The sequence below is a fragment of the Papaver somniferum genome, chromosome 10 (genome assembly GCF_003573695.1).
Source record: "Papaver somniferum cultivar HN1 chromosome 10, ASM357369v1, whole genome shotgun sequence".
Taxonomy (NCBI): domain Eukaryota; kingdom Viridiplantae; phylum Streptophyta; class Magnoliopsida; order Ranunculales; family Papaveraceae; genus Papaver; species Papaver somniferum.
Window position 1 is genome coordinate 30,780,139 of NC_039367.1, and position 72,089 is coordinate 30,852,227.

Here is a 72,089-nt window from a genome sequence, read left to right on the forward strand (position 1 = left end):
TAACTGTACGTTGGATCAGTGGGAGATTGATTGGGGTTCAACTACAGTCCAGTCCGAAGTTAGCTTGGAGTAGGCTAGTATCTGTAGCGGCTTAATACAGTGTGTGTTCAATCTGGACTAGGTCCCGGGGTTTTCTGCATTTGCGGTTTCCTCGTTAACAAAATTTCTGGTGTCTGTGTTATTTCAATTTCCGCATTATATTGTTTTATCTTTATAATTGAAATAATACAGGTTGTGCGTTTAAATCATAAATTAGAATAATCCAACCTTTGGTTGTTGATTGTCATTGCCTGATCCTTGGATATTGGTCTTTGGTACCATCCAAGTTATTCCTTGTGTTTGATTAAAGACTCGATGATTTCTATTAGCTCGAGTAAATCAAAAAAAGAGAGAGATATTAACTCCTCGATTTACTTTATTCTAGATTGAGTCTGACTGTCTAGTTGTTTCTCTATTAAAGTATATTGGAGTTAGTCCATACAGATTGCTAAGAGAAATATTGGGTGGTGTTATTAGACCCCCGCTTTTACAGGTTTGTTCATGAACTAATACATTTATATAATATGAAATGCAATCTTTTACAAACCGTGGCTATAAATTTCATAAATTGATTCGAGTGAATCAAAATCAGTTTTTCTTCAATTGTGTCTTGTATACTTCTACAAGAATATAAACAATTGAACAACTCTAAAACTAGTTTCATTTAAGTCATTTGAACTATTTATGGTTAAGATGAATATGGTTGATATGAAAGTGTTCATATGTTAACTTTGATTAACTATTGTTGAGCCAACAAAGGTGTACACGTTTAGGTACAGTTACTCATATCTAAATGAAGTCACTTTTCGTTTGTGTGTAACAAGCTAAGTTCTATCTAACGGTTGAAAGATATTATCTTGAGTCTAATCAGGTTTTTATCTAACGTTGAATTATGAATGCTTTGTTACCAAGGTAACATTGATTGCAAACCCTGATTTGAATACTATATAAGGGAGAACTTTAGCAACTGGAAACCTAATCCCCACACCTTCTGTGTGATATTAGATGCGACTAGAGTCGATTCTCCTTTAACCTTAGATTTTTCCAAAACCCAGTAGGTTAACGATTTGAAGACTTCATTGGATTGTGAAGCCAGACCCAACTATTTTCTTTGCAGTTGCGTGTTCTGATCTTGCTGTTTTCTATCGTCATTGAGTACTATGTTCTCTAAGATTGGCTCGAGATTTAATCTTCGATAAGCAAGATTAAAAGTAGTCACAAACATCTACATCCCATCGTTTGTGATTCCACTATACGATTAAGATTATTGTGAGGTGATTGATATTACTAGGCTGTTCTTCGGGAATATATGTCTGGTGTATCAATTGGTTCCTGTTTACCTTGATTTATCAAATACGGAACAAAACTCATAGGTATATATGTGGGAGACAAATTTATTTATTCAATAGACTTTTCTATGTCGGACAGATTGGTTTATCAAGTCTTCGACTTTGGATCGTAGAAACTCTTAGTTGTGGGTGAAATCAGCTAAATAAATCAAGTGCGCTGAGTCCTGCTGGGATTTATAGGCGTAAGGAATGCGATTGTACCTTGATCAGTGTGAGATTCGTTAGGGATCAACTACATTCCAGTCCGAAGTTAACTTGGAATAGGCTAGTGTCTGTAGCGGCTTAATACAATGTGGTATTCAAATCTGGACTAGGTCCCAGGGTTTTTCTACATTTGCGGTTTCCTCGTTAACAAAACTTCTGGTGTCTGTGTTATTTCTTTTCCGCATCATATTTTCTATATAATTGAAATATCACAGGTTGTGCGTAAGTTCAATCAATTGTGAACCAACCTTTGGTTGTTGCTTAAATTGATTGACACTTGGATATTGGTTTTTGATACCGTACAAGTTATTTCTTATATTCAATCGGCTCGTAAATTCCTATTTGTTTGATTGCAGATTGATTAGATAAATAGAGATATAACTCTCAGATATACTTTTCTTAAGATTGAGTATGACTGTCTAGTTGATTCTCTTGAAAGTATATTGGAGTTAGTCCATACGGATTTCTAAGTGAAATATTGGATGTGGTTGTTAGACCCCCGCTTTTTCCCAATTAATTAATATCCAAGAAGATTCAGGTGCACTATCTCATTCACTGTTGGAGGAGAGAATGCAATGTAAGCTGAAACTTATAAATGTGGAAGCTTTGGAGGCTAGAAAATGTCAGTCGAGAGCTAAGCATAACGGCTTTAAGTGGGGAGACTCTAATACTAGATACTTTCACAATATTGCTAGTGCTAGGAAAAAGAGGAACACAATAGCTAAGCTTCAAGTTGGTGGAGTAGATTGCTTTGATCAAAATATTATCAAAGAAGAAATAAGAAATTTCTACATTAACTTGTTTTCTCAACAAAACAGTGTATGCTCTTCAATGGATAATCTTCATTTTCCCACTATTAAGTTGGAAGACAAACATTGGATGGAAAGATACTTCACGGAGGAGGAGGTTTGGGGGGTGATTAAATGTATGGGCAGCAACAAGTCACCTGGACCTGATGGTTTCACAACTGAGTTTTTCAAGCCTTGTTGGAGTACTATTAAAAAAGATTTTATGAAGTTGATGAAGGATTTCCACAAGTATGGCTCAATAAACTAGAGATTCAAATGTTCTTTCATAACTCTGATCCTTAAGAAGGAAGACTCTTGCACTCTCAAATATTTTAAACTATTAAGTCTTATTGGAAGTGTATATAAAATCTTTCTAAAATTTTTGCTTTGAGACTCAAGAAAGTTCTTCCTGATCTTATATCTGAATTCCAAGGAGAATTTATTCATGGAAAGAAAATCTTGGATGGAGTTCTTATTGCTAATGAGTGTGTGGATAGTATGATAAAAGAAAAGAAACCTGGAATTCTTTGCAAGATTGATATGGAAAAAGCATTTGATAATGTGAATTGGGACTCTCTTTTTACTATTCTTCAAAAACATGACTTTGGAGGAAAATGAATTTCTTGGATCAAATGTTGTGTATCTTCATCTTACTTGTCTACTTTGGTGAATGGGGGTTCTTCTGAGAAGTTCAAGCCAAGTAAGGGGATTAGGCAAGGAGATTCTTTGTCTCCTTATTTGTTCCTTTTGGTGGTTAAGGGGATGTAAAAATTGATAAATGATTCAGTTCAAAGAGGCCACTTAAAAGGTTTTCAAGTGGTTGAAAATGGTGTAATGATCTCTCACCTACAGTTTGTAGATGATACTTTGATTTTCACTGACACTTCCATGGAGGAGGTCAGGAGATTTTTCATTAGGGAAAAATATCGTTTGGTCCTTTTTTAGGTGGGCCCATCTCAGTTTAGTCCTTTGGGAAAGCGCCTTTACTGTTTGGTCCACAATTATTTAAAAATATTAAATAGACAAAAGTACCCTTTCGTGTTAATTTCTACTTATTTTTTGTAGCAGTTCATTCATCACAATGAACTCCTGTTAATTTCTACTTATTTTTTAGAAATCACCTATATAAACCAGAGTTCATTCCAGAAATCAACTTCATATAAAAACCTAAAAAAATCAGAGTTCATTCCAGAAATGTACTCCATATAAAAACCCAAAAAATAACAGAGTTCATTCCAGAAATAAATTCCATATAAAAACCCAAACGAACTCCATATAAAAACCTAAAAAAACAGAGTTCATTCCAGAAACGAACTCCATATAAAAACCTAAAAAAACAGGAGTTCATTCCAGAAACGAACTTCATATAAAAACCTAAAAAACCCGGAGTTCATTCCAGAAACGAACTCCATATAAAAAACCTAAAAAAACAGAGTTCATTCCAAAAATGAACTCCATATAAAAACCTAAAAACACCAGAGTTCATTCCAGAAACGAACTCCATATAAAAACCTAAAAATTAGAGTTCATTCCATAAATGAACCAACAAAAAAATCCATAAACACCTAACTTCATCTTCATCATTTTTCAACACCAGCAAAAAAGCATCAAATTCAAGATCTTCAACACGAGCAGCAAACATCATGAAATCAAAGATCAACATCAAAATCAAGATCTTCAACATAAAAAATCAAGATCTTCAACACGAGCAGAAAAACATCCTTCACGATGAACCTTATTTCATATCTAATTTCACAGCAAACATCAGTATCAGTTCATTCTTTCAATAACAGCAGATGAATCTTCCACAAATAGATCTTCAACAACAGCAGATGAGTTCGTCTTCATCATCAACAATCTTAATAGCAGCAGCAAACCTGAGTTCGTCGTAAATCGTCTTCATCATCAGCAACATGAGCAACACCAAACGTATTTAACATTAGAAGCAACAACGTATTCATCATCAACAACTAACTTCATCGTCTTCATCATTTGTTTGCTCGTGGAGACGCCATTGTTAGGCAGGAAGAAAAAGAATAAAAAAGGAAAGAGAAAGTAGATCTGAAAACATAGAGGTGAGAGAAAATAAATTTAAAAATAATAACTCTCTTGATAATTGACTATATATATCCTAGGGTGATGTCATGGGTGATGTAATGGTCCCAAAAGGGTATTTCTTCCACTAGAAGATGACATTTACATCATCCATGACGTCATCCCAGGACCAAACTATAATATATTTTCCTAAATAGGACCAAACAGACACATGACTGAGTCAACTGGAGTAAACTCTATCTAATATATTATTTCTAGGACCTAATAGTATTTCCTACTTTTAATTATTCTCCATGTGTGAGTCTTTAACATGATTGAAACTGAATCTAGAGAAAGGTACAATGATCAGTGTGGGAGATGAAAATAACATTGATGATTTAGCAAAGGAACTTGGATGCAAGACTGAAAAGATTCTTTTCACTTATCTAGGGATGCCTATTGGATATCATTGGAGATGTACTTCAGTATGGGAGAAGGTGCTAAGAAGATTGGAACCAAGATTGTCAACTTGGAAAAAGAAAACATTGAACAAAGCAGGTAGACTCACTTTAATTAAGCATTGTTTATCCAGTCTCCACATTTACTTCCTGTCACTTTTTCATCTTCTTGTAAGTGTGGAAAAGAAATTGATAAAGCTTATAAGAAACTTTCTTTGGGGAGCTGCTGAAGGAAGAAGAAAAATTGTTTAGGTAGGATGGCCTAAAGTTTGTTTACCAAAGTAGAATGATGGTTTAGGAGTTAGGAATTTGAGGAAATGCAACAAAGCTCTTCTATCTAAATGGGGTTACAAATATTCAACTAATAAAAATGCTATATGGAGGAGATTAGTGCAACAGAAGTTTGGGGTGAAACAAGATATTCTTATGCCAGAAATAGATAGTAAACCACAATGCAGAAGCTTATAGAAGAATGTTGTGAATGTGACTCATAACTTACAGAATACAGTTTAATTTACTTTAAGAAACGGAAGAGGCATTCGGTTCTGGAAGGACAAATGATTGAACAGAGGATGCTTGAAGGACATTTTTCCGGTGATTTACGCTGCAGCCAGAGATAAAGACATCTCAATTGCTGAGATGATAGTCATTGATGGATGGAGATATGATTTTAAGAAACCTATGGATGCTAATGAGAGGCTGGAATGAGACTTACTCAGAAGAGATATTGGTACTATCCCTATGCTAGAAGAGGAGGAAGATGAGCTGTATATTATGGAGGATTTTTCAACAAAGAAGTGTTACAACATCTTGATGGGAGATCTGGAGCCTTGTCAGTTCGAAATACATGTGTGGAAGAGAGGCATACGAAATAGGGTGAGTTTTATGTTGTGGGCAGCTTTTCATCACTCACTTCTCACAAGAGATATGTTGAGAAGTAAAGGAATCCAGGTGGAGAATGACATATGTGTGTTATGCAACTTTGTAAGAGAGTCTTCAGATCATATATTCATCCATTGCTCTTATTCTTTTGATCTATGGGATTATTTCATTAAGTCTTTCAAAATCTCTTGGCTTTTACCTAGAAATTTTCTTGGATTGTTTGATGCTTGGTAATGGAATACTTTACAAGGGAGAGGGAAGAAAGTTTGGGATATCATTTACTTTTCCATTTGCTGGATCATCTGGAATGAGAGAAATCACCGTGTCTTTGGTAAAATACACAAGAGCACAGATGAAGATATTGATATGATAAAGCAAACTGTAGTGTTATGGTGTAGTGACTCTGATAATTTTAAATTTGTTGATCCTAACCTTATCTGGAGCAATTGGGAGTTGCTTATGAGCATATAATTGTAGCTCAAAACAATTTTTTTTTTCTCTTTTATACAACCTTTCTCATTCAAAGAAAACATATCAGGGTCTTAAAATTTTCACACACAATGTGCAAATTCAGTATTTATGTCCTGCAACCCAATTCAAACATCTAGATTTTGAGTAGATTTATATTGCCTTTGCACTAGATGACTGCTGCAGCAGTAGAGGCCGACCAACCATCAATCTCATCTAGCCCCTCCGCCACACGCGCGCACCTCTCTGGTCTACTATCATTAGCAGATGCCACATGTACTCCTTCACAGTTAAGCAATGGTTCTAAACGAACCGAGGGAGAAAAACTAAAGCAAAACCGCCTCTCACAGAATTTTTATTTTATTTTATTCGTGGCTCCCAGTGGGGCACGACCCTCGGAAGACGTGCAGCGGTGGGTTTGTGAGAGGCGGCTTTTTTTGTGGTTTTTCTCTCGGTTTGTTGACAATTTTTGTTTACAATTTTAGCCCTTATGTCCACATGTTAATCTGGGAATACTAACATCAAACTTTTGATGTTTTGATGAATACTAAATTCCTGGTTATCTGAATCCGATAAAAACAAGGTCTCTCTGTTAAGTGTCAACACAAAACCATTTCATTGAAATGTCATGAAAATCCAGAATAAGAAATCTCAAATCACCCGCCTATACTGATCTTTTTGGTGTCTATATAGAATAAAAATTAGTAGTGGGAAGTTATTAATTTTTTTCCCCAAGACCCTCATAAACAAAACCCTTGTGAACCCCCACTGCTTCATAAATCAAAAAATAAATTTCACAACTTCTATAAAGAAGACATTTTTTCATGGGGATTTCAATATCACAAAGTCAGTTGTGATAGTGAAAGCAATCAACTTGGAGGATTAGAGGTACTTTTAATTTAAACCTAAAGTCAGTTGTGGTAATGCTTCAATTTTATGAGCTCCAAGCTTAAATTCTATAAGAAGTGAAGTTTTCCGCAATATGAGTTGATGATTTGTTGCAGTACCTACACATTTGTCTCTACTACCTTATTTAGTATTTCCCTGTTTAGTTATTACTTTCCTTTAGATAGACAGTTGCCTTTAATTCATCTATTTTAGTTAGAAGTCTTTTAGTTTTCTTTAATTACTGCAACTCGGGTAACAAGTTATGCTACATATAAATATGCTAGCCTTGTTTACATAAAGATTATCAATCAATATAACAAACTCAGTTTATTGAAGTTTCTTCTCAAAAGTTGATGGCTAACCCCCAATCAAAGGGTTTATCCGGTTCTATTCTTTGTGCTAAGATTATTTTCCAGTGTTAAAGGTATAGAACCCTAACACCTGGATCAGAGCAGCTTCAGTTCAATCTCAAAAAAATCCACCAAATTTTTTTTAGGGTTCTTTCTTTCCTTCCAATGTCTTACACAGAAAATTTGAAAAACGTGCATGAAGGTATTGAAGTTTTAGCAGACAAGGTTGACAATCTTGTCAACGCCATAACTAACCTTCATGTCCTTGATGAAGAATCTCAAAAGAAGAAGATGGCAGAGTAGTCGTTGCTCCGAGAAAAAGACTGTACTTCTCTCGCTACAACCATAAAAACCTCTTTCGGTAACATATTTAGAGAATTTGTACCTCTACTACAACAACGTCCTGATACTGCAAATCCTCCACCACCTCCTCCACCACCCCGACCGCCAAATCATGGTCAACAACAACAGTTACGCCCTAATATCAAGTTTCCTAACTTTTCTGGTGATGATCCTGACGGCTGGATTTTCAATGCAGATCAATACTTTAGTGTTTGCAATGCATCTGATGCTCTTAAACTTACTCTTGCCGCTACACATCTTAAAGGTGAGGAAAACCAATGGTTTAGATGGAGAAGAACCCAAAATGAGATTATTACATGGGAACAATTTTTCACTTTGGTTCGTGCAAGATTTTCTCCAGAAAAATCCGTGGATGCTAGCTTGGCTATAAGCACCACTGAACAGAAGGGAACTGTTCGTAAACATATCCCTGAATTTGAACATCTATTGAACTTCGTTGATTTTCCTGAGGATTTATTAATCAGCTGTTTTATCCGTTCTTTGAAACCTCACATTGGCACTATGGTTAAATTATTGGCACCACAAACCTTAACTGATGCTTTTACCAAAGCCATTCATCAGGAAGAAGCTAATGCAGCGGTTAATAAGGATGCTACAAGGCAACCTTATCGTCCTCCTCAATTCAGACCTGCTGCAATATTACAACCTACCCCATACAATAAATCTTTTTTACCTCCAGGAGCTAAAAGGTTATCCTTAGAAGAGCAAAGAGAATAACAAGCAAAAGGCTTATGTTTTAATTGTGATAAGCTCTACACGCCTGGTCACTTATGTGATAAGCCAAGATTATTAATTTTGGATATGACTTCTGACAAGGATGAGATTAACAATATTGTTGAAGGGGAAGACGATCTACAGGTTACAGAAGAAATTCACAGTGAAGTTGAGGTTCCTGAGGATTCTCAAATTTCTTTTCATTCTCTTCTTGGATCATCCTTCTCTAAAACTATGAGAGTCACAGGCTATATTCAGGGAGAACCTCTTACAGTTCTCATTGACTCAGGATCAACTCATAATTTTTTACATCCATCAATTGCTAAGAAACATGGTTTTTCTCATCAATATAGTGGTGCTTCCTTACAAATTATGGTTGGTAATGGTGGTTTTCTAGAAACTTGTGGTTCTTGTACGGATATATCTCTTCAGTTACAAGACTATAAATTCACTACTGATTTTTTTCTCTTGACTGTTAGTGGCTGCGATGCTGTTCTTGGTGTTCAATGGCTTCAAACTTTGGGTACAATTATGTGGGATTTTACGAAACTTCATATGAGATTTCATCTAAATAATACTAACTATTTGTTGGTTGGCAATTCTTCAGCTTTCGTTATGCTACTGGATAGCTCAACACTGCAAAAATTTCCGGATTGTGCACCTAATGGATTTCTTCTTCAGCTTACTCCTACTTTGTCAACAACAAATTCTAATGAGGTACCCATTGGTGTTTTAGAATTACTTTTGCGTTATTCAGATATTTTTGAACCTCCTAAATATTTACCACCATGTCGAGCTCATGATCATCGCATAACTTTGCTTCCTAACACAACACCAATAAATGTTAGACCGTATAGATATCCACACTTTCAAAAGGCTGGGATTGAGAAAATTGTGTCTGAACTCAAAAAAGCTTGTTTCATTCTTCAAATATCTAGTCCTTATTCTTCTCATGTATTATTAGTTCGAAAAAAGGATTCTAGTTGGCGTATGTGTGTTGATTACAGGGCACTTAACAAAGTTACTGTGAAAGACAGATTTCAAATTCCTGTTGTTGATGAGTTACTTGATGAGCTGGACGGAGCTATAATTTTTTCTAAGGTGGATTTGTTTTGGTTTTCATCAAATCCGATTATTTGATGAAGATATTCATAAAACGGCCATCAGAACGCATGATGGCCACTATGAATTCTTGGTAATGCCATTTGGATTATCTAATGCACCTGCAACATTTCAAAGTTTAATGAATGATGTGTTTCGTCCTTACCTTCGAAAATTTGTCTTAGTATTCTTCGATGACATATTAATTTACCTTTATCTGAACATCTTAAGCATTTGGAGATTGTGTTTGATTTAATATGAGAACACAAGTTATTTCTAAAGAAATCTAAGTGTGACTTTGCAAAGTCATCCATTGGATATCTTGGCCATACAGTTTCAGCTGAAGGTGTAGCTGTAGAAGAAGACAAGACTTCAAGTATTAAGAATTGGCCTATTCCTTCCACAATTAGAGATCTTAGAGGCTTCTTAGGGTTGGAGGCTACTATCGCAAATTTGTGAAGGATTATGGAAAAATTTGTGTTCCACTCACAAAGTTGTTAAAACAAGATGCTTTCAAATGGTCTGACGAAGCTACAACAACATTTAATCAGCTTAAGTATGCTTTAACAAGCACTCCAGTTTTAGCATTACCAGACTTTACAAAAGAATTTTTTTTAGAATGTGATGCTTCTGGTAATGGGTTAGGAGCAGTTTTAATGCAGTCTAACAAGCCTGTTGCTTATCACAGCAAACCTTTAACAAGTAAAAACTTGAATTTATCAGTATATGATAAGGAGATGCTTGCTATTGTCTCCGCAGTAAACAAATGGAGACCTTATTTGCTTGGTAGACATTTCAAAATCTACACAGATCATATAAGTCTTAAATATTTCCTTGAGCAAAGATTTTCTTCTCTTGAACAACAAAAATGGTAGTCTAAATTGTTGGGGTATGATTATGAAATCATCTATAGATGTGGAGCTGCAAATAGGGAAGCAGATGCTTTATCAAGAATGCCTAACCCTCAACTATTGTCCATCTCAACTCCCATTTTTTCTGGAATCAATGAAATTACTCAAGAATGTCATACATATGATGTATTGGGAGCTCTTATTCAAAATTTACGCCAAGATCCAAGATATAAACGTAATTACTCATATGTTGACGGAGCTTTACGCTTTAAGAATCGTGTTGTTGTGGCATCTACTTCTGAGTGGTGTACTAAACTCCTTCATGAGTTCCATTCAACTTCAGTAGGTGGACACTCTGGATATTTAAGAACTTATAAACGTCTTCAGCAAAAAAATTATTGGAAGGGTATGAAATCTTCGATCAAGACATTTATACAACATTGTGATGTTTGCCAGCGCAATAAGTATGAATCTTCAGCTCCTCCTGGACTACAACATCCATTATCTATCCCTACTGATGTCTGTATTGATATTTCTATGGATTTCATTGATGGTTTTCCATTATCAAATAGGAAAAACTCCATATTAGTGGTTGTGGATCGTCTATCTAAATATGCTCACTTTATAGCATTATCACACCCTTATTCTGCTTCCACCATTGCTGATGTCTTTGTACGAGAAGTAGTTCGTCTTCATGGTATGCCTAAAACAATAACTAGTGATCGGGATCCTATTTTCATGAGTAATTTTTGGGAAGCATTCTTTACTTTGCAAGATACTCAGCTTTGTAGAAGTTCAGCTTATCATCCTCAAACAGATGGCTAAACTGAGGTAACTAACCGAACCTTAGAATGTTATCTACGATGCTTTACTGGAATCAGACAAACAGATTGGGTTAAATGGCTTCCATGGGCTGAATGGTGGTATAACACCAGTTATCATTCAGCCATAAAGATGACTCCTTATCAAACTTTATATTGTCGAGATCCACCAACAATTTCAACTTATCAACCTGGAACAACTCTTGTGCATGTTGTAGATGATTTGTTAAGAGCTAGAAATCATATTCTGAAAATTCTTCACTCCAATTTACATGATGCTCAAGCTAGGATGAAAAATTATGCAGACAAGCATAGAACTGAACGTTCTTTTGATGTTGGTGATTGGGTTTTCCTTCGTCTTCAACCTTACCGTCAGACAACAGTTCGTGACAAGTCTTTCTCTAAGCTATCTCCAAAATTCTATGGACCATTTCGTATTGAGAAAATTGGTACGGTGGCATATAAAATTGGAACTGCCAGTATCTAGTCGCATACATCTAGTCTTCCATGTTTCTCAATTAAAATTGAAACTTGGCTCTTCCATTGTTGTCAATTCGGATCTACCAACTAATGTGGATTATGAGAAATGGGAACCTGAGTTAATTCTGGATCGAAAGATGTTCAAAAGAGGGAATATTGCTGGTACTAGATGGCTTATCAATTGGAAAGATCATTCAAGTGATGAAGCAACTTGGGAAGATGCAGATGAGCTTATAAATCGTTTTCCAGACTTTAGACTTGAGGACAAGTCGTTTTTCAGGCGGGATGGGATGTTGCAGTACCAACACCTTAGTCTCTACTACCTTATTTAGTATTTCCCTCTTTAGTTATTACTTTTCTTAGATAGGCAGTTGCCTTTAGTTCATCTATTTTAGTTAGAAGTCTTTTAGTTTTCTTTAATTACTGCAACTTGGGTAACAAGTTATGCTACATATAAATATGCTAGCCTTGTTTACGTAAAGATTATCAATCAATATAACAAACTCAGTTTATTAAAGTTTCTTCACAAAAGCTGGTGGCTAACCCCAAATCAAAGGATTTATCCGGTTCTATTCTTTGTGCTAAGATTATTTTCCAGTGTTAAAGGTCTAAAACCCTAACATGATTTGATAGACCAAATTCTGTTAATTAATCAGTTGCGTTACCTCTTCAATAAGGTATTTTGGTCTGAAGGGAAACGAAGGGTGAAATGGAATAAGGGCCGTTTTCTGGGTATCGGCCGGGCACGACCCAGGAACTTCTTCTTCACCTGAAATTGACGCAGAACTCTGTTTTTTTTTTTTGTTATTGATCAACTCTGGGTTTTTTTAATAGAGGTATAATAACTTGTACTTATACTACGTAGTAGATCAAATTAGTTAACGGATCATGTTTAAGTTCGATATTGTTAAGGCATTGGGTAAAAATTCATGTAATTAGGTAGATTTGATGAATTCAGTAAAACAATTTGAAAATCATCATCATTCTGAATTTCTGATTTCAATCAAATTCTCTGTAGTTACGGATATTTTTGAATATTTGGGATGAAATTGATAACCTCGATATTCGAAGAAGGTTAAATTAGAGCGAAATTTGATTACAAAACGATCAAATTTTGATGAAAAAAAGAATGATAGAAAAAAAAAAAACCATAAAAGTGTGACTGACACTTACATTGAAGTGTCCCTATAGAAGGCCTCCCTTAAGGTCGACCAATTATTATAGTAGAGAAGATCTAATTATTTCTTGAATCATTGTGTTGTTTCATGAAACATCACAATGTTTGCATTGTCATAGAGGAGATTATCTAGTTATTTCTTGAACCATTGCGATGTTTCATCAAACATTGTGTCTATTCATGACTCAACACATCATATCCATCCATGTATATAAGAATTCTGCATCCTGCATCATGCATTCAATGTTCTCTATTTTGGATTTTTTGTTTATGCCTAACAATTTTCAAATGCAGAACCTGTTGAAGATCTTGTTACTCTGATTTGTAATTTTGATTTATTCCGTTTCCAAATGCTAATTTTGTTTTGTGTTGTTCATAATCTGTTGTGGTGATTAGTTAGCTGATGAGAATGAAAGGCTTGTGTTGATAGGAGCTTTAGACAATGCTCAGTATTGGCGTAAAAGTTAGGATTCTTATCTGCTTTTGAATGTAAACACACATAATTTCATTTTCTTACTAGGAGAACTCCTATTTCAGGTTCCACAATCATCTCCATTGGGGCAGTGCCCCTTGGTATCTTACAACTTCTGTTCCGAACTCCATTGGCAATTAAGAATTAAGAAGAAGAAGAAGAAAGGAAACTCAAACTCAGAGTGATCTCAGTTCCGAGAGTCCTCCAATGTCACCACTCAAGTTACCTTTGGGGTTCATGCTGGATAATCCCCTGAAAGATCATTCATAAAACAAAAACAAGAGGATTATTAATTTATAAGAAGATGACTAAAAACAAAAAACCAGTTTATGCTGCCACTGTGACCGAAAAAGATTAAGGAATCTCTCAGGGAAGTAACCCTTGAACCAGTGCAGCCAACTCCATCCCACTGATTACCACAAGGATCATTTGAGTCCCAAATTGGTGGTGAGTTCTCCCAATTACTCTTTGAAGATTGGAGCACCGCAACTGCAGTCCAACACATTTCAGTTTAGTTCTTTCTATGCTAACTATTTTTTCTCGTTACTTTGTTAAACCTTTGAAGTTGAAAGGTATAGCCGTCTTTGCATGACTTGTGAACTAACTTGTTTCCATATGTAGCAGAATGGCATGTTATATCCACCAACAAAGCACTTATCTACTGGCGAGTCGAGGAGATGCAACTGGTCAGAGTGAGATTTCCTTACATTTACATTTTGAACTATTTGTTCTTGGATGCTTTATATTTTGTACAGTTCATTCGCTACTCTGGTTAATTCCCTTGAGACAATAAATTGAATTTACTATATCAATAGTCACATTTTTTTATGCTTCTAGAATTATACGCAAAGACGATTGAAAATGCTGTGAGAGAACTGTCAAAATACAAACCAACTTGAAATAGCACACAAAGAGAGCTTTCTTTTGAAACACTCAAGTTCGTATTCCTGCTTATTATTGCATGCGCTACCCAAGAAATATTCATTGGGTGAAATTGATTTTGCAATCAATTTTGTGTCTCTATTGTTAAATACCCAGTTAAACGGCCGACGTAGGCGTAAAAATTAATATATGAGTGTGACACTATTTTGTGATGATGGGTGTTGCACTATTCTGTGAGCACATGTTCGTATATAACTACAGTGTATCTATCAAAAGGTTTTGACACTAGTGTTCTGAATTTTCAAATTTACACCTAACTCTTCTGATGTGATTATTATATGGTAAACCGCATGGTGTTTTGTTTTTTTTCCTTCGAAATTTTGATTTGGAACTCAGATGGTTGTGGAAACTCTATTCGTATGTTGTTATTTGTTGCAGACTCTGTGTGGTAATAATTTTGGCTTAAAATGCTTTGAATAATGGGCAATAGAACAAAAAAGAAAATGTGTCAAGTTTGGTAAAGAATCTGAGGATTTACCAAGTCAGATTAATCTTCCTAGTTTAATTTTATCTTTGAAATTGTTGTGTGTTGTGCATATATAACTTATCCACTTAAATCATCTTTTAATCTTCAGATCACACAAGGAGAAGTGCTCCTCTTATGCTTCCAGAAACTGGGTTGCCATAGCGATATGATGGATACAGAATTGAGAAATGTCGGAGAAAAGTTGGGATTCAGGTTTGGTATTTCTCTGGTCTAATCTGGCACGCGCTTCTTTTTCCTTCTAGTCCAGCATAGATCTGATGAGCACTGCCATTTTTAGGACTTTAAGATGTGTATGTATCTCTTTATTCGAAGCGAAAATGAACCTGCTCCATGGACAAGGTTCTCTATTTTTCCTTGCATTATGTGTGTATAAATAGTATATTACTTTTCTCTATGATCTCTTCTTAATAATGGGATTCCATGGTTTTTGAGTCACTTGAGTGATAACTAATTCTCTGCAACATTGTTTGCAGTGATGTACACGGAGACTGTCCAAGATTTGTACCTGCTATTAAGGAGCTAAACGGGGCAACAAATGCAGCAGATAGAAAGGATAGTCCTTCTGGATTTATGATGTGAGTTAATTTTTCTCCCGTCTTATTTCCACTTATTTTTTTTTTGCTAAGAAAAATATCATTAATCAGAAATGAATTACAATTGTTCAGAGAGGAAATTTGACTTGGATCGAAACCATTCCCCGTTGATCCTGGAAGTTCTACAGTGCTTGGCTGCAACATCTGCCAAGTGTGTGAAACTTCTATTTAAGAATTCAAATCTAATAGGACTAAAGCATTCCAAAAGAGACTTACAGTCTTCTAAGATAGAGTTGTTAAACCAACTTAGTTGGTTATTATTTAAATTCAAGCAATCTAAAACTACTTTTGCATCACTAATAAGGCAGACATGGATCTTTCCTTGCTCCTTTGCCCAGAGTACGTCTTCTAAGATAGCAACGCTTTCAGCTTCTTCTGCATTTCTAGTTAGGCCTGAGATGGTCTTGCACCCGAGGAAGTTCCCTGCAACATCATTCATGATCAGTCCAATACCAGAGAGATAGGTATCTTTGTCAAAAGAAGCGTCACAATATACAATAATACAATCATCAGGTAAATTACTAGTGACAGCTTCATAGTCCATGCCAACATGTTTTGCAGGTGTAGGATCAGCCAGAGTAGCGGCACTATTGAGATATTGAGCAGTGTCATTCACTAATTTTAGCCCTACTCTAGCAGTAGAGTGATGATTCAGAGATATATATTGAAAAATGAAAGTGCACCTATCTCTCCAAATACACCAAGCAATAGTAAAGACATCCACAGCTTTATCTTTCAGAGATGGATTAGAAAGCCACATGGAAACCCATTCCGTCATAGATATATTCAAACTAGCATCGTAAGCAATTTAGTCTTTAAACGGAGTAAGAAACCACACTTCCTTAGCAAATGGACAGTGTAAGATAATGTGTTCAGCAGTTTCAAGGGTGTCAGCATTACACATACTACAGTTCTTGTCTTGACCATAACTGAACTTAAAGACATTAGTTTTAGAAGATAAGATACATTCATGACACTTCCAAATGAATAGTTGAACCTTTGGGAGGATTTTCAGTTTCCAACGGGATTTATATATGGGGTTTACTAAGCTAGGGTTTAGAATATACTGAAATTGACCTGAAATGACATTGTAGGCTGATTTTACCGAAAACTGACCATTCTTAGTATAAGGCCAGATAAGCCTATCATGTCCAACAAGAGGAATCCTAGTATTAAGGATAGATTGAGCATTAGGTGGTGTGAAATAAGCATTTAAAAGATCAGGTTTCCAGCTCTTAGTATCATGATCTATGAATTCAGACATGCAATAATTAGGATTAGGAGCAGACACATACAATGGTTCAACTGGATTTGGAATCCACTTGTCCCTGAAAGCAAGGATATCAAGACCATTTTTCACTTCCCAAAAACAATGTTGAGCAATAAAATCGAGACCAGTACATATGCTCTTCCAGACCCAAGTCGAGTCTTGTTTTTTGTTATAAAGAAAAGCACAACCATTTCTAAAATACTTGCATCTCAGAATAACAGTGCACAAATCTGTAGAGGAATGGAGAAGTTTCCAAGCAGTTTTACTTAAAAGAGACAAATTTACATGTTTAAGATTCTTAAAATCGAGACCACCTTGTAATTTATGAGAACAGACCTTGTTCCAATTAGTAGGATAAAGACCACCAGATTGTGTTTTACCCCACCAAAAATCCCTTTGGGATCTCTCCATTTGTTGGAGGATACTGTCTGGGATTCTAAAGGTATTCATGTGATAAATAGGAGAAGCCTTTAACACATGTTGAACCAAAACAGATCTACCTGATTGGTTAAAGTGCTTACCCTTCCACTTGGCTACCCTTTTGTCAAAATGGTCATTCAAATGATTGAATGAATCCGTACGGGATTTAGCAATGAAAAGAGGAATACCTAAATATCTCTCATTTAGGCCAATCTTATTAACATTAAGGGATCTAATTAAAGAAACAACCAAATCAGGATGAACATTTTTGCTAAAAAAACAACCGGACTTTTGAAAATTTATGACCTGACCGGAATAAAGACTAAAATCACGGACAATACTCATGATAGAATCAACTTCATTTTGAGAAACTTTGATAAAGATGAGGAAGTCATCCGCAAAAAGCAAATGACTAATGCTGGGAGCCTCTTTGGTAACTTTTAATCCATGGATAAGATTACAATTTTCTGCATGAATTAAATACCTAGAGAAATCTTCCGTATATAAAATAAAAAGATAAGGAGACAAGGGATCTCCTTGTCTCAGACCCCTAGTAGGTCTATATGCTTTACATGGAGAGCCATTAAGAAAAATAGATATACTAGTAGTACTAACACATTGAAAAAATAAACTATACCAATTTTCGGAAAAACCATAAGACTTGAGAACATCCAAGAAAAAAGACCATTCCATCCTGTCGAAGGCCTTAGACATATCAAGTTTAAGGCCCATGACTCCCCATTTATCCTTTTTCCTCTTCATGGTATGAACCAGCTCATGAGCAATGGTAACATTGTCCTGGATATGCCTTTGAGGGACATAAGCTGCCTGCTAAGGACTAATTATTTTACTCAAGAGCGGTTTCATTCTATTTACTATAATCTTAGAGATTATTTTGTAATTAGAGTTACATAAGGATATCGGTCTGAAATCAGCAGGGGTGGAGGGATTATTAATCTTAGGGTTTAATGAAAGAAAAATGTGATTCATTTCCTTCAATAAATGTTTGGAATCAAAAAAACTCTGAACTGTTTTCCAAATATCCATGACTAGAAGGTCAATGTTTTCTTTGTAAAATCCAGGGGGGAAACCATCGGGCCCTGGAGAAGTCCAGGGGGTTATTTGGTTTATAGTGTCTTTGATCTCTTGTTGTGTAATTGGTGTTAGAAGAGTATTGTTATCATCTTCCGAATTACAGGGACTGATACAATTAAGAATTGCATTATTTCTAAAGGGATTAGTAGTAGTCCCTATAGAACTAAAGTGATTGACCAATAGATTCTCAAGATTGGCTCTATTATTGATCCATTGGCCATTATTCATCTTAAGAGCACTAATATAGTTAAAGTGCTTTCTTCTATTGACAGAATTATGATAATAACTAGTATTCCTGTCAAAAGAAGTGTAAAACTCTTGTCTTGATTTTTGAGCATAAAATTCCTCTTGAACTTTTTGCCAATTGTCTAAATCAAGTTCAACTTTTCTGATGAGCTCTAAGTTCTGAGTAGTATAGGGAAGACTATTCAGATTTTGAAGCTCATCATCCAAAGTGATGAATATTCCACTTTTTGAGATCATGTTTAACGAATCTCAGTCTATTTTTAAATTGAAAAGAAGGAGAACCTCTAACAAATTTAGAGTATGCATTTTTAATAACATCTCTAACAGAGGGATCCTTACCCTAGCATTTGAAGTATCTATATGGCTTACTACCCTGAGTAGACATAGAAGAGGTCTCCAGAATAATAGGAATGTGGTCGCTGCCTATGGTATCGATATGGACAACTTTAGCCAGCCCATAGTGTTGTAGCCAGAGACCATTCCCTAAAGCCCTATCTATTCTAGCACAAATAAGATTTTCTCCACTTTTCCTATTATTCCAAGTGTATTGAGTACCAATGTAACCTAAATCAGAGAGATCAGTATTATCAATAACTTGTTGAATGATAGGAAACTCAACAGTGGTGGGGGTAGAGAAAGTTGATCTTTCATGGGCATGCATAGTAATATTAAGATCACCAATTATAAGCCAAGGAAGATTAGCTCTAGACCCAATTTCCCCAATGTAGTTCCATTGTTGTACTCTCTCATCATGGTATACGGAACCATAAAAGAATGTAGCGAGGAATTAAGGATTACTGGGGTCATCTCTGATAATCACATTGATCATTTTATCAGTATTTTGAACAATCTGACAATCAAATCCAGATTTCCAAAGGAGCGCAATGCCCCCGGCAAGACCAATAGAAGGAAAAACCCAACAATTTGGAAAATTAAATCTTTTTAAATAACTAAACATTTTTTCAGAGTTGTTTTTAGTTTCACATAAGAATATCATTTCATGGTTTTGAGACCTGATCAAATTCCATAGTGAAGTTCTAGTGGTCGGGTTGCCGAAGCCCTGACAATTCCACGATAATATTTTCATAATGAGAGTGAAGTAGGAATAACTAGAACTGCAGTTAAATAGAACCAAGAAAACTATGATAATACACAAAAATAAAGAATAATATAGAAACAACAGGGGAAAACATAACAATAAGACCTTAAAAAGACAACTCAAATTCCTTGTTATTCCTATGCAAACAGTGAAAACAATAAAATACTTTCCAACAGAGTTAACAATTGTTGCTGAGATTTCAAGATGATCAGTCAAATGGAACTCAACAGTGTAATTTAACAAAACCAAGTCACCCAGAATAGTAACTCTAACCAGGATAACATCCAATAATAAATTGAGAGCAATAAACACACAATAGCATTCGAGCAATTTCGTAGCAGCAGTGAGAAGATGAGACAGAACAGAGTGATTGTTGGTAACCAATATGTGGATTAGGTAGCAGTTTTCAGAAAAATTTGGGATTGCAAGAAATAAATCGATAACAGGGAGTATGTGTTAAGATAAGAGAAATTATGGTTTATAAGTTTAGGGAAAATGAAATCTAGAATAAGAAATACCTTTTTAGCAGCCTCCATGACATTAATCAGCGTAAGGTCATCATCTACAACTGCAGTTTCCTTATCAAGATCCTCCATATCCACACCATCCATGGGTTCCGTTAGATTGCCAGAAGTTGTCTCGGAATGATTACAAGTCATCATATCAACAGTAATTTCCAGATCTGTTTGATTAGATCTAGTAGTTGGCGGGTTGAGAAGAGTTGGAATCGATTGATTGGGGTAGGTGTTGTTCGGAGATGAAGCAATAGTACTACGGGATCGTTTGCTATTTCTCTCCTCAAAATTGTCCAAGTCTGCATCGGTAATATCAGTAGTTAAGGACCCATTTCTGTTAATAGCACCCGTGTTTGGAATAGGGGCACTCAAACCATTACTTCCATTCATATTACCAACACCCGCATTTCCTTCAGGTGCAGCCACAACTATAGATTCTTCGTGTTGCTCCAGACTCCATACTTCATATTCTTCAGCGGACATTGAATCGAGTTGTAACTGAAGTACAATTTGTTCACAGTTGTCATCAGAATGGTCGATAACAAAGCATTGATCGCAAATATTATAAGGTTGATTTTCCCAGTGGTACTTAATCCAATCTTCGCCTCCATATTTCTGTTCTCAACCAAGCGCCTCTCTTAAGTGGAGAAGTTAACTGCATTCTAGTTTTTGCCTTCACCATTCTGCCAATTCTAGGATGTGCATTAGGAGGGTCTATTTCAATTCTTCCCCCCCCCCCCCAAATCTTGAATGATCTCATCCACCATATACACATTAAGATGTTCTAACTGTAAATTTCTGAACTTAACAGTCCAAATTTGATGAAGAAATTTAGTGTCAGCCAACGGAATTCTCGGATTGTATATCTCCACAGCCAGCAAATAACCTTTTACAGTCCATGGGGACTTTTTGATAACTTTCTCTTGCTATCTGGTGTTGCTGAATTTGAATACGAAAAGATTAGGACCCATTACTTTTGTTTCCCTGTTTTTGAATTTCTTCCAAAGCGCATTAATCTCATATAGGACTTCTTTGACTTCCAATATCTCCGGACAGATGATCTTGCCAAGCACACTGTTGGACCACTCATCAGCAACATTATTGATAACTTGATCAGATCCTAAAGTTCTTCTTTGGGGTCTAACAACCCCAATATTTGTATGCTGCATTTGTGTAGTGATACCGGATACTTGAAGTTGAGAATTAGTGTCCATAATAGAACACTCATAATTACACCGGTTGAGGCGAGGAGTATTGAGAATGAATATAGCTTTGGGTTTTTTGTAATGTGAAAGAGGCGAGATAATGAGGTTATTTATAACAGAGATAATCTTGTCATAGGTGCTTAATTTATCATGCAAGGAGATATCTTCTAACCAAAAATAGGAAAAAGAGTTATGAGAGTGATGACTGTTGGGGTGATTTTGTTGCTGAACGACAGTTTTAAAATATGGAAGATTCGGGTAGCTAAAATTATGCCAATAATTATTCACGCAAAAATGACGCCTAGAATTGAAGGAACGGATATAACCGTTAGTTTGCTATCGGGATATGAGACTTTCCCTATTCTGAAGCCTTGAGGGATCAGCTAGATGTTGAAGATTAAGCTTGCTAAAATAACGCCGATAATTAGTCACGCAAGAATAACGCCTAGAATTGCAAAAACGGCTGTAACCGTTTGTTAGGTTTCGGGATATGATACTTTCCATATTCTGAAACTTTGAGAAATCAGCTGGATGTTGTTGATGGAACTTGAATAACGATGAGAAGTTTTCAACAAGATTATGGCCAAATTGATAAGAGACAACTTTAAGCAACCTATATGGAACCATCTTGGAGGAGATAGAGAGCACAACTGCTGAGGAGTGCACAACTGCCGGAGGATACACCACTGCTAGCATTGATTCGGAAATGCGTATTGCAAAAATACCACCACTGGAATGAGCACAACTGCTTATCCTACGACTGATTAGTAAACATTGATGCTGACTAGGGCTGTCAACGGGTCCGGGTCCTCCCGGGTAGTACATGTCCCAGAACCGGACCCGACATATCAGCGTCGGTTCCGGGGCCGGTTCCATAATGTGTTGGCCCAGAACCGGACCCAGTAAAGGTCACGGGTAATCACCGGGTCCGGGTACCCATCGGGTAAAAACACAAACTTATATCAGTTATATGACTTCCCAATTTTATGGCTCATGAGTACTGAAAAAGGATTATTCAACACCTGAAAAGTGACCATCTTTAACATACATACAAAAGTAGAGTAAACTTGAGCTTAGAATCCTTAGATTAGGAAAATCAAAGTTACTTTCCTAGCTATAAGTAAGAATTTGCCATTATATATGATAAATATTAAATACAAAAGTTGGCAGACATTTTTTTAGCCGATAACTACAAGTAACGCCATCCCTAATGGCTAATATAGTCTGTCGTATTATAACCACAAAAGTTGACAGACATATCATTCTATAAAGTGTAGAAGCCCCAAAAGATAAATGCGTTTCCTTCACAAGTACATATACAATAAAGAAGGATGTAGTTCGCACTTCGCATGTTCTTTGGCTATGCCTATATAATATATATATACCAAAAAGAAGTTCCAACCAGTTCACTAAAGATTTCACCATCATATTTCCAATTGTTCCTGCAAGAGAAACAGAAACAGTTGATCATATTCCCAATTCTTCCCAATTCAGAAACCACCTCAAAATTATTATCACTACCACATTCTCTACCAAGTTTAAGGAAATACATTACGTAAAGACAATGTGCTACGAGTAAAAAAGTACAAATCTTGCATCTTCAACCAAACAACGTGTACAAGTAACCATATCACAATCAAAGACCTTGCCTGTGATGAAGCAAGAGTTGCTTCCGTGATTGCACTCACCAAATATACAACTAGCTAGGGCCAGGACCACAAGCAAACATTAAAATTCCCAAATATACAACTAGCTAGGACAAATATTGTATAGACAGACACAAGTCAAACTTTCTTATACTGTACTAATCACATTTCGACAAAGTTTAAGGAAATACAAATTTGTGCATTCCAAGGTTAGCTGGTTATTTTACCTTAAATTGATAGTCAGTCAGTTAGACAATGTGCGACGTTGCATCATCATCGTCTGACTCGAGCTCCTCCATTGCCTCCAAAAGAGTCTGAAGTGAAGTACTACCTAACCCAAATCCCTCATCTAACACAATAAAATAGTTAGTTGACGTACAAGAACCATAGTAAATGAATCACTAACTAAAATTGATATTATAGCAAACATGAATTGAATATGTTACTTACTCTTCAACGCACTTCTTATCCAATCTTGTGTGCATATCAGAGCTTCAATTGTTTCTGGAAGCATTGAAGAACGAAATTTATCTACAACTCTACCACTGGTGCTGAAAACAGATTCAGAAGCCACCGATGACGTAATAATTGCTAATATATCACGAGCTATCACTGCTACAATTGGATACATTGGTCCATGAAATTTCCACCACCCCAAAGCATCAAAACTAGAATCATTCAGATGAATACCACTTCCTTTTCTAATAGGGTGAACATCAGCTGATAAGTATTGCTCTAGCTGTGTGCGAACAACGTCATGTTGTGAACTTTCTTCCAGAAATGCCGTCAAACCTTTCCTTCTAGAAGTAAAAGAACTTTGAGAAGATGAAGTACTACCACTACTACCAACTGAATCTTCCATGTTCACTTGATTTGTCGAAATGTTTGCTGAGTATACATGAGCTGAAGAAGCATAATGTGTTGCATATTCATTATACAATATTTTCAAGACTTCCATAACTTCTTCTCCTCGCTGTTACCAGGATATATTAATGGGAAATAGTAATCCAATAATTTCATTTTAAACCGAGGATCTAAAATGGAAGCTATTGCAAATGTTTTACTTGTAAGTTTCTAATATCTTTCAAACTTTTTCATCATATTCACTGCCATTTTTGAGATTAATGCATCATCTGAATCACACCACTCACGAAGTTCTAAATACAAAGAACAAGCAGTATCAAAATAACGATTAACTGTCACGTATGACGTACCTGAAAAGAGAATGGTGACTTCATAAAAGAATTTCAAGCAAATTGAAAGACTACTTGCATTCTTCCAGTCTTCACTCGTTGGAGCAACATTAAGAAAATCAGGTTCAATCTTCCCGAACCGGTTAAATGCTTCCCGAAATAGAAGTGCTGTTTCAAGCATCAGATAGGTAGAATTCCACCTTGTATCAACGTCTTGAATCAACTTTTTATCAGGAGCATTGACTTGCAAGCAAACTTCTTTAAATTTTTGTTGTCTTTGTGGTGAACCTCTAATAAATTTCACTGAATTTCTAATTTTCTGTATTTCTTCTTTAATTTGCAGCATCCCATGATCAACAACAATGGCAACTACATGAGCAGAACATCGAACATGGAATAATTCCCCATCCAAAAGTAATCCATTATCTGGTTTTAGTTGAGCAAGAAGTTCACTTACCACGACTTTGTTAGTTGAAGCATTATCCAGCGTAATTGGAGCTATCTTCCTATCTATATTCCACTTGTACAACTGCTCCATCAGTACCTTTGCAATGTTAACTCCAGTGTGTTGCCCATCCACATCGTTAAAAGATAAAATTCTCTTCTGAATCTTCCATTCTTCATCAACATAGTGAGCTGTCAAAGCCATATAACCTCTATTCTGAGTGGTACAAGTCCACATATCAGTAGTAAGGCTTATGCGACTCTGTACCTTACTAAAAATCTCGTACAAATGCTTCTTTTCCATTTGATAAATCTTTATGCAGTCTGACTTCGTAGTGTTCCGCTTCACAAGTTTAATATTGGGTTGTAATGAAGGCATCACCCTTCTAAAACCAATGTACTCTACAAATGAGAAAGGGAGTTCATGCAAGATAATCATTCTTGCAATACAATCACGAGTTGCTTCTTGGTTAAACTTAAAGTTGTAAGCAGCTACTGACCCATCTTGTGTATCACTAGCTTTCAAGAACATTTGGTTAATTTGCTGTTGTGCTCCTTTGTACGCCATACAACTATTTAGATGTTTCCTCAAACTGCTTGTCCCATTTTTGCTCTCCGCACCAATATTCCTCTTGCAGTGCTTGCATTCTCCGTGTGTTTTCCCTTTTATCAATACCTCTTGAAATTCAGCCCAATACTTTGAGGTTCTTTTGCGTTTACGTATAGGTGACGGAACCACATCTGTTGTTGCCGCTTCTATATGATCAGAATCACCAGAATCACTTGACTTACTGGCTACAAAAGAGAATTAATAAACAAGAAAAAAATTAGAGAGAGACAAAGAGGTCCGGAATTTGAGGTATAATAAGCAGACTAATTTGTCAACCCCTTGATGTTTCCACTTATTTCTTTAAAGCTTTATTCTTCTATTTATTTCAGCTTTAAAGCCATTTTAACATGTAAATTCTCTCTTGAAGTCTCAAATGCCTTGCTCTTTTTATCTTTTTTTTTTGAAGTCTTTCATATGCGTGATTTACAAAAGAGAAATTGTGAATCCCTTTATCTTTCCGGAGGAAGAAAGTTGGTGGAAGTGGAAAAAACCTCCATCTTCCAGTAAAAGAATCTGCGCGGACAGGTATTCCTGAATTTGGTATAGCGATGCTGGTGAAAGATTTAATGAATTCCCTTATGGAAGGCTGAACTGCAAGAGAAAAGTCAGAGATCCCGATCTGCGAAATCGAAGTTGAGGCAGTAATGCAGCTGATCGCAGCAAAGGATGAATTGCGGGGCAAGGTGGCTGGCTTGTTCATGGAGTCGGACACTGAAATATACTTACATATGTGTGAAAAATTCAGATTTGATGGTATGTTTTGCATTATCTAGTACAGTCGTTGAAAAGAAATTGCGAGACAAAAATATTAAGAATCTGAAGAACTGTATTTTCTCATATATGTTGTCTTTTTGTGGGCTAAATAACATTCTGTTAATCTGAATGAACGAACCGTCATAAGATAATCTGAATGAATGAACGAACCGTCATAAGCTAATCTGAATGAATGGATGCTGTCTTTTATTTTGTTTCCGATCAAAAAAAAAGTCAAACAGACGTGATTATTAGACACAGTACCACTGAGGGGTCCCCTTCTCAAAAGAACACCCCTCTAGGGTCACAATGTTTTGAGTTATGAAGTGAAAGCGACTGTTTATGAAAGATTGCATTGTTTCACAAAAGGTTGCAATTATTCCCTATACTAGATTTGTGCCCGGTGCTTATTTTCTCTTTTAATCTGGTGTGCATGGGGTTTCGTCTCGTCCCGTGACGGTGTAATTATTAGCATTTGGTTTGCGCGGGGCCTCGTCCCGTCCCATGGCAATGCGTTTTTTATTTGGTATACATGGGATTTTTCCCGTTCCATGGCCGTGTATCTTTTATTTGGTGTGCTCGGGGTTTCGTCCCACCCAGTGGCGATGCATTTTTAATTTGGTGTACGCGGAGTTTTTCCCCGCTCTGTGGCCGTGCATTTATTTGATGTGTGCAGGGCTTCCCCGTAGCGATGTATTTTTTATTTGGTGTACGCGTGGTTTTCCTACTCCCCGTGGCCGTGCATTTTTCATTTGGTGCACGCGGGCTTCACCATGCCCGTTCGATTAATTTGGTGTGGCGGGACAAATATATTAAATACGTGGAAAATATGATAAGTGGATTGTTTTCCCCCTTTATAGGTTAATTTGGGAAAAAAAGAACATTGATAACACGATAGGTACTCGATTTCCAAATTGAATTTGGGCTTTCATAGAATTCCGAACACAAGTTAAGATTCATCCATTTAAGAATTCATTTCTTTTAGTCACCAGGCACCGTTAGTTATGTTCTCACTTTGATTCGTGAAACATATATGAAAAGTTCACATTAGTGGCGGCCGGGAAAGATAAAATGGTAAAAAGTAAGCGTGGAAAACAATAGAGATATAAAAGTTACGAAGATCGTAACTAATGCATGTTAATCTGTCCATCCAATTCCTTTTCTTAGTGCCATTTGAGGAGTGGTTTGTATCTCATAGCTATATAGTCATTTGCAATGTACATAAGAAGATAGACTTGAAAGGGACATAAACTTACATTTCTTCACCTTGATTTATCTCAATAACATGTTCCTGCTCAATTATCCCACGCCAAGCTGCAACGTAGACGATGTTACTAATAAATTGATCATTCTTAAAATCCATAAGAATTATCGCAAGAATGAGTTAACTGAGGGGAAAAGGAGAGGTTTTAGCACGATGATCAACGGAATGATTACTACAAAAAGATGTTGGCAACATATTGAAACCCATAATGATATGTTTACAAATTTTCATGAATGATCACACAAAGCCGTAGGTTTTTAATGACAGCTAAAACACAAAAGTTATAACAAAGAAAGGGGATACACATGACAACAACCCTAAGTAAGCGGCAATTTCAAGTACCTGCTGCTTTCGTATTAATTCCATCTGCTACACAAACTTATTGTCAACTAATCAACAAAATTATCCTACAGGAAATCTACTAAAGCCAAAAATTACCTTCAAGTTAGGAACGTCAAATAATATTATTATCTATCTTAAATTGTTAAGGTGATCCTATGATTTACTGCACTGAGCCCATAGATTAGTCGATATTATGTTGGTGTTGTTAAATTAGCCGGGGTCTTATTACTTATGCCAATAGCAATAAATTGTTGAGCACCAAGTGACTCAAGGTACCAACACCAGCTTTAATATCAAATGTACTTGTTTAAGTATATATGCTCCAGTTTACCCTCCACAGAAAAGACTTGATTAGTTCCACCAATAGAACAAATCACTGGTGAAACAGTGCCTTGTTATTGCAGGCTAAAGATACTTGCAAAAATTAAGTATGAAGGTATAACTATTGGTAAGAGAAGCTCTTTCTTCATAGTTTTTGGTTGCAAGAGCACTATTCCACCCTCAACAGTACGACCACCATATCAACTTCTTCTCTTGGTACATTATTACTGGAAGTTGGAATAGAGTAGTGTTTAATAACTCAGTAAAGAATATGATTATGTTCTCTATTTCTTTTATTATGTAACTATGTAAGGGTATGAATCGAACAACCAAATTTACAATGGGGCGTATTTGCGCCTCAATCTGTATCTGCTGGTACATTCAGTCCCATGCTAAAATAGTAAACCAAGGAAATTAATAGAATGAGACAATCTCAGATTACAAATTGAAAATAAGGATTACAGTTGACACCAATACTAAAAAATAGACTTTATGTGTTAAAAAGACAACCTGAAAGAGGTCTGTCGGCAGTGTTATGAACCTCTAGGGAAATAGCTGGCCTCCAGTGTTAAGAAAAATCTCACCGGTTGCGAACTTGTCTAGCGTAGGAACAACAAATGCAGCAGTTCGCCTTCCTGTTTTCCAACCCGGAAGAAAAGTCCCATGTAAAGCTAGCTCCTTATATTTCCATCATCACTCGCAATAGCGCGCACCATGAACAGTGCTTAACTTTGTTCCCTGCCGGAATCTCCCTTCAACCAAAACGCATAAGAGATTAATAAATCACCCACCATGAAGATACAATACAATCAGATGGTCCTTACAAATGGAACCCAACTGGACAAATAATTAGTTAGTAATAAATTCTGCAATCAATTCTTTCGCAGAATGGCATATGCGGATATGCCTTCGTGATATTTTAACTGAAAAACGGAGTACCTGAACATTAAACCATGATTAGTTTTTACAAACTTTTACTTGTGTTAGAAAAGTAACAGGAAAATTCAGCCAAGGATTTCAAATTTCATAGGCTGAAAAATAAAAGATCGACGATACCAACAAAATTTATGTAAACTTGGACAGGCATATATACTTAACATTTGAAAGGTAGATTACGCTGTACATCAGAAGTAGCATATCCATGCTGCGAAAATTTGGTAAATGCTAATCTTCGCAACTTGGATTAGAAGTATTCAAAAATTTTCTTGGAATGGTAGGATACGCATTCGTTTTACTTTTCTTTTCTCATCCATAGTGAGTGTTTTGATCAATTTAACAGTACAAATTAATAAGAATCTACATTATAAGACGGAGAGGTCCATTGACAGAAAACAAAATTCCATGCCATCTAAGTTGTACTTTCTTCTATCTTTGGACATTTACAACGTCTGAGACATAAGATCAAACAACTAAAACTTGTGGCCGAAGTATGATACGATTAAGTTGTAAAATACACAAATCTCTAAATCTAACATGGATCATTGAAACATAAATTCTGGAATACATTCTCTTGAAGACAAAATCCTATCCAAGTGAAGTGACTCTCATGAGAATATAGAGAAAACTAACCATAAATTTTTAAAGATATACTGTACATGAAAGTCACTGCTCTGGGAGTTGTCATCATCATCACTGAAAGTGAAAATTACACCCCGAAGAAAATCAAAAAGTGATTTAAAATCAAACCAAAAGAGAACCCTAAAAATCCCTGCAAAAATAATCGCAACAAACAAATAGAGCAATGAGGAATAGGTTTAAGGTTTACCAATAGATGATAGATTTTGTTGTTTATCGAGAAAAAAACCTTCAGTTAAATCTTTTGATATATCGCTTTATTATTATAATCACCATTGAAGAGTAATTACACCACACAAAAATAATCAAAAAATGGTTTAGCATCAAATCGAAAGAGAGACCTTAAAAGTCCCTGTAAAATAATTTGCAAGAAACAATTAGAGCAATGAGGGATAGGCTTATAATACCTGTTATAATCCCTGGATGATCATAGTGCAAATTATCAAGACTCAAATACAGGCATCCATAATGACTCTAAAATTTCTCTAAAGTTCGACCTGTTATAATACCTTTCCAACACGATTTCCATACCTGCACCATACCATAATTTCCTCAATTGAGCGATTTCCTCTGTAACACGACTTCCTTAATTTAATGGGAAGCAAAGATCAGTCGTACGCGTTCTTTTTTTCCTAACGATTTTGATATAAGTGTGGTGTTAGTAACGTACAGTTAAGTTTTGGTGTAAACACGTTGTAACAAAATTATTGAAGTTCAAATTTTGACATAAGTATTGTCCACCAACTTTTTTGTTTACACCGTTACTAATGAACAATTAAGTATTTGATATAAATAAAGTGTAACTAAATTTTAATTATTACAACCAATAGAGTTATGCCAAGTGTCCTTACCATAGCTTCTGCATTAGAAAAGGCATATATCGGCCAATAGAAAATGAGGGTTTCATCACCATTTAATGTGAGAGCTTTATTTGTCAAGACCTTTGAGGGAGAAGATATATCAAGATTCCTGCAAGATTCATTTCATATTTTTTTCTTGTCATCATATTATTCTCAAAAATATTTCTTACTAACAAAAAGAAGACTAAAAAAAATTCTAGATGGAGATAACCGCATCACTAGGGTACTTGAAAAAAGGTTTAAAATCCTTAAGGAGAAGTAGTATTGTTAAAACCATTGATAACATCGATTATCTCTTTGGAGAAAGAGAATTGAGTATCATCATCATCTCTTGTTATTCTAATATTGAATTTTGATTTCTATAACCTTTTCAAAACCCCAAATCTTGTTTGTAATCCCGGTTATTAGATAGACTTGCGCTTCATAGAATGTTGGACAAAGCGCATACACGATTGCATTATTCTTTTCAGCAGGTACGTATATTTATCTCATGAGGGTTTTATTTTAAAGACTTTTTAGATGATATATATTGTTTCTTATTCTGTTTTTTTTTCTTCTTTTTTTTTTGACTAAATTTCCGATCCGAAGATATTCGGAGACGCCAGTGCTAGCTTATGTTGCGAGTGTCGTCGTTGTACGGGAGATCACATGTATTGTGGTTGCCGTCACCGTAGGCAATACCGCCACAACAAAAACCACCAACGAAACGGTGGAAAGATGGATTTAAAATCCATAACAAAAGGTCTTATGGACGTAAAAAAAGATTCGACGTCTTAGTCGAAAAGTGTGCATCATCTCTTCTTATTCTAATTCTGGATTTTGGTTTCCTTTCCTTTCTCAAAACCCATAATTTTGTATTTTGTATTTTGTAATCCTACTAGTTACATTTAGACGAGGACGATGAATCTGTGCTCTATGAGTATTTGGACACAGCCGCTAGACAACTTAATCGGTTGTTCCAGAAGGTACGTACATTCACTCTATTAATTTATATTATTGCTTGAGGAAGTTGTTTCTTCTATTTTCTTGGTCTAAACTTTTGATCCAAACAGTGGCTGGAAGAAACCGAATTTCGTTCCGGTTGCCGTCGTTATTATCGTAAGGGAGACCGCCACCACGAGAAGAAGTCATCATCGTCGTTATCAATCGTACCTTACTTGGCATGTTCGGCTGTCTGGCCAGGTCAATAGGACGGGGTTTGGGAAGACTTTGTGCCTAACCCGTTATCGTCAGATGAATTTTTCTCGGAACTTTTTGTTTTTGCGGCCAGACTTGTGTTGAGGGTTTCTTTTTTTCCTTTGATGTTCTTTGTTGTTTGAGTTGTCAGGAATGTCTGACTTCTCTTCTTCTTGTACTGTAATCTTTCATTTGTTGTTAATAAAATCTGTTCTGTTCATACATTTCCAGCCACAGCAACTTCAATCGTCTGCAGCGTCATTTGTGTGTCTAACATACCACGGGTCCCGTCCCTTATCCAAATGAATGTTTTTGCTGCTTGAGTTTCCAGAAAATCTCATATTTAATATTTACTGTAAAACCAACCCTACAACTGACTAGGTTTATCCATTTCTCTTCCATAATCATCTTTTCTCTGCAAATCTCGAGAACTCACCATGTCTGCAACTAATTTCAACCACCGAAGACAATCAATACCCTAACCTTCTTCCTCGGAGCAGCAGCAGATTCATTTTCTCGATCTCAGATTCAAAAGCAAACTTATTTTGATTTCTCGTTCATACACAGCAACAATAAGACGAAATTCTTCTCCTTGATCTCGAATTCATCAGCACCACCAGCTGCTGTTTCCAATTTCTCGATCTCTCTGATGTCTCCTCTCGTTTCTGAATTTCAGATGGCTGTGGAAGAAAAACTAGAGTTGTCTGAATTCAACTCGACCTAAGTAAATTAAATAATCTGAGCGATTAATTTTCTTCTTTCTTGTATACCAATCAATCAATCATTCTTTTTCGCTAATCAACGATTCAGACCTAACAAATCATCGAATTACAAAAAGAAATGAGTTCATCACAAAGGTTCGATCGGAAACTGGAAGAAATCATCCATGAAGATTTTCAATTTTGATGAGAAATTCAAATACCCATTTAACTTCCATCAAAAAGTTCATTATTCTTAATTGTTGAAGTTGAGATTTCTTGGTGAAGTTCTTGATGATGTTTTTTTGAGAATGTCTGCTATTGATTTTGGTTTTTGATTTTTTTTGGTTTGGGAGAGATGACGAGGGGAGTATCACTGAAAAAGAATTGATTGTTGTCGTAGATTAGTATGACTGAAGAAGAATGATTGTTGTTGTAGATTAATCGCTTAGACAATGTGCAGATTCAGAATTTATGTCCCTAAACAAGTAGTATTAGGAATATATCAGTAAAATCCTGTACAGTCAAGTCAATCATATTGACTTGACATTATGTCCGAATAGGTATAAATACCCCTCCTCTGTGTCCGTGTTTAGAACCTAATAATTACCTGTAATAATACTAATCTTTTCATGGTATCATTGAGGAAAGGTTCTTTCTAGGTCAACTCGAAATTTCTTAACATTTTTTTCCTTACAGTTTGTGATTTCTATCACTAAAACTACATATCAAACAATTTTTTTCAATAATTTTCTTATCTACATTCAACTTTGGTTGCCGCTTTTGGTTCATATCTTGATAATCTTCTTTCATATCTTGTTTCTTGCAACATCTTATAATGCCGAATATAAGAGGATCTCTTAACAATTTACAACAACAGTTCAATCAAGATTCAACCAGTAATTTGAATCATCGCAACCTCATGTTGGTATTTCAAATTCCGCTGCTCATACTTCTGGTGGAGATGCAAATCTGGGTAATTCTAGTTACTTTTCTCTTCCTTTTAATAATGTTGTTAATTTCGTTTCCTTGAAATTAGATCATACTAATTTCTTGTTATGGAGTGATCAGTGCGAATCTGTGTTAATATCAACTGATTTGTATGGTCATGTAAGTGGGGAAATAGTTGAACCTCCATCTCAAATTGTTAATAATGGAGTTTCTGTTGTTAATCCAAGATGGGTATACTGGAGAAAGGCAGATAGGTTTGTTGTTAGTTGTTTAAAATCCACATTCACTGAAACTGTTTCCAGTGATGTTTTGCGTATGACTACTGCAAGGGAAATTTGGAAATATCTTGAATCATCTTTTAGATCTCAATTTGGTGCAAGAAGGAATATGCTAAGACAACAATTATATGGAATTAGAAGAGGGTCTCAGACAATAAGTGCTTATTTACACAATTTGAAGACAATCACTGATTCTTTAGTTGCCATCAATGATAGGGTTTCTGATATAAACATGATGATGTACATTCTTAATGGTCTTGGAAGAGAGTATGATACTTTTGTCATCTCATCCCAAAATAGAGAAACACCATATACATATGGTGAGTTGAAAGCTAGATTGTTGACACATGAACAGTGGCTCAATGATCAAAATCAAGATACTAGCGGTGTGCTTGATAATCATTCGGCCTTTTATGGAAGGAATAGTTCAAATGGAAATAAGAATGTAAAGTATAAGGGCGAGAACAAGAATACTCAAGGTCAGGGTACTAAGAATGGTAGTACACAGTTTAAGAGTGGTGCTGGTTCTACAAGTTCCAATGCAGATGCTTCTGACCGTGGTGCTGGTAACAGATCTTTTGTAGACTTCTCTACAATTGAGTGTCAAATTTGTCGAAAAACTGGACATTATGCAACTAGGTGTTTTTTCAGATATCATCCACCACCTACTTCTTCTGACTCTAAATCAACTGCAGTTGTAACTCAAGTTGACACAGCCTTTAGTGGAGTTCGAGTTAATACAACTGATTTATGTGATGATCCATCTGGTGCTTCTACTTCAACTACTTGGATTTCAGACTTAGGGCTTCTCGACACATGACTAGTGACATAGATATTTTGCAGAATACTTCTTTTTATCATGGAACAGACAAGGTCATTGTGGGAAATGGTAAGACTCTACCAATTACTCAAACTGGTACTTCTGTTTTAAATACACATGATAGTAGTTTTACTCTAAAACAAGTTTTACTAGTGCCTGAGATTAAACAAAACCTGTTATCAGTTGCGCAATTTGCTAAGGATAATTGTTGTTATTTTGTGCTTGATCCATGGAGTTTTGAGATTAGAGACCTTAGTTCACATGCTATTCTAGCTCAAGGAAAAATGGTTAACAACTTATATCCAATTTCTCATGTTTCTTTTAACAAAAATGCTCATTTTACTTCTTATTCATCTATTCTGGCTTCTTCTTCTCTATGGCATAATCGACTGGGTCACCCATCCAAGAAAATAATTCGTCATTTGAGTCGTACTAAAGCAATTTCTTTACATTCTAATCATGAGAATCAACTTTGTCATCCTTGTCAAACTGTAAAAAGTAAAAAGTTACCTTTTACTCTTTCTTCATCTCATGAGACTAGACCATCAGCTCTCATTCATTGTGATGTTTGGGGTCCTTCCCCTGTCACTTCTCATGCTGGATTTCGATATTACATTGTTTTCATTGATGATGCCAGTAGGTTTCACTGGATTTATCCCATGAAACTCAAAACTGATGTTATTCATTGTTTTACTCATTTTAAAACTCTTACAAAAAATTTGTTTTCTACGAAAATATTATTCTTTCAGACAGAAAATGCTTGTGAATTATCCAAAGGTTCATTTAAGCAATGTATGGATTCTAATGGCATTCATCTTAGACTGTCTTGTCCAAATACACTTGAGAAAAATGGTCCTGCAGAACGTAAGCATCGTCATATAACTGAAATGGGTAATACCTTGTTGTTTCATTCCTCAGCTCCTAAATATTTTTGGTATGATGCATTTCTAACTGCAACAAATTTGATCAATAGGACCCCTACACCTATTTTATCTATGAAGTCACCTTATGAAGTTTTATCTCAACACTCTCCAGATTATTCTGTATTGCGAGTTTTTGGATCAATTTTTTTTCCTTTTCTTGGTCATTATAGGCCTGACAAATTGTCTCCTAAATCTATTAAATGCATTTTTATTGGATATAGTCCCCTCCATAAAGGATACAAATGTTTTGATCCAGTTACTCATAAACTTCATACTTCTCGCCATGTTGTCTTTGATGAATCTCATTTCTACTATAATTCTTACTCTACATCATCTGAAAATTCTACTCTAGACTCTGTTTTATCTCATGACACTGATGGAGTTGAAACCACAAATTCTGTTTTTCCATCATCTGCTTCACCTCCTCCTACTACTGTGGTCACTAGATCAATGCAGGGCATTTCAAAGCCTAATTTTTTTTCATATTATGTTTTAAATAATTCAGTGAAGCATCCAATTCCTTCTGCTTTTACAAGTTTGTTAACCAATATTTCTGAGCCTAAGAATTTTAGGGAAGCATGTACCGTACCTGAATGGATGGTTTCTATGAAAGAAGAAAATGATGCTCTCATGTTGAATGAAAATTGGGACTATGTTTTGCCAGAACCCCATATGAATATCTTAGGATGTAAATGGGTTTATAAAGTAAAGTTGAAAGCAAATGGCAAAGTTGATAGACTCAAATCAAGATTAGTAGCTCAAGGTTATGATCATCAAGAGGGTGTAGATTTTGGAGAGACTTTTATTCCAGCTGTCAAATCTACTACAATAAGAGTTGTGTTAACCTTAGCAATCACAAATGATTGGTATGTGCAACATCTTGATGTGTCAAATGCATTCTTGCATGAATACTTGACTGAGGATGTTCACATGAAACAACCACCAGGATTTACAAATCCTAATTTTCCTAACCATGTTTGTCATCTCAAGAGATCATTATATGGTTTAAAGCAAGCTCCTAGGGCTTGGTTCCATAGATTTAGTTCTTTCCTTCTACAATGTGGTTTTCATAAATCTAAGAATGATCATTCAATGTTCATTTATATTACGGAGACAGATCTGCTTGTGTTACTGTTGTATGTGGGTGATATTCTTCTAACAGGAAATTCTACAGTTCTTATTATCAAATTAGTTCAAGTTTTGAGTAAAGAGTTTGCTACGAAAGACTTAGGGGATTTGAATTTCTTTCTTGGAATAGAAGCTACTAGATCTGCAGATGCAATTTTTCTTACTCAGCAAAAATATACTTTAGAACTTCTTACAAAGGAAAATATGGTGGATTGTAAGCCATGTGACACCCAGTTGTAAAAGGGAAAAGATGTTTTATCCATGATGGTGTTCCATTGTCTGATCCATTAGCTTATAGAACAATAGTGGGTGGTCTTCAATATCTCACTCATACAATACCAGATATATGTTTTGTTGTCAATTATGTATCACAATTCATGCATAACCCAACTGATCAACATTTTATTCTTTTCAAAAGAATTCTAAGATATTTAAAAGGTACATTAGGGACTGGTATTACTTTACAGAGAGGCAACATCAATTCTTTAACTGCATATACTGATTCTGACTGGGCTGGTTGTCCAGATACAAGAAGATCTACTTCTGGATATGTTGTCTTTATGGGAAATTCAATTATTTCTTGGTCTTCAAAGAAACAACCAACTATTTCAAGGAGTTCAGTTGAAGCTGAATACAAGTGTTTAACTGTGGCAACTACTGAATTACAATTTCTGACATATGTACTAACAGAGTTGAATGTTTCAGTTAATTATCCTCTGCAGCTATACTGTGACAATCAAAGTGCTATATGTTTGGCTTCTAACTCAGTATTCCATGCCAGGACCAAGCATGTGGAGGTAGATTACCATACTGTAAGAGAGCTGGTGGAAGAAGGAATGATTTTGGTCAGTCATATAGTTTCTGAAGAACAGTTAGCTGATGTGATAACAAAAGGACTTTGTTATCCAACTTTCTCCAGACTTCTGCAAAGAATAGTACAATCTCCAACTGATCATGTCACTGTACCAGATTAATGTTGTATTGTTCTACTATTTCAGTTCAGTTTAGCTCTTGTTGAGCATCTGATCTCTTACTTCTTTATCTTCACAGACTGACTCTTGTTGAGTGTCTGTCCTTTTTAGGCTCTTGTTGAGTACTTTTCTTTTGTAGTTTACAATTGATTACAGTGTCTGCTTGTATCAATTGTGGGGGGTGTATTAGGAATATATCAGTAAAGTCCTGTACAGTCAAGTCAATCATATTGACTTGACATTATGTCTGAATAGGTATACATACCCCTCCTCTGTGTCTGTGTTTAGAACCTAATAATTACCTGTAATAATACTAATATTCTCAATTGTTATTCTTCTCAAGTAGATTTATATGGCCTTAGCATTATTGTAGTGAACAATATCTAGTTATTTCTTGAATCATTGTGTTGTTTGATGAAACATCACAATGTTTGCATTATTATAGTGGAGAAGATCTAGTTATTTCTTGAATCATTGTGTTGTTTCAAGAAACATCACAATGTTTGCATGATCATAGTGGAGATAAATTTAGTTATTTCTTGAACCATTGTGATGTTTCATCAAACATTGTGGCTATTCATGACTCAACACATTCACATGTATATAATAATTCTCCATCATTTTTCTATGTTTTCTATTTGGATTCTTCATGTAAACAAGTTAATATGGATATAGTTGTTGAAGACCTTCCATCATATTAAAAAAAGGTTTAGCCATGAAATTTAGTTGCAGAGGTACAAATTTTTGTCTCGTTATAGTTCGTTCCTTTCCAAATTTTTACACTCATGGGCTGGATTAGTATTTATCCTTAGTATTTATAGTTCGTTCCTTTGTAGGTGCATGGTGTTACTGATTACAGTTGTTGAGTTATCCACCTTAGGAGACTAATATCCCCTCTTAATTTATCCGTTTGATTTTTGACTAGGGTAATCTCTAGGAATATCCACATTCCACATGATTTGTACCACTCATCTTTGCTATCCTGCCATCTGTTTAGGCTAGAGAGTTCATTTCTGTAAAAGGATTCAGTGGCTTACGAGCAATGTTGTCACACGGATTTGATCTGCTATGTGCATTTATTTTCATATGGGGCATGTTAATAAGGTTATAAGCTGATTAAGTTGTATATTTTTAATTACAGGAGTTGCAGGGCAACGTAATCTCATGATGAGTTGATTAAAGCAAGAAAAGAAATTGTTGATTTTCATGAAGAAAATGGTGTTGCTTGAGAATTGTAGTGCCTTAACTATGCTGGTAATTATCTCTCTCTAAATTACTATACTTTGTGAATAAAAACTAAAACTAGTAATACAGTAAAATCCAGTGGAATCCACAAATTTTGACATTTATGTGAGAATGTCAAGGATCAGTGCTCCACTATTCACAATCAGCTCCGAAAATAGTTCGCTGGTGTGTATAAAACTACTGAATTTAGTTAGTATTTACTGAATTTAGCATTTTGGATAATATTTTATTTAGTAGAGATGTAATAGAACAACTTCAATAGTGTTAGAAATTCTAAGAAAGTAAAGGTTGTAATCACACGAAAAACGTCAATTTTATTTGCCTTTTCTTTACTAGGCCTTAGATGTAGATAAATGAAAATAAAGCGTCTTTTATTTTTTTCCCAATTGTTTTCGTTTCTTATTAGAATTTTTTCTTTGGCTTATGATCACTCCTTTGTGTGGACGAATTGGATGTGATTTTGGGTTGCCGATACTTTTTTAGATGCATGTTTTTGTTTTACTCATTAGATTTCTTTTAAAATGAAATCCAACATTAAGATATCTGTAGGAACTTTTTCTTTACTGGAAAAAAGATCCAAATGGAGTCTGAGTCTGGAATCAGATCCAAAAGAATAATCCGCTAACTATGATTATACCGCAACTCTCATCGTCAATTTTTTTATACGACTCCTTTTGGTATTGGAATTTGGAGTGCATGAAAAGCCTTGCCCACAACATTAGACTTGGCTAGTTGGCTATCTCCGGTACCTTGCTATATAACTGCTAGAATGTGTTGAAGACAAACATGGAGTAGGGTATATGTCTGCTGTTGGATCGTGTCCCTGTTATACATGCATAACTGACCCTCTCTCAACTGTTACTTCAGAACTTATACATACACCTTGGGGTAGCAGAGAAAACCTAAAGTTTGTTATGCTTGATGGCCCCAACCTGATTATTTTGAAACTCTGCGCTTTTGCAGCGCAGGAGCATGTATATTGAGCTTGGTTAGAGGCCCAAATCATTTTTTACCTGGATCCTGAACAATTATGTTGAAATCTCTGACTTGTTTATACTTCTCCCGGTGGCTTCAACTCCGAGCTATGTGATACTTGTTATATCAAACCAACAGATTTCCGATACTCTAATCGGGCTCCATATTGGACAGCTGTGTTCTATTCATTTAAAATGCTTTCTATGCATCATAATCAACTCGAGCATGTCGAACTTTATGCTAACATTTTACAGTGCCCTTTTATATGCAGGCTTGGTGAAGATGCTGTCCTTCATCCAGAGGGTTCTGCAGCAGCCAGCCAGCAGTTCCAACATTTGAAATCGCTGATACCCCCTAATCCTGCCACAACTGTTGTTTCCACCCACACATAGAAAGATGGGTCATTGCTCAAGTCTCAAGAGGACCAATTATTGAAAGACTGATTTGGGCGCAGTATTGGCTGGTTATGGGGTTCCGCACTTGTCACCACGGTTTTTCATTAGATATTTTCTAATGATGCCGGGCCTCCTATGGTGGGGCCAAACTCCCCCTGTCCCTATTACGGTGACAATGGCGGATCCGCATAACCAGCTAAAACTGTTTGGCCGAAGCTCAAAAGAGGGAAGCTATACTAAAGAAGAAGAAAGTTGGACTTCATATCATGCAGGACTTCATATCTTCTAACAGGGCTCCATGGTTTGGTAAATTTATGTTTTTTTAACACCTTTTTTTGTTGTTCACCTCGTAGAAAGAACTCATCCTACGATTTGGATGCAGTAATGGGCCTATTGGCTGGTTGCCAACATTTTCATGACATATTATCTAGAATGCCGATAAAACTGCCCCTGTCCCTACCTTGGTGACAAGGGCGAATCCGCACCACCAGCAAAAACTGTTTTGCCGAAGTATGAAAAGAAAAGCTATTATGAAGAAGAAGAATAACCAGATCATGCAGGACTTCGTATCTTCTGTTCAAGGACTCAAGGCAAGCTACATTTCTCAACTTTTACAAGGCAGTCAGAGTGGCAAAAGCTGCTTATTATCTGGCAAAACAGGCAAGAAAGACATTACTGGTCTATGGATGACGGCAGGGATTCAACGTTTACAAGGCTGATTGAAAAAGAGAGGACTTTTTAGACATTCTGTTGAAAGATGCTTATGATACGCCATACTTTAAAGCGAGGGATGTGATCCTGCGGTCTGGTCCACAACTTGGATACGAGGACTAGGATCCTCCGGTCTGTTCCTGTGCAGTTCCAAGATTATCATAGTTGATAGATGTTTTTGTGTTCCAATGTCTGTCTATTTATTATGTGGCTTTTATGTAAATGTTAACAGAGAACAATGATGCCTATGGCTTGACCATATCACTCTTTTTTTTGAAGCTAAATCTTGTCTAAAATGACCTTTGTAGCTTTAGCCATTCTAAAATCCTGAGGTTGTGAGATGCAACACACCAACAATTAACAGACCACTGTGACCGCAGAGGAAAAGCTGATGCTAAAAAAACTCACGTTTAATGAAACAGAAGTAATTATTCAGAAGAAGTTTTCAAGGAAAGATGAAGAGATGATAATGAAGTCATGCCACATCTGGCATCCTTTCTGTTAACATTTACATGTTAGCCACACAATAAATAGACATTCGAACATAAAAAAACAACTATAAAAATTCAACTATCAACTATGATAGTCTTGGAACTACACGATCTTAGTCTGGCAATTCAAGTTGTCGACCAGACTGCAGGATCATATTCCTTGTATCCAAGTTGTAATAAGCATCTTTCCACAGAACGCCTAGTAGTTCATCTAAAAAGTTTTGTGGTTCAGTATCAGCCTTGTAATCTTTGAAGCCCCAGCACTAGTACAGTAGTGTCATTTTGCTTGTTTTGCCAGATAAGCGCTGTTCCACTTCCTTGAATGCCTCTTAAAATATGAGAAATGTAGCTTGCCTTGGAGTGTTTAATTTTAAATGAGAGGCGCCCACAGGTTTAAAGGAAGCCTTGGCCATACAAGGGACCACACTCATCGGTACAGCTCTGGCAAACATTATTGACCTTTATGCTACTGCAATTAGGTCTACGGCGAAAAGCAGAGGCAATGTGGTGGAGAAGCTGAATAACTCCTCGGGAATTGCACTGCACACGAGGACTAGAACAGCCATGTTATTAAGCAAGTTTGAGACCAGCATCTAATCCCTTCAACACTTGATAAAGATAAGTTACTCCAATACAGAGAGAAACAGACTGAAGCAGCTATTGGCTCTGCAGCCATATTGCACACATTAACTCCGTATCCTCCATAATTTGTTTCTTCATAATATAAACCGTAAGCAAATTTTGCTGTCTTGCCTTCCTTTGGCCAACCGTGCTTCCACTTTTGTTAGAGAGCTTGCTTGACTTGAAAAGCTGCACCCCTTTGAAAACTAACATAAACATCAAGCAGATGATCATGTTTACGGTTATCCTCCTGCAAAACATCCTTGTTGTTACTACATCATCCAAATATATACTGTAAACATAGATGATTTTTAGGTTTTCACATGTGAGCACTATTAGTAAAACTGAAAAATGCATGCTGAGTATGAATATTTAGTACTCTCACCAGATACATCAATATCAGAGTCTTCATCAGATAGAGGAGGCATATTCATCATCTGACTGAAAAGAATCAGGAAGAGGAGCCTGGAAAAAATCCACCTCCGTAGTCATATCCCTGCTGTTTCCTTCATAGATAACTACATCAATCATCATAAAAATTGTAAATCAAGAGGAAAGATGAGAAGATCAGTAATGAGTGACCAAGTGGATCTCTTTAAAGCTTGTAACATTTAGACATAGACAGCAGCAGCTATTCTAATATGTGGAAATGACTCGGATGAGTCAGACCCAGCTCAATTGTATATGGACATATGCATGACTGATAAGTGTAAATTACTTAAAAACAACTTAGGGATAGCAGCAATAAGCCAACAGGTAAAAATACCACAATAGTACCGATGATATGAGTTCGAAACATGTAACCACCAAAACTCTATATCTTTATCGATCAAAAGAATAAAAATAAAAAGAATAAATACACCACAATAATTAATGATACCTTGTTGTGCCAAATTGGATTTGATCTCCTCCTGTACAATTAAGTGCAAAGAAAGAAGAAGCCTCCACTTCTGTACCCCCATGCTAGAGAATATAAGACTCATAACTCAATCCTCCTCATCTAAAAGAAAATCAGTTGTAGCTACGTAGCCCTGTTCTCTCATCAATGCAGTCAAATCCTTCAAAACAGCACGAACTTCACCAGCATTAATATGAAGTTTATCCCCTGCTACAAATAAGTTCAGCTTAGCATTCACTTCAATCCAGCTACATCCAGGAAACTTTTTCAATCCTCTTTCTTTCATCAAATTCCGAACTCTGTTGGATGCACCCCAGTTCTTAGATGCTGCATATAAATTAGAAAGAAGCACATAGGATGAAGGATTATCAGGTTCCAACAAAATAAGCTTTTCAGCTGCCTTCTGCCCCCGTATTAAATCCCCATGTATTTTACAAGCTCCGAGTAATGTAGCCCAAACCCCAGCTCCAGGTTCAAATGGCAATTTCTCAATCAACTCTTCAGCTTCTTTGAGACGTCCATGGCGCCCAAGTAGGTCAATCATGCAGGAAAAATGATCATCTCTAGGTTTGATCCCAAACCTACTTATCATAAGATTGAAATATTCACGACCTTCTAATACCATTCCTCCATGACTGCACGCTGTGAGGACTCCTAGGAATGTGATATCATCAGGTTCGACATTTGCATGCTTCATTTGTTCGAAGATCTTCAGTGCTTTCCCTGCATAGCCATTTTTCGCAAATCCAACAATCATCGAGTTCCAGGAAACAGCATCTTCTTTGTTTACCATTTCCTCAAAAACTTTCATTGAGCTCCCAATATCCCCACATTTAGCATACATATCTACAAGAACACTGCACGTGGATTCATCCAAGTCGAACCTGGTATGAAAAGCAAGACAATGAATGACTTTCCCATCCTGTAGGGCTGCTAAGCCAGAACAAGCACTGAGGACACTGGTAAAAGTGGATTGATCCGGTAAAACATCATCATTACGCATTTCTCTAAAAAAACAAAGAGCCTCCGCGCTATTGCCGTTCTGAGCATGTCCTGAAATCATACAAGTCCATAAAACTCTACTTCTTTGTTTCGGGAACTCCAAAAAGAGCTTATTTGCATCTTCAGTGCTTGAAGATCGTAGGTACATACCCAAGAGTGAGACACCCGAAAACTCATCATCAATTAAAACACCAGATTTTAAAGTATCACAATGAACCTGCCTTCCCAGATTCAACCTTGATGATGCACTACATGCAGTTAAAATGCTGGCGAATGTGTACTTCGATGGCTGCAAACCTTCTGCTTGCATGTCTAAAAACTCCTTTACTGCTTCATCTGCATTGTTGTTCTGAATGTACCCTGCAATAAGGGCATTTCTAGAGACAACAGTCTTTACAGGCATCTCAGAAAATACCTTATTTGCAGCTTCCATGGCCCCACACTTTGCATACATGTCAACCAGAGAACTTCCAGCATAAATATTCAAGTAAAGACCCAACTTCAGTGAGAAGCAATGCACTTGTTTACCTTGCTCTAATGCTTGCCGATTTGCACTGCCACTAAGAATACTAGATACTGAAAATTGATCAGGCAAAAAGCCATCACATATCATCTTCCTGAACAATCTAAAACCTTCCTCCTCTTCTTTTTCATGCACGTACCCAACAATAATAGCATTCCAAGAAACAATATCTCTCTCTGGGATGAGTTCAAATTGCCTTCTTGCATCTTTTAAATCACCAGACTTAGCATACATATCAACCAAAGCATTTCCAACAAATAAGTTCAACTCTAAGTTCTTCTTGATTATAAATGCATGAAATTGCCTACCCATTTCTAAGCTTTCCCACTGACCAAATGCGCTAAGAACTTTGGTGTAAGTAAACTCATCAGGTTCTAGACTAGAATTTCTCATATTGGAGAAAATTTCTTTGACTTCAAGAGATTGTCTGTTCTGTGCATAACCTCCTAACATAGCATTCCACACAACAGTATTTGTAACATCCATTGCATCAAAAACTTTTCTAGCAGATTCCATAGAGTGACACTTGGAGTACATATTTACCAATGAACTTCCAGCGTAAACACTACAATCCAACCCTAGTTTGATAGCCTCAGAATGAACCTGCTTTCCTAGATTAAGATCTGTAAGATTAGCGATGGCACTTAAAACACTTCCCAGTGTAGATCTTGTTGGTTTAACACCAACCAGATGCATATCTCGAAAGAAACTAACAGCTTTTTCCTCAAACCCACTTTTAGAATGTCCCTTAATCATTACATTCCAAGCCACCACATTGGGATTTGGTAGTTGGGAAAACAAATCAACTGCCTGGTTCAACCTTCCTAGACCAACATAGGCGGTAAGTATCGTAATAACTGCAACTTCATCTGGTTTCTCAACGACTCGTTCCATTTCTTTAAACAACTCGAGAGCTTCTCTGGGTAAGCCAACTCGAACATAACCCGCAATCATTGATGTCCAAGATACAGTATCAGGTTTATCAACTCTATCAAATAATTTCCGAGCATCTGGTAAGCAGTCACATTTAGCATACATATCAATCAAAGAACCCCCGCAAAAGGAATTTAACTCAATACCTGTCTTGATCGCATTGCAGTGAAAAACCTTACCTAAACCCACATTATTCAATTTCGTACAAGCAGAAACAACAAAAGCAAATGTGTACTGATCTGAAACAGTGTTAGAATTACGCATCAACCTAAACACCCTGACGACCTCTTCTGGAAATTCCGATCTTGAATACATAGACATGATTGAATTCCAGGCAACAGTATCTCTTCTATCAAGCCGGTTGAAGACCTCCATTGCGAAATCAATCTCACCACATTTACCATACAGATCAACAATTATATTTCCAAGTTTTCCTTGTAATCCATACCCAAGACTCAGGGTCTTGGCATGGATAATTTTGCACTTTTTTGTAGCTTGAGATTTCAGATGAGGCATTTTGTCGCACACATGACGGGATTGAATACGTTTGCATTCTTGTACACAAGTATATAACAGATTGCTATATGTATAATTTTGGTTTGTGACCAGCTGAAAATTTTGCTGTACCTCTTCAACGGCTAGTACAGCATCCGTGGTGAAACATACACGGCGGAGAGATAACACAGAGTTCAACTTGAGTAAATTTGACGTGCGCACATGAGTTGCACGCATTCTTTATGTTTGCGAGGTGTTTAAGCTGATTCTGATCATCCGTATGCTTGACTTCATTTATATTTTGGCAGAATGTCCTTTGTTCCTGGACGAAGTCCTGTCCACTGTCAACATTAAAACAAAATGTTCCTATCAGATGTTGTGACAAATGTATGAAACACAAAAACTGGTTCTATCAAATGTTATGATAAATTTATGAAACACACAGAATAATAATTTGTATCTGCTTGAACTACTGTATGTTATCAAAAAAATAAACTAATTACAGAATGACTTACTCATGATTCCGACTTTTCAATGTCTCTGTTGCTTGTGTCGAAGCTGTACTTGAGCATTCCAACCTCCCTTGCCTTTCATTTAAACTACATAAAAACTATTCTCACTTAGGCATTTCTACAAACACTTAACATGTTCCAGTTTTGGTTTGGGTTGAAACCCTGAAGTTTATGAAGAGAAAAGCACAATGATGAAGAAATCTGAGACCTGTAAGGCAAATGTAATTTTGTTGGTGAAAACTATTTCAGCTGTTTGTTGTCAAATTATTTTATCTTTGACTTCTCGGATGATTTATGCTTTGCTTTGAAATCAAAGTTCATGAGGAATATGGTCCCCTCCGCAGATACGCACTCATGACGGTCCATGGCCATGCTCACAATATTTTTACATTTTAATATCTTCTAGGCCCACGGAGTTTTGGACTAGGATTGACTAGTGGTCAAATTTCCCTCAACTGTACAAGTCATGCTCCAGGTTAACAGACTCTACTCGGTTTAGAATCTAATACAAGCTTGTTGGTATCTCTTGCTAGCCTAGATATTTCAGAAATAGTTCTAGAAATGACATTCTCTAAGCAATCCGTGCTGCAAAAGGAGAGCACTCATGTCATCAAATGGGCAACTTCATAAGCTGAATGGTTAAAAGATCTAGTAAAATAGCAAAATAACATCAACTGGTCAACGGAGCTAGAATTTAATGGTTGATGTCTTTGGTGTGTGCGACGGATACCTTGAATTCCAGGTTAGAAATTCACTTGTAAGATCTTGCTAACATTCCTTACAATCAGTTTTTCGAATTTGAGAATATTAAAAAGTTAACTCTAAACCCATATTTTTCACCAACACCAATCTCTCTAAGATTACTTCTCTATTTTTCGAATTTCCTTCCTTTTGTTACTCTGCAGAATAAGCACCACATCAACTGAATCAGCTGTAATCTTGCAGAGGCAACACAACCAGCTGTAAGCGATAATCAACATTTTCCATGATCAGTTGTGCTTCTAAAACCAGCTAAACGAAAACCACCAACACCAGTAAGATGCACCAGGCCAGAAACACCTGAAGTCAATTTGGTGGATAGAAGTGCAACAAAAGAAGAACTGAAAACAATAAGTACATTTTTTTCTTTACAAGAGTCTCCTTTGTGCCTGAATTTTCCACAAAAGAGGAATCTAAGGTACGGGAAACTGTCGTTTCAGGTTTAAATAAATGAAAACCTAGTAGAACATATTAAGCATCCAACATTACAGGTTAGTGAACAGAAGCACCAATAAAGAGAGAAAAAAACAACAAGGAAGAGAAAGAGAGAGAGAGACTGAAAGTGATAGTTATCTTCAGCCAATCACACACCTTAAAAGAAGAAACCACAAGGCAGATAATCTAGTCTAAAGCAGAAAAAGCACAGTATAAGATCAAACACCATGAATGGCAGTTTCCCTCTCATTCTTTGGTTTTACACATGCTTTATGTGAAAGCTAAGCAAGCTTCTAGATACAAACTATGAAACATATCCATGAAACATCCATAAATGTTTTAACAATCAGACAACAAAATCAAATACAGCATGAGATAATGTTTCATGTCTGACATGGCCATTACTTTAAGAATGTTTTAGTCATTTTATCTGTCACTTCAAGAGTCAATCCCTCACCTAAAAACTCAATTCCCTCCTCAAATCTATTGCTTCCCTCCTATTAACAAGACACCATAAACCTACTTCCAACAATTAGATAGGAGAGAGCAAAGAAACATCCAGAATCTTGTAATGTAATCAGAGTGAAGGGAGAAAACTCACAACCAGAGTTTTAATTAAACATAAGAAACAAAATTATCCATGCATCACAAATTTAGGCAGATGAGAGAGATTATCATAGTGTTGACACCTGAGTAATAAGAAGCTGAGAGGGATTTCATAGTGCTGATCGCCTGAGTAATAAGCAGCTGAGAGGGATTATTATAGTGTCGATCACCTGAGTCTGTAACGCGTCGTATCAATTTCCTCACCAAGAGTAACTCGGTCTAACTCATCAATAACATCATCCAATGGACTACGAACAGTGTATCTCTTTGAAGTTTCTCCCATAGCTCCCAATGATGTGAAGGTATTTATATGAGCAATTGCGTCGACATCTTCGAAATAATCAGTTGTTGCTTCGTTGGAAATCATCTTCAACAATGTTGTTTTCGGTTCATAACTATCAAGCACGGATTCATCATATAAAAATATGATTTCTCCGTTCTTTGCAAGTAAAATCGGGTGAAAGTTCATCCCACGGGAACCTACTACGGCTTTATAATCTATATCAAACTCCAAACGCCATCTCTCCTTCAAGTCGCTTCTTCTCATCAATGCCCAGATTTCCACGTGCAACTTATCCACATAAAGACACAAATGCCTTCCCAGTGCTACAAGTCCACATCTATCTCCGTTCCGACGGTTTTGCAGACAAGGAGGGACAGATAACACTTGAAACTTCTCATCAGCCAAGTCAAAGGCTACAACTTTTTCTGTGAAATCCAATAGATAACATCATTAGCATAGGTACCCCTACCCCCGCTCAGAGTACACAGCCGATGCAGAACTCTACCTATGGCTCTCCACCCACAACCACTGCCAAGTGTGTATACTTCTACATTTCCTTCCCAATAGTTTTGGTAATGGATTCTAACAACCTTGTACTCATTGGTTGACCTAACTTATCCAAATCCACATGCAGTATCATACATGCCAACCTGTGCTCCCTCAATACGATCAGGGTCAACAAGTTCTTTCTTCGGAGCAACTAGTTTAGGAAGATAAACATATTCTCTGGTAAGGGGATTATAAATATAGATGGGATCTAGGACAATATCGTGAAGTTGAAATGCACAAACCAAACCATTGCAGGAGCCAACTAAGTGATTAAATAAAAGTTGGTTGTGCATGGGAGGATGATAGATCCTTTTCAGATTTTGATCATAAATGTATTTCTCATCAGGGCTAATCCTATCACTTAGTTGTCCTCCATGAAAAAGTAAAGTTTTGTAGACGTCCGGATGGTCAAGGCGACAAGCAAAAAAGAGACAAGACTCCACCTTAGCAGCTAGATTATCATTGCCATCATTACCACCATGGAGATGGTTAAGCAGGTGACTGAGGTGCATATTAGCAAAGTTACTTCCGCGGATGAGAGTTACCCATTTCTTACAAACTAACTTGCACTCTAGAACTGACTCTGCTGGAACCCGAGAAAGTATTTATTGTACGATATCCGAGGGAAGAGACTCCATAGATCCTCGTACTAATAACAAAAATCAAAAACCCGAAAGTAAGAAAATCTAGTTTCAGAAAAAACTTCGGTGGATTTTCTTTTCTACAGTGTTAGACCTTGTTATTCTAAAGGTCTCAATAATTCCTAAAGTAACACTGAAACCTATAAAAGAAAATCATCTATCAGATATTATGACAAATTTATGAAACACCCACAGAATTAATAATTTGTATGCACAACTGTATGTTCTCAAAAAGAAAAAACATTACAGAATGACTTACTCGTTATTTCAACTTTTCAATATATCTGTTGCTTGTGTCGAAGTTCCAGTTTAGCATTCCAACCTCCCTTGCCTTCCATTCAAACGATTCCATCGTTATTCTCGCTTAGGCAATTCTACAAACACTTAAAATGTTCCAGTTGAAAAGTTAAAGCTTAAGCTTATCACTCTGAGCAAACAAACTAAGCCCTTCGACTAAAAGAAATTGTGAAGACAATAAGTTTGATTAAAAATGAAGAAAAATATGAGACCTGTAACTGTAAGTTTGATTTACTTCAAGACACTGAGCTTTCGGTTGAACAGATTTATAGGGTATTTGGATACACTGTTAACTTAGCCGGAGCAAGGGAAAATTTTAACACTATTTCAGCTTTTCGTTGTCAGTCTATTTTAGACTTTAGTCGCCGAACAAGCAGATCCATTTTTTCTTTGACTTCTGGGTTGACCTGTGCTTTGCTTTTGAATTAAAGATGCAATAAACTTAGTAAACCTTAGATTGTATCTCTCGACCCCAACATGACTCATGACTCAACCGACTTCAAAATTCTGGACAAAATAATTATAGGGATCATCCTTTTCTACTAATTTAACCATCTCAGTAATCTAGTAACACGGTAACATGTTAAATGGTCTAATTTGTTTTGTCTAAAACGACAACAAACTATACATGACTACAATTCTACTAATTTAACCATTCCAGTGATCTAGTAACATGGTAACAGGTTAAATGTCCTAACTTGTTTCGTCGGAAGCGAAAACAAACTGCACATTGACTATAAATTTCAGAAATGTAGGGATCATGAGATGATCCAAACATTTCTGAGGGTTTCAATCCAAATATAATAATCTAAACTAAGTGAATTAAAGTAATATAGGTTTATTGGATCAGTCGGAATCAGAGTGAAATAACTTGAATTTTTCTGAGTCTGCATCTATTGTTGGTGTCTAGGTGTCTATTGTTGTATATATTTTGTTGCCCGTTGTTGTTGTTTCAATTGTTGTTGCGGTCTTAGAAGTTACCAGACATCTTGAGTTTATGAAATAGAGTTCTTTTATAGAGAATCAAAAACCAACTTTGGGTTTTCACCACCACGATTCACATCCACAAAAATTAAAGAAAACCCAAAACAAATAAACCAAAACAAATAATAGGAGATGAAATGCACAGTCTGATGATATTATCAAACTAATAAGAATGCAAGAGTAAAAACGATTAAAATCTAAGAACCAAAAAGCAGACGATATACAAAAGCCCAAAAGTTAGTTTTAAATCCAAGTAGGTTAGATTCGGAACCAAAATTGAAGGGTTAAACCATAAACCAAATATATCCGAGAGAAGATATAAAGACTGAAAGTGGGTTATGGTTGTCTTACTCAGATTTGCTTTCGAATGAGTCGATCTGAGCAAAAATAAATAAATCAGGCGTATGGGTTTATCGTTTTGTAGCTTTTTAAGAGAGAGGTTACTCCCTCCCTTCGTCTCACCAAAGATGACCTTTTATTTTAACTTTTTTGTCCCTCCAAAGCTAATCCTTATAAATAAACAAGGTTATATTTCTAAAATTACCTTTTTAATAGATTATTTTCATTAAATCTTAGTATAAGAAATACGTATAATTTGACAGTCATGTTTATATTCGCTATACAGGTGTTTTAACATGTTTTTTAAAGATGTAAAAATTACAAATATTTGTGGCATAGTTCGAGAAATATATATCATTTCGAAATTTTACGATACGTTATCAATAAGGATATTATTGGGAGAAGCATCTAACAATAACCCTTTGTTATCCTTACCTTGAAAATGGTGTGAACTTGAAATATGTCATCTTTGGTGGGATAGACTCACGGAGGGAGTATATAATTATTGCAATAGTATTCAACCGTCCGTATATATTAATCTTTCTTATTTCCGATCCTGAAATTACTATAAATATGTCGCACACAAGCACGAGGATTAGTATAATACTGGCGGCTTATTCTTTCTTTATTTGTCCATGCGCCTATACCTTTCTTTGATTTCATATTTTTGGGAAGGATATTGTGTGAAAAGGAGAGGATACCAAGTATACTACCAAATTTTTTGTTCGGAAAACCTAATACAATTGCAAGTAGACCAACTTAATAATCCTTGACAAAATGTACATAGAGTTTGTATCTCCATCTTTTCTCAATCAGAAAGTTTAGATAATGAAGTCTGTAAAACTGATTGTTAAGAAGAACACTTGGACGATCTTAAAATCAAAATCTAAGATCAATCTAGTCGTATCCAAATATTCAGATCTGAATTCTTTGATATATCTTTCAAGATACGAATTCTACAAGAAATAAGTCTGGTAATCGATCTTAATTATATTAACGTATCTACTAGAATTGAACACACACTACTTATATAAATCCTATTGTAAAGATAAATAATATAATGCAGAAAAGGAAAAATACAAGACACCAGAAGTTTTGTTAACGAGGAAACCATAGTAGCGGAAAAACCACGGGACCTCGTCCAGATTTGAACACCAAATTTTATTAAGCCACTATAGTCACTAGCCTACTTGAAAAACCGGGGGTCTAACAACCACACCCAATATTTCGCTTAGCAATCTGTATGGATAAACTCCAATATACTTTCGAGAGAATCAACTAGACAGTCAGACTCAATCCCAAGAAAAGTATATCCAAGAGTTGTATCTCAATTTCTCAATTCAATCCGCAATCAAACAAATAGGAATTTGCAAGCCCGGTTGAATATAAGAGAAATAACTTGAACGGTACCAAAGACCAATGTTCAAGGATCAATCAACAAACAACGGTTGGATTTACCAATTGATCGATCCAACGCACAACCTGTGATATTTCTATTATATAACAAATATAATGCGGAAAAAAAATAACACAGACACCATAAGTTTTGTTAATGAGGAAACCGCAAATGCAGAAAAACCGCCGGACCTAGTCCATATTTGAACACCACATTGTATTAAGCCGCTACAGACACTAGCCTACTCTAAGCTAACTTCGGTATAGAACGTAGTTGAGCCCTAATCAATCTCATATTGATCAAGGTACAGTTGTGCGCCTTACATCTCTGAATCCCAGCAGAACTCTGTGCACTTGATTCCCTTAGCTGATCTTACCCACAACTAAGAGTTGCTACGACCCAAAGTCGAAGACTTGATAAACAAATTTGTATCACATATAAAAGTTTATTGTATATATAAATCTATCTCCCACAGATATACCTATGAGTTGTGTTCCGTCTTTTGATAAATCAAGGTGAACAGGAACCAATTGATAAACCAAACTTATATTACTGAAGAAAAGCCTAGTATTATCAATCACCTCACAATAATCTTAATCGATTAACGAAACAAGATACCGTGGAATCACAAACGATGAGACGAAGATGTTTGTGACTACTTTTCAATCTTGCCTATCGGAGAATAAATCTCGAGCAAATCTTAAAGAAGATAGTACTCAATCACCATAGAAAACAGCAAGATTAGAACACGCAACTACAAAGAAAATAGTTGGGTCTGGCTTCACAATCCCAATAAAGTCTTCAAGTCGTTAACCTACAGGGTTTTGTGAAAAACATAAGGTTAAAGGACAATCGAATCTAGTCGCAATTAGTATCACACATGAGGTGTGGGGATTAGGTTTCCCAGTTGCTAGAGTTATGCTTTATATAGTCTCCAAATCAGGATTTGGAATCAATGTTACCTTGGTAACAAAGCATTCAATATTCACTGTTAGATGAAAACCTGATTAGATTCAAGCTAATATCTTTCAATCGTTAGATCAAACTTAGCTTGTTATACACAAATGAAATGTACCGTCATTTAGTTAAAGGTAATCGTACCTAAACCTGTACACTTAGTTGGTTCAAACTTGTTATACACAATGGTTAGACATATGAGCACTTTCATATCAACCTTATTCATATTTATCATAACTAGTTCAACTGACTCAAATGAAACTAGTTAGAGAGTTGTTCAATTGTTTATATTCTCGTAGAAGTATACAATACATAATTCAAGCAAAATCGATTTTGATTCACTCGAATCATTTCATGAACATTATAGCCATGGTTTGAAAAAGATTGCACTCCTTATTATATAAATGTATTAGTTCATGAACAAATCGATTTGAGAACATAACCTACTTAAGTATGCAAACTGGTACGCATACCTAAGTATGCGGACTGAGTTTGGTTACGCCGGTACGCATACGGGTACGCAAACCATTTACTTTTCCAAACTCCAACAGATATTCACGGAACATGAACTTTCGCCAGTATGCGTACGGGTACGCATACTTGGTTCCCGGACTTCCATAACCAACCAGTACGCATACCAAGGTTCACGGATTTTGGACTTTACAAAAATGTGAATACACACACTATGTTTATATCCAATCATGGTTATGTGTTCTAAACCCTCATTTCAATCATTGAAACATTCTTGGAAGACGATAATAGATGTCTCACACAAACTATTAGCTTCAAAGCAATTTTCAAGTGATTGAATGATCAATACGGAACATTCCGAGTCTACATCAAATGACTGTCACACACGAATCATGTAAGATGTTACAAGGAAATTTTCACATGATCATACTTTGACTTTCGTCAAGATTAAAAGATGAACTTGGCTAAAGCGAAAGCTTACCAACACACATTTCGAGAAATAGATAAGCGAGATAATCTCGGCTTGAAATACCAAATGTGTATACTTAAAGTCTATATAGCAATACTACTTTTTGTCTCAAATAGGAGATAGAGTAGATAGACTTTTGAGTGATATATGAGTTCAAGTCTCCACATACCTTTTATTGATGAAGTTCCACAAGTTCCATTGAGTAGTTCTTCGTCTTTATTCGATGAACGCCGTGAAGTCTAAAGCTCGACTACACTTATTATCCTAATCCGAGACTTAGCTATAAGTAAACTAGAAATCAAGACATATAGTTTTGGCAACTAAACTTGATAAACAAGCTTGAGATAGCAACACTTGCGAGTTCGACCGAGCAGTGCTCTAACAATCTCCCCCTTTTTCAATTTCAGTGACAAAACTATCAATACATATGGATTACAAAATAAATAAACTTTGTAGCTTCTCATCCAAATGCTTGATCTCCTTTGTTCTTCAACATTACTCGAAATCTTCGTCACTTCCAAGTACTCCATGATTCTAAAGGTGTTCAACTCAGCATCTAGTTGTTGAAGATCCGTAGCTATAACAATGAGAAAACAATAGCTCTCAATCATTGTTATACAATGTCATAGTATTATTACACAACATCAAAGTTCAATTTTGTATCACCACTTTGACAACAATACTATGGTGATATGTATCACTCCCCCTTAGTCAATACTTCATCTCACATGAAAACCACTCCCCCTTACATAATGATCTGTAAACCATATATATTTGTAGTGTGAACTATACATTAATTCTCCCCCTTTTTGTCAATATAAATTGGCAAAGGTACGAAAACTAGTGGGACCCTAATGAAATTTCCATAGAGATACTTCATGACTAAAAGAGAACTGTTAGATCACTGCTCGGTCGAACTCGCAAGCGTTGCTATCTCAAGCTTGTTGTCAAGTTTAGTTGCCAAAACTATAAGTTTTAATTTCTAGTCTACTTATAGCTAAGTCTCGGACTGAGATAGAAAGTGTAATTGAGCTCTAGACTCCATAGCGATCATCATACAAAGACGAAGAACTACTCAAGGAACTGGTGGAACTTCATCTACTAAAAGGTATGTGGAGACTTGAACTTATATCACTCAAAAGTGTATCTACTCTATCTCCTATCTTGAGACAAAAGTCGTATTGCTATATAGACTTTGATTATAAACATTTGCTATTTCGAGTCGAGTTTAACTCGCTTATCTATTTCTCGAAATATGCGTTGGTAAGCTTTCGCTTTAGTCAAGTTCATCTTTACTAGTGACGAAAGTCATATTAAGTTTCAATTACTTGAAATCGCTTTGACGAAAAATGGTTTGTTAACAACAACTATATAACGTCCTCTAAGAATATTTCAATGATTGAAATGAGAGTTTAGAATATATAACCATGGTTGGATATAAAAATTATGTGGTAACTCATACGTGTGTAAGTCCTTATTCCTTGAACTAAAGTATGCGTACTTTGCTGCTCAGGAAAACCGGAATTAAAGTCCGCGTACTGTCGAAAGTTCACATCCCGTGAATTTCTGCTGGAGTTTGTGAACTGAAAACAAACTTATTCCGGGTACCTAAGTCCGCGCACCAGTATGCGTACTTAAGATGGTTATTTTCTAAAAACGATTATTCCTGAACTTAAACTTATATAAACTAAGGAATGCATATTTGTGAAAAAGCGGGGGTCTAACAACCTCACCCAATATTTCGATTAGCAATCTTTGTAGACTAACTCCAATATACTTTCTAGAGAATCAACTAGACAGTCATACTCAATCTAGATAAAAGTATATCAAAGAGTTAATATCTCAATCTCTCAATTTGATCTTTACTCAAGCAAATGGAAATCTTCGAGTCTTTATCAAATACTAAAGAGATAAACTTGGATGGTACCAAAGACCAATATCCAAGTGTCAATCAATTTAAATCAACAACCAAAGGTTGGGCATTCTAATTGATTGACCTTAACGCACAACCTGTGATATTTCAATTATATAACAAAATATAATGCGGAATAGAAATAACACAGACACCAAAAGTTTTGTTAACGAGAAAACCGCAAATGCAGAAAAAACCCGGGGACCTAGTCCAGATTTGAACACCACACTGTATTAAGCCGCTACAGACACTAGCCTACTCCAAGTTAACTTCGGACTGGAATGTAGTTGAGCCCTAACCAATCTCACACTGATCAAGGTACAGTTGCGCTCCTTACGTCTCTGAACCCCATCAGGATTCTACGCACTTGATTCCCTTAGATGATCTCACCAACAACTAAGAGTTGCTACGACCCAAAGTCGAAGACTTGATAAACCAACCCGTCTCACACAAAAAAGTCTATTGAATAGATAAATCTGTCTCTCATAGATAAACCTATGAGTTTTGTTCCATCTTTTGATAAATCAAGGTGAACAAGAACCAATTGATATATCGGACTTATATTCCCGAAGAACAACCTAGAAATATCAATCACCTCACAATAATCTTAATGGATTAAAGAAACAAGATATTGTGGAATCACAAACGATGAGACGAAGATAGTATATTCTCTTCCCAAGGGATGTACTCAAATCAAATAGAGTATATTCTTTACCTAACTGGCCACGTAACTTCCATAACCAGAAAATCAAATATCGGAAACATTCTCTTCCCACTGATTTGTCGAGATATATAAAGAAACTTCATCATGGGGTGCCCCTATCCAAAGTGATGTACCTTTAGTAATTTTTCGGGATGCCTTTAACAACTTTTCAAACCGATTTTTCCAAAAATATTTATTTCCCTAAAACACCTACACACAAATAAACTAACTAATAAGCATCGAACCTTACAAAATAGAGAATTGAGAACAAATAAGACACAAAAATGTGTCTATCAATGCTTACTTGAAACCTAATTAGAGTTTCATCTAAACAGAGAAAGTGCTTGCTTAAATCTCAAGTTATCTTAGCTTGAATTCTAAGCAACACTCAGACTTGAAAATCTATAAGTAAAGAGACTCATTCAATTAGGAAAGGTTTTCCCTATTTCCTATCCCCACTTTTCCTATTTCTCATCCACCTTATTTCCCATCCCCAATAATCCTAAGTACCACGCATATATATTTTCTTAAATCCTAAATACTATTTATTTGACTTATTATTTACACCCAATAACAAGCTACCTAACACCTACCCAAAAAATAAAAGTAAAAGTACCACTTCTTTTTCTCCATCCCCACCATCAATCGCTACTTCATTTTCTCCATCTCCATAATCCACCGCCACCTACAATATCCTAATTTTTTCTTCTATTTTTCGGTTTTGCATCTAAAAGTAAATCCTAAGAAACTAAATAATGTTAAAAAGAAATCAAATTCCAAAGCAATATAATTAAAAACTAAACCTAATCATTTATTAGTTAAGAGAAACAATGATCGTGGATTATGAGTAATCTATGCATACAAATGATTAAAATATTTAATATTTTGATAAGAATTTATACCGATGGATTGACCGTCCTAAAACAGTAATAATCTTAGCTATAATAAGTATTTTCAACTGCAGATGGTTAATGGAAAGGTATACTTTTATATCCAAACTAAATTTGCACAAAGTTATCCAAATTAAGATACCTATTCGCACTAGTTCTTCATAAATTAAAAGGAAAAAGGAGTTACTGATTGAATGTCGGTGGTTAATTGGATTAGGTGTATTTTGGGTTTCTAACTTGATAGTTTTTTATTTTGTTAAATGAAAAGAAGAGATTGGTGAAGAAGAAGACAAATAAAAACGATAGTATTCATAGTTAGAGTCAATTTGACTTTTGTAGGTAGTACATAGGAAAAACTAGAAGTGAAAAGTTAATTGACTTCAGAAATCGTGATATGGATGGGAAATAAGAAAGACGGTGGTAGGAAATAGGGAAAACCTTGGGAAATTCAATCCTTAACAGTTTGTGTTCCAGTTGATTGCTTGAATCGTCCTCTATTGACCTAGATTTCCCCTAAGAAATATAATTAGGCCCATAACTTAAAGACTTTACTTGGAGATTCGTGAACCCAGTTCCGACTATCTTTAATTACCTTCATAGTTCGTGTATCCCAAAAAAAAATTCCTGTTATCGAGGTTCTTGTAATTCTTTTCAGGCAAGATAAAAAGAAATCACAATGTTCTATTCATCTCAGACTTTGTGATTCTCCTAGATAGATATATGAAGATTATTATTAATTGATTAGTCCATGAATATTCTTGAGAGGTGTTTAAGATTCCGGGATTCTCAGCTAACTGAGTTTAAATGTTCCGGATTTATGATGCTTGTTAGCTTTGTCTATTACAAACAGATCTCCAAGCCTTGATTTTTGATCTAAGGAGAAATCAAACAGGCTTATTTTTTAGAGGAAAATTGGTATCAAAAGTCTTCACTTAGGTTGAAGTAACTCTTAGGATGTAAAGGACGTCATCTAAAGGAATACTTGCGTAGTGCCTTGCGAGGTTCAAGAGACATAAGGAGCGTGACTATAACTGAATCACTTAGCGGGTGGATTTGGTCTCAACTGCATTCCAATCCGAAGTATGATAGTAGTGATAGAGCACTGCTCGGTCGAACTCACAAGCATTTCTACCTCAACCTTGTTTGTCAAGTTTAGTTTCCAAAACTATATGTCTTCATTTCTAGTCTACTTATAGCTAAGTCTCGGATTAGGATAGTAAGTGTATCCGAGCTTTATACTTCACGGAATTCATCGAATAAAAACGAAGAACTACTCAATGGAACTTGTGGAACTTCATCAACAAAAGTTATGTGGAGACTTGAACTCATCTATCACTCAAAAGTCCATTTACTCTATCTCATATTTGAGACAAAAATTCGTATAGCTATATAGAATTCAATTATGCACATTTGATATTTCGAGTTGAGCTTAAGTCGCTTACATATTTCTCTAAATATGTGTTGGTAAGCTTTCGCTTTAACCAAGTTCATCTTTTAATCTTGACGAAAGTCAAAAGATGATCATTTGAAAATCTCCTTGTAATATCTTACATGATTTGTGTGAGAGAGTCATTTGATGTAGACTCTGAATGCTTCGTATTGATCATTCGATCACTTGAAAATTGCTTTGAAGCTAATAGTTTGTGTGAGACAGCTATTGTCGTCTTCCAAGAATGTTTCAATGATTGAAATGAGGGTTTAGAACACATAACCATGATTAGATATGAACATAGTGTGTATATTCACATTTGTGTAAAGTCCAAAAGCCGTGAACCTTTGTATGCGTACCCGTATGCATACTGTCTGGTTATGGAAGTCCGGGAACCAAGTATGCGTACCCGTACGCATACTGGCAGAAGTTCATGTTCCGTGAATATTTGCTGGAGTTTGGAAAACTAAATGGTGTGCGTACGCGTACTGGCGTAACCAAACTCAGTCCGCCTACTTAGGTATGCGTACCCGTTTGCATACTTAAGTAGGTTATGTTCTAAAATGGATTTGTTCATGAACTAATACGTTTATGTAATAAGGAATGCAATCTTTTGCAAACCGTGGCTATAATGTTCATGAAATGATTCGAGTGAATCAAAATCGATTTTGCTTCAATTGTATCTTGTATACTTCTATGAGAATATAAACAATTGAACAACTCTCTAACTAGTTTCATTTGAGTCATTTGAACTAGTTATGATAAAGATGAATAAGGTTGATACGAAAGTGCTCATATGGCTAACCATTGGTTAACTATTATTGAACCAACTAAGTGTACATGTTTAGGTATGGTTACCTTTATCTAAATAACGGTACATTTCATTTGTATATAACAATATAAGTTCGATCTAACGGTTGAAAGATATTAGATTGAATTTATTCAGGTTTTCATCTAATAGTGAATATTGAATGCTTTGTTACCAAGGTAACATTGATTGCAAACCCTAATTTAGAGACTATATAAAGGATAACTCTAGCAACTGGGAGACCTAATCCCCACACCTCCTGTGTGATACTAGTTTCGACTAGAGTCGATTCTCCTTTAACCTTAGATTTTTCACGAAATCCTGTAGGTTAACGACTTGAAGACTTCATTGGGATTGTTAATCCAGACCCAACTATTTTCTCTGTAGTTTCTTGTTCTGTTCTTGTTGTTTTCTATCGTGATTGAGTACTATCTTATTTAAGAGTTGCTCGAGATTTATTCTCCGATAGGTAAGATTAAAAAGTAGTCACAAGCATCTTCGTCTCATCGTTTGTGATTCCACAATATCTTGTTTCTTTAATCCAATAAGATTATTGTGAGGTGATTGATAATACTAGGCTGTTCTTCGGGAATAGAATTCCGATTTATCAATTGGTTCTTATTCACCTTGATTTATCAAAAGACAGAACAAAACTCATAGGTATATTTGTGGGAGACAGATTTATCTATACAATAGAATTTTCTGTGTGATACGGATTTGTTTATCAATTCTTCGACTTTGGGTCATAGAAACTTTTAGTTGTGGGTGAGATCAGCTAAGGGAATCAAGTGCGTAGAGTCATGTTGGGACTTAGAGACTTAAGAAGCACAACTGTACCTTGATCAGTGTGAGATTGATTAGGGTTTAACTACATTCCAGACTGAAGTTAGATTGGAGTAGGCTAGTGTCCGTAGCGTCTTAATACAGTGTGGTGTTCAAATCTGGACTAGGTCCCGGGGTTTTCCTGCATTTGCGGTTTCTTCGTTAATAGAACTTCTGATCTCTGTGTTATTTCTTTTTCGCATTATATTTTGTTGTATAATAGAAGTATCACAGGTTACGCGTTGAATTTATCAATTGGTAAATCCAACCTTTGGTTGTTGATTGAAATTGATTGATCCTTGAACATTAGTCTTTGGTACCGTTCAAGTTATTTATCTTATATTCAATCGGGCTTGCAAATTCTTATTTTTTTGATTGCAGATTGAATTGACAAATTGAGATACAAGTCTTGGGTATACTTTTCTTGAGATTGAGTCTGACTGTCTAGTTGATTCTCTCGAAAATATATTGGATTTTATCCATACATATTGCTAAGCGAAATATTGAAAATCACACGCTTAGCGAAATATTGAAATATTGAAAATCACGCGCTTGAAGAAAGACATGCATAGCAATTTTCTGCCATAAGTAATTTGAGCCATCGAAGATTGGTGGTACGTTTATAGAGACGGCACCTCCGTCCATAAAGTCAGAGCGCTACAAACACAGACTTGTGAGGTCTTAAACGTGTTTGCCTGCTCGGATACCAATTGAAAAGGCGGGGGTCTAATATACCCAATATTTCGCTTGGCAATATGTATGGACATTTCGTTGTAAATGGCTATGATCCTCTGGTTGTTTACAATAGGCACTGTAACCGTTCCAAAGGATATTGGTGATTATGATGTTGTCGAGATTTTTGATGCAAAGCAAAATTCTGAAGGATTGAAGGCAATCATCCATGCCATTACCCCAGATCTGTAGCACCATGTGACTACATGCACTCGGTCTAAAGATGCATGAGATATCTTAGAAACTGTATTTGAAGGGAATACCTGTGAAAAAGAAGCTAGGCTTCAAAACCTAAATTCCGATTGGGAAAACCTTCGTATGGCAGATGAAGATTCATTTGATGAGTTTAATCACAAATTTTCTGAAATTGTTAATGCATCTTTTCGTTGGGTAAGACTATTCCTGAAAAGGATATTATGATGAAAATTCTCGGATCATTGCCATCTAGATACGATTCTAAGAAACATGCCATCGTTGAAGGAAATAACCTTGATGTGCTTTCCAGAAATACTCTCGTTGGGAAGTTTAAGATATTTGATCATGAGCATGTATCGAAATCTGGAAAGGATATTGCTTTCAAATCACAAAAGAACACTAAATTACTTGATAAAAGTAAAAGTGTTGGCATCTCTGAAGATGTTCCTTCTGAGACTGATTCATCAGATGAAGATCTTGACAAGTCGGTCTCTTTGATCACAACATAGTTTAGAGATATTCTTTTGAAGAGAAGTAAACGGTTCACTGGAGATAAACCTAAGTCATCAGTTAAAACTCATAATCGTGATCCTCCTAAAAACAGGGATGCTGACGATACTGATGATGAGGATATGCCACAGTGCTTCAAGTGTAAAGGTTTTAGTCATTTTTCAAATGAGTGTCCAAAACATAGAAAATACACTGGAAACAAAGGTCTTGCTGCAACTTTTGATGAAATGTATGATCATTATGATTCTAATGAAGACGAAAAATCAAGTGTTGTACTCCTCTGTGAAAATATTGATTTTGATAATTGTAGCAATACGTACATCAATCTCGATATTCTTCCAGGAGAAACTTCAACCAATTTGGAGGATAAAATGGACTTCTCTTTGTCTACTGAAAATTATGTTTCTAATCTTTCAGGTTCTACCATTTGTCTAGCAGCTTGCACAACCATGACGTATGAACCATCCTCCACATTGACATGTTCTTATTGTACTCTCAAGGATCATGAACTGTCCAAATGTTTCAAGTACAAACATAAGATAAGATATGTCAACAAACTTTAACGAAGATCAAATCGATTAGCAAACAAGATCAAACTTGAAATCGTCCGAGATATATAATATCATCTCTTCCCCGAAGAAGTTAATTTCCAAAGAAAAAACTAGACCACTAGAGAAAAGAATTCGGTCTAGACAGTCTGTGAAACAGGGTTCTAAGAATTCCATTCAAGAAGGTTCTGGTGGACATATTATTGTTCACTCCAACACAACTTAAATGTGTTGGTTGTGTATCTTGTCTCATGTGCCTGATTCAAAAAGAGACAAGAGAAAAAGTTTTGTCATTTTTTTTTCTTCATCTTTTTGGTCTTGTTTTCACCTTTTGGAATTCTTCCATCTTTTCATATCTAATTGATATTGAAAGGACATTACTCTGTTTAAGCATTAAAAGAGGGTTAAAATTGACAATTCTGCCTTATTTATACGTGAATCCTTTAGTGAATAAAGGTTTCGTAACCCTACATTCGTTTTTCCTTCTCTAAAAACTATTTTTATCACAAGATTGCTTATTGAGTCTGATTTTTGAATTCCGAGCACTTTCATATCAACCATATTCTTCTTTATCTCAACTAGTTCAAATGACTCAAATGAACTAGTTAGAGAGTTTTTCAATTTCTTAGATCTTATAGAAGTATATAAGACACTATCGAAGCAAAAATGATTTGATTCACTCGAATCGATTCAAGAACTTTATATCCACGGTTTGCAAATTGTTAGAGCATTGCTCGGTCGAACTCGCATGCGTTGCTATCTTGATTTCTAGACTACTTATAGCTAAGTCTCGGACTAGGACAGTTAAGTGTAGTTGAGCTCGAGACTCCACGGCGATCATCTTACAAAGACGAAGAACTACTCAAGGAACCAGTGGAACTTCATCCGACTAAAAGGTATATGGAGACTTGAACTTATCTATCACTCAAAAGTCTGTCTACTCTATCTCCTACTCTTGATACAAAGTCGTATAAGTATGATAGTTTTCATACATACACATTTGCTATTTCGAGATGAGTTTACTCGTCTATCTTTTTCTCGAAATATGTGTTGGTAAGCTTTTGCTTTAACCACTTTTCATATTAACCCGTGACGAAAGTCATGATGACGTTTCAATCTTGAAGATAGCTTTGATGACGATAGTTGTGAATAATGACTGTTATAACATTATAGAAGAATGTTTCAATGATTGAAATGTAGAGTTGAGATTACGTAACCAACTATGGATATAAGAATATATAGTGTGTTTGCACTAGTGTATAAATCCATGTGTCGGAAACCAAGTGTGTGCGTATGTGTGCATACGGTATTGGTGAAGGAGATGATGTGATTTTTAATCGTTGTTGTAAATAAGGATTCAAACTCTAAGACTTGTGAAGATTAAAAATGAAAATAATAAAAGAGAGAGTTACTGGGACTATGAGTTCACCGAATTCATATCATAAGGTTCAATTATTTATTCTTCGGCAATTATAGCTCAATAAATAAAATATACTGACTCTTATTTTTGCCAAGGTAGATTCTCAAAACATTAGTTATAAATCGTAAGCATGGGACATCAAACATTTAAGCAAGCATGGCCCATCGAATAAAATAATAACTAATTAATTCAAATCATAAATCAATTTCAAATAAGTGCAAAAGTCATATAGAGAGTAAAATAATTTTACCATGTATGAAATTCGGCTTCCTCCGTCGTCCTAGTGATGGGGTTTAGTTTCTCATGATGAAAACACACTCAAAATTTACTTTTATTGCTCAAATGGTGTTTACAAAGAAGAGAAAAGGAGAAAAATTAAACGCGACTATTTTGCTCTTCCAAAACTCCCTCCTCTCCGGATGCCTGTTTGGTCCTATTAGCACCCTATTTATACACAATAACCCATTACTCAAACATATTTTCAAAATATTCTTCCATAACTCCAACAGATCTTCTCTTTAATGAAAGATATCTCAGGAATAATTTCTTTCTCCATTTATCACACATCTACCTTTATTTGCTAGAATAAAATCCTGGGAATATTATCTTTTTTTATTTATAAATAAAACCACAGATTTTCTTTCTCCTTTTCAATAAAAACAAACTCATCAATATATTATCTCTTTTAACTTCAACATATGAAAACTTCTTGTATAATAGGCAAGAAGATATCTTTTCCTTAAATCTTTGAGATCTCCCATAAATTATGTGAATCTGTTTCAAATGAAGAAGAAGAGGGTGCCACTATCCATTTGTTGGGTGCCCGTATCTGAAATGATGGGTACCTTTATCAGTTCCTCTGGTTGCCTTTAACACTTTTTCGAGCTATTTTTCCAAAAGAGCTTATTTCCTTCAAAAGACTTAAAACAAGATTATTAGTGATTAAATTAGTCATGGCGAATGTAGTTATGGGTGAAAACGCGTCGCACTTGCGTGCTCATCAGCAGACAGATTGGGTACGCGTACCAGCGGAATTTTTTGAACCGAAAATTTCTGCTGAGTTTGTAAGTTTGCAAACTGTTAAACCAGTCACCTTAGGTACGCATACCCGTACGCTTACCCACGAAAGTTTTCGACCGAAAATTTATGCTGAGTTTCGAAACTCAAATCCGGTAGCTATGGTACACGTACCCGTACGCGTACCCAAGCTGGTTATATTTCTCAAACCGGAAGTTCATGAACTTAAACAATAAATAAATAAGGAATGCAATCTATGCAAACCATGGCTATATTGTTCTTGAATTGATTCAAGTGAATCAAACCGATTTTGTTTCAATTGTGTCTATTCTAAATGAACATGCGGGGGTACAACAACCTCACCCAATATTTTTATTAGCAATTTGTATGGACTAACTCTAGTGTAATTTTAAGAGAATCAACTAGACAGTCATACTTAATCTTAATAAAAAGTATATCAAGGAATTAATATCTCTATCTTTCGATTTGATATTTACTCAAGCAAATGGAAATCTGCGAGTCTTTATCAAATACTATAGAGATAAACTTGGATGGTACCAAAGACAAATGTACAAGTGTCAATCAATTTAAATCAACAACCAAAGGTTGGATATCCTAATTGATTGATCTCAACGCACAGCCTGTGATATTTCAATTATATAAAAAAATATAATGCGGAATAGAAATATCACAGACACCAGAATTTTTGTTAACGAGGAAACGCAAATTCAGAAAAACCCCGAGACGTAGTCCAGATTGAACACCACACTGTATTAAGACGCTACATACAATATACTAGTACAAACTAACTTCGGAATGGACTATAGTTGAACCCTAATCAATCTCACACTGATTCAAGGTACAGTTTCGCTCCTTACATCTCTGATCCCAGTAGGATACTACGCACTTGATTCCCTTAGATGATATCACCCACAACTAAGAGTTGCTACGACCCAAAGGCGAAGACTTTAATAAACAAATCTGTATCACACAGAAAAGCCTATGATAAATCAAGGTGAACAGGAACTAATTGATAAACTAGACTTATATTCCCGAAGAACAGCCTAGTATTATCAATCACCTCACAATAATCTAAGTCGTATGGTAGTTAAACTAGATATTGCGGAATCACAAACGATATGACGAAGATGTTTGTGATTTTTTCTTATCTTTCCCTATCGGAGATATAATCTCAAGTCAATTATTCAATCGAACTCGTACGATAGAAAATGGAAAGATCAGATCGCTCAACTACAAGAGAAGTAATTTCGTCTGGCTTCACAATCCTAATGAAGTCTTTCAGTCGTTAACCTACATGGTCTCGAGAAGAAACCTAAGGTTAAAGGAGAATCGACTCTAGCAAACCAACTAGTATCACACAGGAGGTGTGGGGATTAGTTTTTCCAATTGCTAGATGTCTCCTTTATATATTTTTCAAATCAGGGTTTGCAATCTAAGTTACCTTGGTAATAAAGCATTCAATATTCACCGTTAGATGAAAAACCTAATTCAACCAAACTAATACCTTTCAACCGACAGATCGAAACTTAGCTTGTCACATGCAAATCAAACGTATTCATTTAGGTTTGAGTAACCGTACCTAAACGTGTACTTAGTTGGTTCACAAATAGTTAACCAATGGTTAGCCATATGAGTACTTCCATATTAACCATATTCATCTTCTTCACATAACTAGTTCAAATGACTCATAAGAACTAGTTGAAGAGTTGTTCAATTGCTTAGGTCTTTAGAATAGGCACAATTGAAATAAAATTGGTTTGATTCACTTGAATCAAGTAATGAACAATACAGCCATGGTTTGCAAAGATTTCATTCCTTATTTATTTATTGTTAAAGTTCATGAACTTCCGATTTGAGAAATATAACCAGCTTGGGTAAGCATAAGGGTACGTGTACCATAGCTACCGGATTTGAGTTTAGAAACTCAGCAGAAATTTTCAGTCGAAAACTTCCGTGGGTATGCGTACCTAAGGTGACTGGTTTAACAGTTTTCAAACTTACAAACTCAATAGAAATTTTCGGTTGGAAAACTCCCGCTGGTACGCGTACCCAACATGTCTCATTCACCAATACTGCATGCATACATATGCACACACTTGGTTTCTGGCACATGGATTTATACACTAATGTGCAAACACACTATATATGCTTATATCCATAGTTGGTTACGTAATCTCAACTTTACATTTCAATCATTGAAACATTCTTCTATAATGTTATAAAAGTCGTTATTCACAACTATCATCATCAAAGATATTTTCAAGATTGAAACGTCATCATGACTTTTGTCACGGGTTAAGATGAAAAGTTGTTAAAGCGAAAGCTTACCAACACATATTTCGAAAAAAAATAGGCGAGTAAACTCGACTCAAAATAGCAAATGTGTATGCATGGAAACTATCATACTTATACGACTTTGTCTCAAGAGTAGGAGATAGAGTAGATAGACTTTTGAGTGACAGATAAGTTCAAGTCTCCACATACCATTTAGTCGGATGAAGTTCCACTGGTTCCTTGAGTAGTTCTTCGTCTTCGTAAGATGACCTCCATGGAGTCTGGAGCTCAACTACACTAAACTGTCCTAAACCGAAACTTAGCTATAAGTAGTCTAGAAATCAAGACATATAGTTTTGACAACAAAACTTGACAAACATACTTGAGATAGCAACGCATGCGAGTTCGACCGAGCAATGCTTTAACAATCTCCCCCTTTGTCAATTTTAGTAGCAAAACTATCAATACATATGGATTACAAAATAAATAAAACTTTGTAGCTTCTCGTCCACATGCTTGATCTCCTTGGTGCTTCAACATTACTCTAAAACTTCGTCGTTTCCAAGTACTCCCATGATTCCATAGATGTTCAATTCAGCATCATAGTTGTTGAAGATCCGTATCCATAACAATGAGAAAACAAATGCTCTTGATCATTGTTATAAAGTGTCATAGTATTATTACACAGTATCAAAGTTCTTATATCACAACTTCAAAAAAAATACTATGGTGATTTGTATCACTCCCCCTTAGTCAATACTTTTATCTCAACATGAAAACCACTCCCCCTTACATAATGATCCGTAAAGCACGTAAACCATGTGTATTTGTAGTGTGAACTACATATTAATTCTCCCCCTTTTTGTCAATAAAATTGGCAAAGGTACGAAAACAGGATCCTAATAAAATTTCCACGGAGATGCTTCAAGAACAAAGAAAAGTGCATATCAACTTGTTTAGATGCAATCATAAAGCCGAAGCTAAATGCATTCATCAAGGAGTTTATAAAGATACAAGATAACCCCTAAAATATTCCACAGCCGCAGTCCCCACAAAGATATGGAAATTAAGCGCAAGTTCAAAAGAACTCTCCCCCATTTGATGTCATTCCCGAAAGAACAACAACAACAACCTTACTTTTACAAGAAAAGAAGGATTTCTTTGGACACCAAAATCCATAAGGAAATGATTTTGTATCCAAAAATTCTCAATCAGACTAATCACAAGAGAACCCATGATTAATTTAATCGGAATACACAACTAAATTAATCATAAACGAATCTATGATTTGTTTAATTGGAAATGCTCACATAAGAAAACTTATGGAGCCGCACAATATATACATAAAATATGGATCAGGGAAGATCAATACTACGGAATATACAAAGATTCATTCTATCTTCATCACTATTTGCAAAATGACATACAATAGACATAATCTTTGTAAACAAAAGATTTTAAACTATCTTCCATCAAAGAATTGACATAATAGGCTTAACTTTTGTTTGTCAAAAGTTCATCGATCTTGTATCAATACATGCATATCGACATATGAAAGAGATAACTTTTGACATCGTATGGGACAATAATAATTCACGCACGCAAACACACATATCCCATAACATATTGTAATATATAAAACTATAAGATTAATACTGCAAACATCATCTTCCAAATCACTTTAGAATTTAAATAAATAAATCTAAAAACATTGGACATAGCTATGTGTACTCACAATAATGGTTATTCCAAACCCTAGTTATCCTTATTAAACAAAAACAAAAATAAAAAAAAATTTAGAAGTTTTACTAGAAAAATCTATCAGCTAAAAATCAAAACAAGACGAAGATACTATGTCAACCGAACACGAACTATCAACAATCAGCCAATTTGGGATCCTCATGAGTTTTTGAGATCCTTGAGCTTGCGATCAACAACATCTTCTGCATCTTCAGAGAGAATATCCTTGTTAGGAAGATCTTTTGCATGATTTTTCATGAGACCAAGGTCATGATTAACCCTTTTCAACTCAGATCTTACCATATCAACAAGTTGTTGAACGTCAAGAACCACATCAGCTAGAATCTTCTCCCCAATATCTGAGTAGGAATCAGGAGATTGAGGAAAAGATCCTTCAACTTCAACAAAGGTTCCTTTCTTTTTATCGAACTCGAAATACACTGCATTATCAACGAAGTCTTCTGGTAAATACCAAGAACATGAAGAAGAATCCATTGATAACAGGAAGCCTAGAGTGAGATATCTCAACTCAATAGGAAGGGTATATAAACGATTTCGAAACGACTTAGGGCTTTACAAGACCAGTTTGTGCGGACACCTAGAAACCGTGTGTGTACCCATAGATAGTAGGGTCCACAAAACCCTAAACAAAAAGACTAATTGTGAAAACAGACTGCACAACACCTGAAAAGAGTTGCCAAGATGCAGTGCACAGTTTGTTGATGATTTCTTAAAAACCTTTAGGTTGTCATCCATTTGTTCAAATCTGCAATCTTCACTTGAAACATGATTCTCATCATTCAAACTTCCAGAAGAACATACTGGAAACAAATAATTCAAGAAGAAAAAGGAGTATTAGGAGAATACTACAAAACTTTTACTGAAAAAGATTATAGATTACCGTGGATACACATATTATCAACACATTACTTGCCCCATTTCAAGTTATATACATATGGGGAGGAGCATCCTTTTATCAAGTGGCAGGATATGCATAAAAATTCTGATGCATTTTTCCGAGTTGATATTTATGCCATGTACTAGATATATAATCATAGTAATGATGATACTCAGGGTTACTATAATCATTTCGAATCCTTTTGTTAAGGGATGATTTTTTCTGACATTTAGAGTCTACATTTAACTCACTGGAAGTCTTGTTATCAACTTCTAATGAGTTGGTAGAGGAGCAAGTTCGTATATCATGTGCACATGATTCGATGGGTACAGAACTTTTGTCAGAACAATTCTTTTCCCCATTCGAATGGAGTTTTTCTAAGAGTTTAAAAACACTTTCAAACGCTCTAGATAGATCTTTGTCAATTGATCCATTCTGAAAATATTCCTCAAAAATATTAAGAGTAAATCTAGTGAGATTCCATTCCTTCGAGCGTTGACCATATTTTTTTAACCATCTTTTCTTAGAAGAACTTTTAGTTTTCCCTTTGGACTGTTTTTCACCATCTAGAATTTTAAATGGAATATGATTATTATGAGTGACCATAGGTCTAGAAAATAATAATCTCTGAACAGTCTTTAAGGGACTCTGATGTGCATTACAGATGCCATGAGCAAGTCTCCCAAAAAGGTTTCCCATAGGAATAGACTTTTGAGGATCGAACAAACACAAACTTATGTTGTTTAGGGTGTTTTCCTGCTTTGATACCAATTGAAAAAACTGGGGTCTAACAACCTCAGCCAATATTTCAATTAGAAATTTGTATGGAATAACTCCAATATACTTTCTAGAGAATCAACTAGACAATCAGACTCAATATGGACAAAAGTATATCAAAGAGTTAATATCTCCATCTCTCGATTTGATCTTTACTCAAGCAAATGGAAATCTGCGAGTCTTTATCAAATACTAGAGAGATAAACTTGGATGGTACCAAAGACCAATATCCAAGTGTCAATCAATTTAAATCAACAACCAAAGGTTGGATATTCTAATTCATTAATCTTAACGCACAACCTGTGATATTTTAATTATATAACAAAATATAATGCGGAATAGAAATAACACAGACACCAGAAATTTTGTTAACGAGGAAACCACAAATGCAGAAAAACCCCGGGACCTAGTCAAAATTGAACACCACACTGTATTAAGCCACTACAAACACTAGCCTACTACAAACTAACTTCGGTCTGGACTGTAGTTGAACCCTAATCAATATCACACATATTCAAGGTACAGTTGCGTTCCTTACGTCTCTGATCCCAGTGGGTACTACGCACTTGATTCCCTTAACTGATATCACCCACAACCAAGAGTTGCTACGACCCAAAGTCGAAGACTTTAATACACAAATGTGTATCACACAGAAAAGTCTACGATGATAGATAAATCTGTCTCCCACAGATAAACCTAAGATTTTTGTTCCGTCTTTTGATAAAATCAAGGTGAACAGGAACCAATTGATAACCCAGACTTATATTCCCGAAGAACAACCTAGAATTATCAATAACCTCACAATAATCTAAATCGTACAATAGCGAAAGTAGATATTGCGGAATCACAAACGATGAGACGAAGATGTTTGTGATTTCTTTATCTTGCCCTATCGGACATATAATCTCAAGTCAATTATTCAATTGAACTCGTATGATAGAAAATGGCAAGATCGGATCGCTCAACTATAAGAGAAGTAGTTTCATCTGGATTCACAATCCCAATGAAGTCTTTCAGTCGTTAACCTACAGGGTCTCGAGAAGAAACCTAAGGTTAAAGGAGAACCGACTCTAGCAAAACCGACTAGTATCACATGGAAGGTGTGGGGATTAGTTTTTCCAGTTTCTAAATATCTCCTTTAT

At 35.7% G+C, this 72,089-nt stretch overlaps 1 protein-coding gene and 1 long non-coding RNA gene across 3 annotated transcripts; both read right to left on the minus strand.

Annotated features, from left to right (window-relative positions):
• Window positions 1-40,994: 40,994 nt before the first annotated feature.
• On the minus strand, window positions 40,995-46,452 carry LOC113319395 (pentatricopeptide repeat-containing protein At3g09040, mitochondrial-like). 2 transcript variants are annotated; one of them, XM_026567654.1, is made up of 4 exons: window positions 46,069-46,452; window positions 42,583-45,894; window positions 42,088-42,208; window positions 40,995-41,952 (listed from the first exon to the last, which is right to left on the minus strand). In XM_026567654.1, exon 2 carries the CDS (start codon window positions 45,788-45,790, stop codon window positions 42,689-42,691), a length of 3,102 nt encoding a protein of 1,033 aa, XP_026423439.1. In that variant the 5' UTR covers window positions 45,791-45,894; window positions 46,069-46,452; the 3' UTR covers window positions 40,995-41,952; window positions 42,088-42,208; window positions 42,583-42,688. The 2 variants fall into 2 exon arrangements, with proteins under 2 accessions (XP_026423439.1, XP_026423438.1); XM_026567653.1 differs by having other exon boundaries at window positions 42,088-42,220.
• A 999-nt stretch (window positions 46,453-47,451) lies between these two features.
• On the minus strand, window positions 47,452-49,977 carry LOC113319283. The gene is made up of 2 exons (XR_003345289.1): window positions 49,598-49,977; window positions 47,452-49,346 (listed from the first exon to the last, which is right to left on the minus strand). It is a non-coding gene; the product is annotated as an uncharacterized LOC113319283 (long non-coding RNA).
• Between the last annotated feature and the right edge of the window lie 22,112 nt (window positions 49,978-72,089).

Excerpts from the sequence above, each read along its gene's own strand:
- LOC113319395 (XM_026567654.1), bottom strand. The coding sequence starts at position 45,790 with ATGCGTGCAACTCATGTGCGCACGTCAAATTTACTCAAGTTGAACTCT.